Raw genomic sequence first — 72,089 nt, 5'->3', positions numbered from 1 at the left:
CCAACACCCACGTAACGCTAAAAACATTAAGTAGTGAGTCGTAACAGTAATTTCCGGTGTGCCGCGTGTGAGTTAGTTTCGTCGGTTCGAGGGAGGAGGGGACTGACTCACCCGGCGAAGGAACGGAGGAGAGGCTCAGGGGCGGGCGGGGCAGGCAGCCGGAAGTTGAAGGCGATGGGCCTCGACGCTCCTCTCCCGTGGGTACTCTTCTCTCTCCCTAGGCTTGAGTAAGTGCGGCCCGCTGTCTTCCTTGCGCACAGCGATTCGCCTTCGCCACCGCCCGCGAGATGAAACCTTATCGGGAGACGGGAGTAACTTGAGTCGGCTCTCGGCGCCTTGACAGCGAGCGTTTGTAGCTTTTTGCTGCCGCGTCGCCCGCGCCACCTGCCGGCCCTCACTGCTGATATCCTGCCCCCCCTCGAGGAAGACCCCCCTTGGAGGCGGAGGGAGGGGAAACATCCCGACGCCCACGCACGCGGACATACAAGCTCCCGCACGCACCCACGATGAGGAAGGATACGTGCGGGGGCGGAGGGAGGGGGAGGGATAGGCTGAAGACCCCTTTGTGCAGGAAGCCCCCCCTACCACAGCGATTCACTTTTATGGGAAGGGGAGGGAGGAGTGGGGGAAGAAAGGGGTCCCGATCGTGCAAGGACGTGATTGGCCCAAGGATCGCGGTGGCTTTCGCCTCCCATTGGTCGACAGAAAACTTCGGTTGAAGCCGCTCATCCTTGGGGGGCGGGTCCTCGAAGAATGACGTCACAATCGCATTTTTTTTCCGTGTGTAAGTATATATGTAAATTCTCCCCTCCCCTTCTGAGAACCACATATGTATTTTGCACGTAAGTTGTACCCCTATCCTTTCCCCCCGTCTCCGCCGATTCATTTTCTTTTTTCGAAGCATTAAAAACATCACCCCCTCCTCCTGTCCCTTTTCCTTCAAACCATTCTCCCTCTGACTACCTACCTACCCTCAAACACACGTGCACACAGCTGAGCCATTTTTTATTCTCTCGCCTGTTCCGACTTCATCGCCGCCTACGTCCTCTCATTCATTACTTACTCCTGAGATGGCGCCCTCGCCGCCTTCCCGGAATACCTCCCTCCCTTCCTCACCGCCGCGGTCATCCATCTACGACGCGCATCACGGTTCACTCCACTCCCATCACCTCGCGGGAACCACCTCTCTAACCTTCTTCCCCCCCCCCCACGTCCCCGAAGGAGGTAAGCACCCCTTTTTGCACGATTCATTCACGGAGGAGGGGGCGGGAGGGGGGCGTTTCGAGACGTCGACGACTCCCTCTAAACACCCCCGCACCCTCGAGGCGATGATGGGAGAAAGAAAAGAGCGACCAGGGACGCCATCTTCATTTAAGCCATTTTTTTCCTCATTTGGACTTTTCCGCCGCGTTTGGTGTGTGCGTATATTTTTGCGATATACTAGAGAGAAAATATGCTTTCATAAAACTTTTTTCATCAGTGTCATTTGCGTACACACACCTCCACACTTATCAAAAACATTTTTTTAGCTTATCAATTTCACTTAATATATTTAAAATTAATGTTACATTTACTTAGTTGTGTATTTTTTAATGTTAAATCGATATTTACGAGCCCATGTTCCAATTATTACATTGTTTTTGAAAATATTAAATCAAATGCAAATCTCCTAAATGTATTAATCTAAAATTTTATTTTTATTTTTGTATTTAAATTTCTAAAGGTAGATGTTTGCGAACTCTACCTTGGTTTCTCCAAACGAAATAAGTGCAAGCGTGTTTATCTGCACTGGTAAATAAAAATTTTTGATGCACATATAATCGTTTATGTGATCTACACAGTTGTTGAGTTATTAATTAGTTCATCTTTTCGATTTTGAGGAATTGTAACGTTTTGTAATCTGGCGGATTGAAACTCAAAATAAAATATTTATTGGGTGACATTTAGGTTGTGAGCCATGGATCAAAAAAAAGGGTTGAGTCCCACTTCATGGGAGTAAAAGGCCTTCACTCGGTAAAGATGCCATTCTCCCCGAAATGAAAAATGGATTATCCATCATATGAGTATTTCTTTTTATGTACAAGGCTGGTGGTGATATGATTTGACAATGATGTATATGTCCAGGCTCACAAAGTTAGCTGTTTTAGCAACTATCGTAATCAATCGATCTACATGTATGTTTTTTAAATTTACCTCTAAATATATTTTAGTTTAAAAAAAATTAAACAAGTACTTTTTTAAAGAAGAAAGGGGAAGAAAACTCCAATGGCCGTAAGGATTAGTTGCCAATCTCTCGTCAGACCAAATGTTGTGTTGGTGTGACGGGAATCACGTCAGGGACCAACCACAACCTCTCGACCAGAATACCCTCTGTGGTGGTTTACGGGAGATTAATCCGCGTCAGGGACCAACACACAGCCACACGCACACTATCCTGCCTGAAATCCTTCACGAGGCTGTGAGACCCTGTTAAAGAATTTCAGATGGAGATGGAATCCTTCACGAGGCTGTAGAGTAGACCCCGTTAAAGATTCCAGGATATTCTCAAGCACACACTCTGTGGCGGTTAACGTAAACCGCCACAGAGTGTGTGCTTGAGAATATCCTGGAATCTTTAACGGGGTCTACTCTACAGCCTCGTGAAGGATTCCATCTCCATCTGAAATTCTTTAACAGGGTCTCACAGCCTCGTGAAGGATTTCAGGCAGGATAGTGTGCGTGTGGCTGTGTGTTGGTCCCTGACGCGGATTAATCTCCCGTAAACCACCACAGAGGGTATTCTGGTCGAGAGGTTGTGGTTGGTCCCTGACGTGATTCCCGTCACACCAACACAACATTTGGTCTGACGAGAGATTGGCAACTAATCCTTACGGCCATTGGAGTTTTCTTCCCCTTTCTTCTTTATTGAGAGGCCGTAGAGCTCATTATTTCTTGCTAAGTACTTTTTTGTCACATTTTCAAAGGATGAGCCCTGAAATTATTTTAATACATCAATGTAATAATTCAAATCAGTCAACACTCCGGTAACCATCATTCCTCTAAATTAAAAATATAGCCCCGTGATTTCGCTTTGGTAGGTGAAAGATGTGTCGTTATTTTGATTTTCAAATGCGTTCATGATTTAAAAACTAATGACTCAACAATGTTTCAACAACTCTCTATATAATATTTAATAATTATTTTGCCTAAAGGCTTCAAAGTTTTTATATTTTGTGATTAAAACGTCAAAATTGATCCTTTATTACAATAAAGCAGAATACGTCAGGGGTCTGAATTCAGTGCCCGTTTTCGTCCCTTCTTTCTCTCTGTTTCTCTCTCTCTCTCTCTCTCTTTCTTTCTCTCTGCTGACATTGTAACGCATATCCTAATCTTTGCAAAATTTCACATAAATCCACAAGTAAGCGTTTGATTTCAAAATTCATCTTTCTACTTGATTTTAGGGAGGATAATTTGGGCGTGAAAACCTATATAATTATTGACATATTTTTTTCATATAAAGACTGCGGATTCTATCTATAAAATTAATTATCTAGCTAAATATGTAGACAATTTTAGAATAAAAAGCTTAATGACCATTTTACAAATATATCCAGATTTTGGTGTTAACCTAAAGATAATAAAATTCTGTGAAAAAGAAGACTAATTTTATTACTAATGTAACTTTATTAACACCTGGAAATTCCAATTATTTTTATTTGCGGAAACTTTCGCGAGTGTATTGCAAAAGCAAATTATAAGCAATAAACAAATAAATGCGTAAACTACTTTGTGGTTTCGTTCTTATGCAGTTACATGCTTTTTATAAAAAGGTGCGGGAAAATTTTTCTAAAAAATAGATCTACTTCAGATATCGCTCTAATGCCTCGAAATTCTTCAAAGTACAACACTTCTTTTCCACAACCCGAAGGGTCCCTGATAGGCAGATTCCGGAAGGTCCTTAAGAGTATGCGTGCAAGCCTCTTCGGCGGTACTTAGGGTCCCATGGTGGTGTCCTTTAAGGGATAATTTCTCTTTCAGGCAAAGGAAATAGTCTTCTGGTGCCAAGTGGGGCCCGTAAGGTGGTTGGGGAATCGTCACTTTTCGCTGTAGAAGGTCTTTGCAAGCAGACATTTGACTCTGCTTTTGGTCGTCCGTCAAGACTTTCTAGACAAGTTTAGCGTAGATCTTTTGCATCGTCAAATTTTCAGTGATATAGTTATGCACCGTCTTCTTATCAATGGTAATATAATCTGCGACGATGCGTACACTTAACTGACGGTCTGAATTCAGCACTTCACGCAAACTTTAGGAAAAAAGTGTTTTCGATACTTTTTATACAAAGCTTGTATGATAGCCATGTCAAGGTAGTCCATTTCGGGCCCTTTGGTTATGTTTGATTTAAATTGACTACGTGGAACGGATAGAGTGAGAGTGGAGGACCGTTGAAATGGCCCGCCTCTTCCATCATCATCTTGGGCAGCATACCTAATTTAGGCTAGGCTTTGGATGGTCCCCCACTACTATTGTGTACCACAACTGCCGCGAACTGCATTTTCTTTGCTCTCAATCATTTTCTCAATCAGTTCTTCATACTTCCTAACAGATTTTACGCCCGCCATATTCCCTCTGCCACGTTCTCTGACACTCATGTCCATCGCAGCATTCATTCATTCATTCAGCATTCATCGCACATTCCCATTCTGCCTCTCAATATCTCCTCCACTCGTTTGTGATTCCTTTTTCGGATGTAAAAAGCAGAAACTTCCTTTCTGCTCTTACTATATCTCAACACTAGACGTTAATCTATCTCTCTGTCCAACCTATTTCCCAAATCTTTCTTCTAATTTTCATCCCGAAAGTTTAATCCCCGCTTCAAAGATAAGAGGAATAAGACAAACTTTGTCTTATTCCTCAAGATGAATGATCACAAGGTTGAGCCCGATACCATTGAAGTGATCAAAGCTAAGTTTCTGGATCAACCTATATAGCGCTACTTTTCTTATTTCCTCTTTATATTTTCTAAACCGACTCTTCTAAAGTTTTTCACACTTAACACTGTTTATTTTCCTCATAATTTCTGATCTCGTTATTCGTTCACAAAAGAAGTCAACAAAGTTTTTCTACAAACTGGTAGAACTACGGAACAGATATATTTTGGAGAATATGGGCAACAGGACGATGAGTGAAGAAACTAACCGGCAATGAGGCAGAGGTGGTTCATGGGTCCTGGGCTGAAGTTCCTGGTTTCATTCTCAGAGGAGCCAAATATTTTCAGCTTTGGGAAATTCGCATTTTCCGGCCTAGGGACTCCCACAATAATATCCACCCTGGTAAAAGGCAGCAGTTTCACCATAAGGCACTGATGACGCACATTAAAACCGATCTGTCCGGTATCAACTGCCACAGCCGAGGGTGAGTGTAGAAATCACGGAATTGGCAGCAGCCTATAGCGTTCAAGTAAGAAAAATGGTAGTTGAACAAATCTTAGGCTTGAAATACGATTACGATAAATCGTTCGTGGAATAATTTAATTATATTACTAGGTCTGCAGTAATTAATAAATAGACGTCTTAAATAACATTTTTGTGACAAAATAAAGTTTTGTATTATTTCAATGCCAAAAAGTTAAATTTTGAAGAGCCTAAATAGATTTTTTAATAAACATCAGCGGTTGCAAACCACATGAAAATCAACGCATTCTACGTGTTTTGTGCAACTGCCTAAAAGTAACCATGACTTGCCATTGACAAAATTAGTTGAAGAGAACCTGAAGTGTCTCGTAGGTGTTTCCTCAGGTTTACACTACAATTTATCTTTACCTAATTAACTTTCAATTGCTCATTCGTCGTAGCATCAGTTTAATGATCATCACTCTCGAGGTCTTTTTCAGCCATGATCACTTGCCGCAGGAGGACGAATTCGGGATGTCCTTGTCTATCAGTGCCATTAAGGCTAAAGTTAAGTTTTCTTCACAAGTTCCTTGGTCCCGCGAATTTTAACTAATACAATTTGTGGTTATCCAAGAAACTTCATGGTAGAAATTAAAATGTGATTTTTCAAGATCATGATGCCCCAAATGACGAAAATGAAGTCGAGAGCTGCTCTCTGAAATATTTATTGTGAAATCCTCAAGGGATTGGCTCGCAACTGAACGATATATTTCTTATTTAAGTATGAATACCCTGCTAACCCCTTGACTATCTTTCTCCACATCCTGTGATTCATTCATATTCATTCATTTTTTCCACGACGTGGCTTGACTCTAAATCACCAAATCCGGTGCATACAAAGTGCGAATTTTCGGTCGCTCAGGCGCCCACACGCCTCGAAACGAAAAGAACAACGGCAACACGAACGAGCGCATTCATCCAGTTGCGTCAGAGGCACTTTCGGAAATGGGCATGTGGTTTTTTTTAATAGAGTCTATGGACGAGGGAAAAAAAGAAAAAAATACGAATGGCAATCGCTTTCAAATTTTTCCACAAGGCTTCCTCTTCCCCTGCGGCGGTAATTCCTCCCTTCTTCTCAGACGTAGCGAATACGAGGCTCCGGCAATGAACGCAGAGCAATCTAATTATTCGAGCATGCATATATCCCCGCTGCGAGGAGCTAAAAATATAAAAATGAGTCTGAAGTAAATTAGTAATGTTAAAGATGTTTTTTTGTCTTTAAATCATTAATTCTAACCACTTCAGTTTTTTCTATGTGAATATATATTTTGTGGATAAATATTTCTTTAGTAGATGCAATGAGTTTTATCATTTTTCAGTGATACTTCAGTTTTTTATAGTATCTTACAATATAATGTTAGAAAACAAGATAATTAACGTTTTCTTGCAATGCTAGATACTACCTTGAACAAAACGTTCCCGGAATAACCACCGTGTGGCGCTCCCATCGTTCCGATTTGAGTTCTGTTTTTTTTGTTAAATTGGTACATCTGTTGTTGATATTCCCTTTAAATCTTAGTGTCATAACTTGACATTTGCAAAGGTTACGTAGCCAAGAGTACATCTATCTCTGTGTGTGTTGGCGATTTTTTACAATTGCAGAAATGGATTTAAATTTGCAACAACGAACTTGTATTAAATTTTGCGTAAAAAACGGATTTAGTGGCGCACGGACGTTGGAAATGTTGGAAAAGTGTTTCGGCAACGATTCTCTAAAAAAAACGGTCGTTTACCAGTGGCACGAGCGGTTCAGAAGTGGTCGTGAGTCAATCGAAGATGATGAACGCAGTGGCAGACCATCGACATCGAAAGTCGGTGAAAAAATTGATAAAGTAAAAGAAATGTTGGTCAATAACCGCAAATTAACCATCAGAGAAATAGCGGAGGACTTGAACATTGCCTATGGATCCGCCCAAGACATTGTGGTTAATGATTTGGGTTTCCGTCGTGTAGCAGCAAAGTTGGTGCCAAAAGACCTCAATTTCATGCAAAAAAGAGACCGTGTTGACGTCGCAAAAGACATGATTTGCGAGGCTGAATCCGATCCCACATTCATCAAAAGGATCATTACTGGAGACGAGACGTGGGTTTATGAGTACGACACGCAATCCAGACATCAGGCAAGTGAATGGCGTTCACCAAATGAGCCGAGACCAAAAAAACCACGTCGTTTTCAGTCAAAAAAGAAGGCAATGCTGACGGTTTTCATGGATTACAACGGTGTAGTGCATCATGAATTTTTGCCAGAAGGCCAGACAGTAAACAAAGAGTATTATTTGGGCGTTATGAGACGTTTGCGTGAAGCAATTCGCCGAAAGAGACCAGAAATGTGGGCAGAAAACTCGTGGATTTTGCACCATGATAACGCACCGTCGCACAGTGCTATCATAATTCGTAATTTTTTGACGAAAAATGCAACAAATACCATCCAACAGCCACCGAATTCACCTGATTTGGCTCCCTGTGACTTCTTTCTGTTCAATCGAGTTAAAAAACCATTACGAGGAACGCGTTTTAGCAGCCGAGAGGAAGTAATGGAAAAATCGCAGGAAGCACTGATGGACATACCGAAAACCGACCGTAACTTTTGCAAATGTCAAGTTATGACACTAAGATTTAAAGGGAATATCAACAACAGATGTACCAATTTAACAAAAAAAACAGAACTCAAATCGGAACGATGGGAGCGCCACACGGTGGTTATTCCGGGAACTTTTTGATCAAGGTAGTATGCGTTAATTGCTCTAATTCCAATTGTATTTGCTGCTAAATTCGACAGAAGTACTTTGCAAATAATTATATTGGCATTTTCAGTAAAGAAGTACATAATTTCCCCGTTAATCTTGCTATTTGACTGTCCACTACCATTACCCTGATCAGGACCACCTCTAGGGTGTGTTGATTCTTGGGCACATATTTTTGCGAACCTCTGACATTATTTCACTAGATATACATTTAAAAAACCGTTGACTCACATGAATTATGATTATTTATTTCTTTGATTAATTTGGTGAAAGGGATAAATAATTAATCATAATTTGTTCATTATTAATTAATATGAATCAAATAAGAGTCGACTCGATAAACAACATACAGGGTTCGTCCGGAAAATAAGTGTACTGAGCTCAGGAAAAAAAAATTTATTACACTTTTACATATCTTAAGCTAATATTCCTCAAAATAGGACCCTTGTGAGTCGATACACTTGTTCCAGCGGCGTTCCCATTCCTGGAACGCTCCCGCGAAGGCATCATCGGGAACCTCTCGAAGACACGTCGTCACGGCCTCTTTGACGGCGTCCAAAGTCCCGTATGGCGTTCCTTTCAAACTCCTCTTTATCTTCGGGAACAGAAAGAAGTCCGGTGGTGCCAAGTCCGGGCTGTAGGGCGGGTGCGGCAGCGTTGCCACGCCGTGCTTGGCCAAGAAGTCCGAGACGACAAGTGCGGTGTGAGACGGCGCATTGTCGTGATGCAGCCTCCAGATGTTTTTGATCGCTGGCCGGACGCGGGCGACTCGTTTTCGAAGCCTGTCGAGCACTTGGACGTAAAATGCAGCATTTACAGTTTGTCGTTCAGGTACAAATTCGTAGTGGACGACTCCCCTTTTGTCAAAAAAGACAATGAGCATCGCCTTGATCCGAGATTTGCTCATGCGAGCTTTCTTTTGACGGGGTGATGATGGGGTGTGCCACTCCGCACTTTGTCTCTTCGACTCCGGGTCGTACTCAAAGATCCACGTCTCGTCACCCGAAACAACGTTCTCTAAAAAATGTGGATCATTTTTGCAGTGATCCGCAAGTTGTGTCGCGATTTCCAAACGATTGAGTCTTTGATCATCACTGAGCACTTTCGGCACCAACTTTGCACAAATTTTTCGCATCTGTAATTGCTCCCTAATAATCTCGTGCACTGTTGTTTTTGGCACATTACACTGCTCTGCTATCATCCGAACACTAAGACGACGATCAGAGTTCAGTACATCGCGAACTTGTCGCACATTTTCGTCGGTGAGTGTCGTTGATGGGCGTCCAGGCCGTGGTTCGTCGTCGACCTCTTCTCTGCCCTCCACGAACATCTTGTGCCACCGAAAGATCATGTTTCTGGACATGGCTGACTCCCCGTAAGCCTGGTTAATCATACTGACAGTTTCGGTAGACGATTTCCCAAGCTTTACCGCAAATTTGATGGAATAATGCTGCTCCAAAAACTTCGGCATCACGTTCCGTGACGTGGGTCGAGCGTGGAGGTTCGCGTTAACAGAGCTCCTCACTACACCACAGCTCAGAGCCGACTGCCTTTTTCAGCGTCGCTTGCCAACATACCCCCCTCCAATCGCAGCCCGTCAGAGCGGTGCTGGGCGCGTCTGGAGCGGCGGGAAAAAATCAGTACACTTATTTTCCGGACGAACCCTGTATTCTAGAAACAGCAACTAATACCGTAGAGACTCAAGTATGTTGCGACATTGGTTAGTTTAATTGGAGCCAGAATAAGGAGGGTGGCAATATATATTCGAGACCAGTCTCCATTCAAATTTCATTTGACAAAATACTGGTATAAACCTGTATAAACCCTATTCAAACGCTAAATGTTACATTTTCATCGTGAATTCGTTTGTATTATCGTTATAATACAAATCCGTTTGTCATATCTCTGAATCCATCAACCGAGATCAAAATGGGAAAATATCTTATATTAAATTCTCAAGTTTGAAAAGGACATGTTCAACCGCTCGGCATGTTTCTTTTTCAGCCCAAAGCACTCAGTGTTAACGTGTTACTATGGAGAGATAGACAGAATATTGTTCTTAACTCATTTATTGTACTGACATCTTATTCACTGTTTTTTTATTTAAAAATTTAATTTGTTAGTTCGTGTTTCCAAAATAAGAGAGAAAAGAAAGCGGTCATCTCAATATGCCTCATTAAATCTAACAGTTATTGAAGCAGCAGAATCAAGCTAAAATGCAGCAACAGCATGCCAATTTGGAGTTTCTTAGAGTACAATTGGGGTCTGATATAAGAAGGAGGAGAAATGGGAATTAATGTTGGCAATCAAGAAGGTTATTGCCTACGATTCCCGAACTGAAGTCAACTTTCTACACTTGGGTCATGGCGCACAGTAATGATGGATAGGGTGCATGCATTCGACTAAAAGATTTAAAAATGAAAAATTCAGAATAGTACAACGCTAGCGTCACCTTTTTAGCGTTGGCAGGTTGGATTGCACTCCTCATAGATTAGCACTTGCGACAAAGCGCAAATCTTTGTCAGAAGCTACCCAAGGGTTTGGAAACAAAAATTGGTTGCAGCATGGATCTGTGATTAAACTGGCAAAATCTCACAATGACGAGCTCGGGCAAATTGACAACACGGATGAAACGCCCGTGACAGTTAATATGCCAAGAAATCGTACAGTCCACGCCAAAGGAGAGGAAAGAGTACTCGTGAAGACAACCGGTCATTAGAAAACGAGTTTTACCCATTTCCTTGCCTATAAATCTGATTGAACTAAACTGAAGCCTTTGGTCTTATTCAAACGAAAAAGTCTACCTAAAAATACCAAATCCCTCTGAGGTGTCGTCTTAAGAGATCAGCAGAAAGACCGGATGGGTGAAGATAAAGTTTTTTTGGCTGATAAAATTTGGAATTATCGACTAGGTAGTCTACTGCGAAAGAGATTACTCTTAATTTTGTATATGTTCAGTGCGCACCTGGAAAACTACTTAATTAGCCGTAGTCGGTGAAAACAATGATATGTGCGTAATACAAGGGTAGGCTGAAAAGTAAAACAAACATGCTTGTAGGGCGCAAGCTTAAACAAATAGCGAGATCGGGTGAAAAGTACATTAAAGTATAATTCTTAAGTTTCAAAATCATATATTTATTTTTCAACATAGTCACCGTTAAGGCTAACACATTTCTCCCAGCATGTAACAAGTTTTTTCATTCCGTCACTGAAAAACTCTTCCGACATTTCTCGAATCCAGGACTTGACAGCTGCCTTCACCTCATCGCCCGAAGTGTAATGATTATCTTTTAGGTGTCTCTTTAGTTGAGGAAAAAAAATAAAAATCTCAAGGCGCAGTATTGGGGGAATAAGGAGGGTGTGGATACGGTTCCCATTACAGGTTTCGCAGAGCCTCTTCAGTTGCACACGAGGTGTGTGGACGAGCGTTGCCATGTTGTAAGATTATTGGCGCCAGGCTGCCTTTAACACGACAAACTTCTTCCTTAGATATTCCAATATGGTTTTCCATACACTTGTGAGTGATTCGCTGGTCATTTTGAATCAAATCTTCGACGGGTATGCGATGTTTACCGCCTGTGGCAGTGATCGGACGTCCACTGCGTGTTTCAACAACTATAGCTTTTTCAGGCTCACAACCACGAAATTTCACTACCTGTTGATTTGAAGTAGACCTATCAACAGCATTGTCACCATAAACAGCCTTTAAACGACGATGAATCCCTCCTCTCGCTTACCTCTCAGTAGGAGTCACTTTTTTCAGCAGTTAAAAAGTTGATAACAGCACACTGTTTAACTTGCGTTGACATAGCACTAGCAAACGTCTCCATACTTCCGCTTCTCGAAATACACTGGATGAATGTAACGGCCTCAAACCTAAGCACGCATTTTAAGGTGGAATGTTAATTTCATATGCCACCAGGAGTGCTTCTGAAGGCCATTTCTTTTGTGGTCTACAAGCATGTGTGCAAAAATAGCAAAAATATTTCTATTTTTGATGTACAATTATGAGAAGTTGCTCATATGGCCGTAAGCACAAATGTATCATTTAATGGTTTTTGAAAACGACTCGAAATGTTAACTGACTGCCCGAACGGGCAAGTATAAACCGTCCCGGTGAGTGTAGTCAGCCAACCGGCATAAAACGTTTCATTTATTTCACAATTTGTCCGTACAATCCCTGCACGCACTTCTCATGACCAACCGTTTTAATTTGTGATAGAACTTATACGTATTTAATCCTCATTCGATCCCTTTTAAAATAATAAATGTTATCTAACGTCGCGAATTGCTTCATCGGTCATCAAATGGGAAATAGTCAGGTTTCTAATGTATGACCGCTGGAACTGCTTATCACTAATTTTAAAATAAATATAACTTTTCAGAAAGTGTCTGAAAAGAACAGGAATATGAAGTGGAAGCGCTCCTTGTAATAGTATAACATTTTTATATGATAGCCAAATCCTACTTCTGAGCCTCTTTTACGTACGTGATGATGGTCTCCGAGAATAGTCCGTATTAGAGTTTTCTTTGGATGTGTGAGATAAGATTGAGACATATTAAGTTCACCAGAAGGTGATTTATAAAATATCCTCGAAAAAGGAAGGTCTGTACATAAAAGAGGGATCCGAAAACTGTGGTGAATACTGCCAGACACTGCATATAGTTGAGGAGGAGCTGTAAATAAAAGAAACCGCACTGGAAACACCAAAAGTGGACATGGAAGCTGGAGAGGCACTCGTGCTTACCTTTCTCGCAGAGGCACGAGGTCAAACGGGGTGCGACGAAAGGAGAAATTGTTTGATCACCTTTGATTTTCGTGTGGCATGCAAATGAAAGAAACGTGCCAAATTGACGCCTCTAGTGAAACACTTGCTGTGGCACTGACCCATTTCAAACTAAGGCAGCAATATGCGGCAGCCTACGTGAACGGAGGGTCAATAAAAATACGAAGAGTTCACTGGGAAACAAATATCTCCATGTGGCCTTTTCGTTGAGCTCGGACACCTTTTTTTAAGCAATATCGTCTAATGGAGGAACTGACGATGAGGGGCATCAATGAACTTTAAGTGCCCCAATTCATCAGAGAATATAACTTTGGAAGAAGCATATGAGAAAACAAAGCGTTTCTGTTCGGATCAAAAGCTTGGCATAAAGAAACCCCCAAATTATTACTTTCAAAAACAAGGGCAATCACATTAATCACGACTTTCATTTTGTGATATGAATTTAAGAACTCCTCTCTATTGCTTAGTTGAAAAATTTTTAAGAAACGATGACTTCAGGAAATTTGCCATGGGACAGAAACAGGTTTATTCTTATATGAACTCTCTGCTTCCAGGAGTTGTAGATGCAAGATTTTGCCATTCTATGCCAATCAAATTGCCAAAAATATCGCATGTTATGGCATTTGATGCATTGAATGAAGATAATTTTAAAAAATACTACGTGGCATTTTATTTCAACATTTCGCCAAGTATTTGAGTTTTATTATATCTTTGAGATTTAGTTTCCTCATACTGTTCGAAGTAATATATCGAGTGGTGGAATCTCTGAGAGCATAGTGGTTTCGGTAGCATCGTATACCGCCTTAGAACACGCACTTAAATCGTAGGTACGATATTTTCATGGCGCTTTAATATTTTTCTTCGGAAGAAAGCAATATCATTAGAATTGTGGCAAATAACACTTCGAAAATTCCACTAAAATTTTTATTTAAAAAATTTTGTTTCAAATTAAAAATCAGTATTGCCCAGGTAGATGAAGGATTCCATTTGCTCGAGTTTCATCCCTCGAATTGCGATATCTGCCTTCAGCTTCTCTTTCCCACGCAAAGTAATTTTATTTTTCTTCTTGTTGATGCTCATATTACATTCCTCAAGTACTTGGTCCACAGCTTTTAGAGTTTCTTGCATTCTTCTCGCGTTTCTCCAACAACTGCGATGTCATCTGCGAACCGGAACGTGTTAATATCTTTGCCATTCACCTTGACTCCTTTGATGCTCGACTCTTGTGCTTCTTTTACTGGCTCTTCTGAATATACGTTGAACAGTGCCGGCGAGAGGTTTCCTTCCTTTTTCTAACCCCTTTGTTTATTTTGGCTTTTGGTTTCCTTCCATGTTTCATTTGTATGGTTTTAACCTGATTCTTGTTGGGGTGATGGATTATACTTCTGTCGTTTTAGTCCATTCTAAGCACTTCTGGTACCTTGAACATCTTCCATTCGATATTGTCGAAGGCCTTGTCCAAGTCTACGAATGCCACATACAACGGCTTGTTTATGTGCATCATTTTTTTTCGCCCAGAACCCTAAAACTGAGTATGTCTTCTAATGTTCCTTGGTTTTCCCTGCACCCGAATTTGTTTTCCATGACTCATCCTTCTGTCTTTCCTTCCATTCTTCGTCTAATCATTCGTTTGTTTGATGCATAAGGCATCGGGCTCCTTGTTTCGTGTTTTTCGCTTTATCTGTTTTGTTTTATTCTGTATTGTATTGTAATCATCAAACTCTTCTCGAAGTCCTCTGGTTAAAACTATTTTTGATTACTCCAAAGAGGGTATCTTTTGCTTTGACTTGATTATCTCTCCGTTTGTTTCAATAACTCCTGGTACCTAGCTATCCTCTAGATCTTTCGCGGCTCTTTCGAATACACTTCTCAGTATTTCCGGACCCCGTTCGTCTACTTCTATAAAGATTTCTTCTCTAATTTAGTCACCTTCAAGCGGTTTGGACCCTTGGTAGAGTAAATCGATATATTCCTTCTCGCTCTCTTCCCAGTGTCTTCATCTTCAATAAGTATATATTTACATTCATATCTTGGGCATTGTAGAAATTATTTTTTTCTTCGCCTGTTTATGAGCAGTTCCCCTGTTTCCCTTCTTTATCCTGTCATTGATTTCTCCCAAGGAGGACCATCTGGCTCCCTATCCACCTGGCCTCCTTACACTTCCGTGTGACTAGGCTCCGCAACTTTTTATGAATGCATTCCTGTCTCATTTCTTGGATTTTTGTGTCTTCTTCTAGCCTCTATGAGTATTTTTAATTATCGTTGCTATCCATGGCTGTCTGACTCATGAGTTGATCATCCGCTACTTTGGTTATTTTTTCTTAATTTACTTCCGTCGATTTTCTATGCTGGTCTCATTAATTTAATTTATTTAATAATACATCATCCCCATAAGCCTATTTTATGAGTTCAAGGGTCTTTCCCGAGTTTAACGCAAAACTTCACAGCGTAGCGTTGCTCGACGGTGCGCTCCATGCCGGCGCGACGACACCACAAGCAATCACACATCACAAAAATCCACCTCCTGTCTCAACGCATGCCCGGAGGCGACTGAACTTAAGTGCGCCTGAGTGGTGGGGGACCCCTCTACCGAGCCGACCTGTCGGACCCCCATCCACCGCTCAGATGAGGCTACAGCGAACCGGTGACGATACTTATTGTACGGACCCTGTATACCCGATAAGCTGTTTACCCGCCAGCAATGCTATTGAGTCAAATGCATCCCACAAATATTCGGTTTTCGTTCTCTATAACACCACAGGCCAACCACCTTTGCCTCTAAGGTACCGAATACACAGGTCGACAACTGATCAACCTCAACAACGGTCATGGCACCCATGCCCAAAATCCTGAGTTTAACCATACTGAAAACTGGTACCCATTACATCACTGATGAACATGGATTGCTATTACAAAACTCCTCTCTAATAGGTAGTTTACAGCCAGTGCATCAGTTATATCTTAGGAGCAATCCTTTGTACTGCATCCCAGGTAACACAGTCCGCAAAACTATCTCCACCATTCACAAACTTGTTCACCATCGTAACAACTATGACCGTCCATTTGCAGTTGTTTATATTAAGGAACATTCTTATGTGAATAAACTCTCAGGCAATGATACTCTTATCTATTATAAGAATTTAAAGAAAAAATATCGAGATAAGGTTAGAGGAGGTCATGTAGGTTAGAAAAGATCATGTAAAAACAAAAGATTGAATAGAACTGCAAACAAACCTAAGAAAACAGAAAAATGATTTATGAATCATCAATTTTTCAAAATGTCACTAAATAACTAATATATGCAACGATAATGGTAAAACCATCGATGACTTGATAAGTTTGAATGTATTAAATGACTTTTCTTAAATCCTCAACCTGCTCAGCAAATACTCATGGCACCGTGACAAATAAGTTAGATAAATTTGATCCCTCCAACAGTTATGGAACTATTTTTCTTAACTCTAGCCATTAGAGTGAATTAAAAAAGTAGCCTGACAAAATTAGCAATCAAGCTCAACTGGTATTGATGAAATACCTAGAAGAGTTTAATTAAAATGTTCAGGTATGCCTAATCTATTGCATATTTCATAAATAGATTCCTTGATTAGGAAATATTCCTGGAAGCCTTAAAAACTATTAACCTTATTACAATTTTAAAAACTAGAGGAATAAATTTCTCACAACTAAAAACTAATAGCACTTAAACAGATATCACTAGCCTCCTAATTGAAACAATATTTTAATAAGTTTTCTGCACTAGGTTAAACAATTGTCTGGAAAAAATTGGATCTCTATCAAGGTCTTCATCACGGCTGATTGGACCTCTTTTATGGACAAAAAACAGGTTCCTTTCAGGGGTGATGGAGCAGCCATGGCATCTGGTGTTTGGTCAGGAATTTATGGACTCGTAGCATGATGTGGTAAGGTGTGTTGTCATGATGGAGTTGCCAGGTAGCGGATGTCTTTTCTTGTCACGATGACCCTTTCTAAGAATCTTTCCAACATATATATGTAGTAGGCAGTGTTAGCACTCTGTCCTTGAGAAACAAACTCCTTATGGACTACTCCTTTACTGTCGAAATTGTTTTCACCTTTTATTTGCTCATTCTTGCCTTTTTAGGCTTGGGGGACTGGTCGATGCACCACTCAGAGCTTTGGCCTTTTGTTTCTGGGTCGTATTCAAAAACCCAGGTTTCATCATCAGTGATGACGTTGTCCAAATAATCAGGTTCATTTCCAATAGGTTGTAAAAGTTCACTTGAAATTTCCACTCGGTGGATCTTTTGTGACATGATCAGCATGCAGAGGTTTACAATAACTGACATACTGCCTCTTCCACAACTTGGAAAGCACTAAAACTGGTTTCACGGCAAAGCTTAGCGTCCCCCTCACCTAATCCAAGTGGTTTGACCCCACTCCGACCAAATTGACCTTGCTCAATAGGAGCAGTGCAGGATATTTAATTGTATTAATTTTGGAATGCACCCTGTTTGTAACTCAAAAATTTGCTTAACAATTTAAAGTAATGTGAATAAGTTTGAGAGATAGTTGAGACTGATACTTTGTGGAATTCCATTGTAATCCACAAGGAAGATTCAAATAACTGTTTCTCCACAGAAAATAATTTTTACTGTCAACTAATTTTGCTACATACACTGTAAAAATTTTATTTTGGGGAAACGCAAAGCCATTTGATTCTTCCTTGCACATTAGAAAGTGCTAAAAAATCATAATATTTTCCACAGTGTATCAAGGAAAATATCATAGCTCTATTTAGAAGGGCTCTTTTTGGATTTTTGGTGGACAATTTGTATTCAATTAATGAGTTAATGTAATCTTGATGGATTCTATAAATGTATAGATTTTTAATCAATTATCTTAGCACCACACTTTCATCCTAAGTCTAGAGGGCAAAAAAATTATTATTATCTGTAATATTCAAAGCTGTGGGTCGCGGTAGTCCAGGGGGTAGAGTGTTGGACTACTGACCGGAGGGCCTGGGTTCGATTCCCGGGCAAGGCACTCAGGGTACCTGCAGCTCCACCAAGGCTATGTGATTTTTCGGGTACCAGGTCTTCCTGGGAAACCATAATCGGTACAGGGAAAGGAACTGGCCCCCCCTACCCTGATGTGTAAATTTCACACGCCGTTGGGCTTGGTACTGGTAATCAATGGTAAGCAATGCGAGTGCAGCTCTTAAATTCGAAATAGAACTGAATTAGCAATGATTTGAAATGAATGAAATAAGACTTCTATTACTGTACTCTCAACACTGACTTTCACTTCAAGAACCTATGCTAATTCCTCTACTATTTCTAATTCTTCCACTATTTCTCTTACGAGTTATCATTCATGCACATATAAGTGAACAACACTTTGCATAGTTTGCATGGGTCATTCAATAACTCCTTACAAAATCCATGAGTTTGCACTCATAGTATGAGAAGAGGTTTGCTTTTACTAAGCTTTATCTCTCACTAGACTGCTGGTAAAGTTTCAGCTATATCCATCACATAGTTTCATTTTCAAAATTGATTGAATCATCAAACCTTAATTTAGTTAGACAAATAGAAAAGATTTAATTTCATGCAGTGGTTAAACACTGATATTTGAAAGGCTTTGCAATGATCAAAGCTGAGTTAGATGAAGTTTATAGCTCATCTGCTCCTGTGTTTTTCCATGTTTACAATTGAGTAAATGAGTTGAAACGTGACCATACATCCACAAATGATGAACATAATTCAGGATGTGAAGAGGAAATGACTTCCTCTGAAATGATAGGCAAAATCCATGATACGGTTTTGATTGAAGGAAGAATCAAAGTTCTTGAAATAGTAGAGACCAAAGGCATATCACGAGGTACAGGCTGCTATTCCACCTAATTCTGACGAGTTTCCACTTTGATACATAACTGGGGGTGAAGAATGGATACTCTACTGCACTCAAGAGACAAAGGAAATCAAAACAATGGTTTTCTATGGGCAATCCAAAAAAGGTGAACATGGTAAAGTTGGCCAACAAGGAGATGGCCATGATTTTTTGAGGTTCACGCAGAATCATCAACATCAATTACTTTCAAAAAGGACATACAATATATGGAGAGTGCTGTGCATCATTATTGCACCAATTGAACAAAGAAATCCAGAAAAACTTTTTGGCTTCTATATCCACATTTGGCAAAGAAAAAAATTCTCTTCCGCTAAGAAAATGCACAGGTGCACACCAACAAAATTTCAATGGCGAAAATGGTGGAATTAAAGTTTGAATAATATTAAAAAATCCACCACATTCACAATATTTTGCCCCCAGTGACTTATTCTCAAATTTCCAAACTTGAAAAATTGCTCAAGGAAAAGCAATGTAACTGGAACATGGAGGTCATCACCAATACAGATGCCTATTTTAAGGACCTTCCAAAATCCTCCTTTTTTGATGACTTATTAAAGTAAGAGATATGCTGGGAAAAATGTATCAAGCTAAAAGGAAGTTATGCTGAAAAATTTTTAAAAATCTACCAAATAATTTGGTTTTTCATTTTTTTTCATAAAGACTCTTTGAACAACCAACATCCTTTGAATAGGACCTAAGGATTTAGAAGAAACGGTTAACTCTACCATTTTCTAGTACCAGGAAGTGATTTTGATGGGTCTCACCTCAGGAAAACTCAGAGAAATTCACTTAATCATTATTTTCTGTCAAATAAATAAATTAATGCCATTGTAGAGTTACTAACCTGAGTAGCACTATAAAAGTTAAAAATTAGAATAATAAAAATGGAGTGATACTATACAAGTATAAATTTGCTACAAATGTAATCCAAATAATTACATATATAAAATTAACTTTGAAATGAAAATGATTTTGGAATGGCATACTTCATCAATATTCAAGGAGCATATACGAACTGTGAACAGTGATTTACAGCCCAAATTTTGGAGACATTCTCCTCCCTTACACATTTTATCCCTCCACCCACCAGAGATGTCATCTGCAAGACTCGGTGGCTGTTGCTTAAAACAGGTGTCCCAGGAGCTGCCCTTTTAGAAGGACTCAAATGAAAAATGGTAATACAGGGACTGAGTATAACAAGATAATTTATTTAGACCAGTTGCAATATTTTACACATGCACAGCTATGTAGTGATATTAGTTTTTATTTGAGATATTACATTAGCTGCACAGCTGTGTCCTCAAGTCATTACAATTTTCAAGGACAATGATCACAATGTAAACTAAGTAAAATGTGACAAAGCAAGAAATTTGAATGGGTTCATTTTTTATAGTTTCTTAGAAATGTTGCCTATTGCAGAGATCCTATAATCAACAATATTAAAATAATATAAAATAATTATTCACAGGCAACATTGCTTAACTATATTGGTACCATTCTTCACATGAACCACATCAAGGAGTCCTATTTGTTCCATAAAAAAATAAAAATGTAGGCAACAACACAATCTTGAGAAATGCATCCAGACATCATTTACTAATTATAGAATAATTATACACCTATTCAACATGAATAATTTAAGCATTACATCGAGTTCCATGAACACAGATTTGAAACAAAGAGAATTATCAGCACTATTCCAGATAGTGCACTCATCAACTGCACAATTAACTAATTAAACAATTAGTGAACATTTACAAGACTAATAGCATTAATTTAACTTGCAGATACAACATATAGAACTGACATCATGCTAACAAGTGTCCCATTAATTTTTTGGTATGGTAACATCATTCTCGACTGCATGTATGTATTTACATAGTGGACATCAAAACATAACACTCGCCAATATTGCAAAAAAGTAGAGGTGACAGCAATGGAATCCTGCCCAGATCAGACTTGGGTCGTGACTCAGAGAAAATAAACATGGCAATACTTTTCTGCCATCTGACAGTCAGATACAAATACACATTTTCTTCTACACATCCAGAGTCATACTTAATGGTACAAAATATTCCTTGTAAAAATATCTCCAAATTGGTTGAAAACCACAGTTACATACAGAAGGCAAATGAGATGCATGCATGGTAGGCCAGAGAACTGGTACTTTTAGTTCTCAAAGAAGAAACCCATTTCTTGAATTCCCCCCACATACATTACAGTAAGGATGACCCTGTTTGATACTACATACAGCTCCCAAATGGAGCATATACGGTTTATAATGAAATTCTTAATGATCAAATAAGCTTGGTAGCAGGATAAAGAGCAAATTTGGTACATAACCAGCAAAGAGTAACAAGTATTGGAATTATTCTTATCGGGCAAATTACATTATTACTCAATGCATGAAACATATTATCAAGCATGAAGATAAATTTGGGTTGCTGTACATATATTTTGAATCGAGAGTAACCATTGAGTATTAAAATTTGAAACTGGTTCATTCACCACTCAAGATAACTATTTGTGAGAACATTTCATTACCAAACTTACAAATATAAATAAGATTAAGATTCATCAGTTGGTATGATGAGTGATCTCATATAATATAAGTTCGAAAGGTGATATACCATACTTTAGCACCATGCTGAAAATATGTATTATCATAATGTGCAAGCCTTAGGGATGTATAGCTGAAATGGCAATCAGACAACCACAAATAAATATTTGCAAACCCTTAATTATTGGGTCAGTCAAATATTACTTGCCTAATACACCTTTACTTTTCAGCAACAAAAGTACAACCCCCACTGATATTATCTATTTGTCGAATGTTGAGCAAAATAAGTTACTTTCATGAGATGTGGACAATAGAATTTGGAAAGAAATGTAGCTGAGTCCTCTATTTAGAAGAATGTAATAATAAAAAGATTCATTCACAACAAGTTCATATAACATACTTTAAAGAAATTGTGGATATAGATTAAATGCTGCCCATTATCATCATCATCATTTTGTTGGTTTGAGCCGAGCAATGGATAAAAAGTGCTGCTTAAGAGTTATGTGCACACTCTTTTCTTCCACTTCACTAAATAATATGAGCATCACAACTTGAATCTATCACAGTAAACCGTGCACACACCAAAAAATAATTGCCTCACAGGGGGTACAACTAGGAGATCAGGATGAAAACATTTGGCTAACAAACTCTCCATTCATCATTGAGATTATGATACAAGGTTAAGGAAATATCTTGGCAGGATCCGGCAAATGCATTATTTGCTTCCCAGTGCATTGCTATGAGAGGAGAGCTCACTTTCTAACACCTCCCATCTGGAAATCAGCCAAAAATGTCTCCTACTTCCAACTACACCAGAAACATTTTCACTTTGGCATTTATCTCAATCCAATTTTGCTCCTCAATACTGAATCTACTAAAAACTAAAAGTTTCTCCTTTCTTTAAATATATATATATATATATATATATATATATATATATATATATATATATATATACATATATATACTCGTATATATAATATACACAACATTTTTCTGTATGATCTTTGATGTAAAGGAATAAAAACCTAAACAGCAAAATGTTGCAAGACATTAAGTGGAAATAACATGGCAGCAATGGCATCAGTTAAAAATATTTCAACAATTGAAACAATGCATCTTGAGTAAATGACGTGGATGAGCACAGCATCCACAATGAATGCTCCCTGCTTTAACATTATGATCCTTCTTACAACATGAACCTCACATCATCATGGAAAAAATCAAATTTACCCAAGAGCAAAGCATCTTCCATCAGAGTTCATGCAACAATTTTACATCTTCTTGCCCTTAATATAAAAATAATTCTTTGGATTTGGCATTAAAAGGTCTTCTTATATCTCCCAAGCATCCACAAAACCTGACACACAATAATCCCTTTTATGGTAAATTTTAGGAATTAAAGGGATGATATAAAATATAGATACATCCCATGCATAGCATAGAACAAAAAAAAACAAGTAAACCTTGAAACCAACAGGAACCAACTCATACACTGAACAAACTTATGTACATTCAGCTATGGAATCACACTGCTATATAAACATTTTTGAGCACCATCTGAATAGATTTGGTCTTGAATGAGAAGACTACAAAGACAATAAGAAAAAAAAATCAACTCTCCTGTGAGCAATCACCCATCTCCAAAAGCCATCTAAGGCTGTACATTTCAAACCATCATTTCCAATTTCAAAGAAATGACAAGCTCTTCTCAATACTCCACAGCCTAGACATTTTAAAATTACAGTTATTACCATTTGAGTACTACAGGTGTGACTGCTACACAACACACATCATTTTATTTAATGAAAAGGTGAAAAGTGTTTAGAATTATGAATAAGGACCAAGTCTGTAAGGAATAATCATCAATATTATCCAATTAATACTTGGATGCCGAAAATTTGACTAAAGCTATTTTCACCCGCCACTATTTAATAGCTGTTGCTTGATTGAAACTTTTGTAAAAATACTTCACAAAGTCTTATGCATATTTTCTCAAAAAACTTGGCCCAGCAGCAATAGAGAAAGGATTCTGCCATTTTCAGAAAAATTTCACCCTTAAGGTTGGAAAGAAGGTGCTAAGATAATTTGTTTAAATTTTGTGCTCAGAAAACTAATTTTATTTACTCTATTCTGTGGTGTCAACAGCTATCATTATTAATTCATTAGATACAAAACTGCTTTGAGGTTTTACGTTATACTGCTTGCAGGTACTCATGTAACGCAGACCATTTTAATGCTTGATTAAATATTTACTCTTACAAGTAAGCATTATCTTTATCACGATTACTGGGCTTGTGCCAGTGGTTGTTTGAACTGGGAACTTAAAACTTAATACTGTATAAAGATGATGACCGCCAAAACAGTTTATGTTCTCCTCAGGCACTGTTATTTATCCATCACTTCCATAGGGACCTCTTCACCTTCAATGCCTTCCTTAATAGGAGTCGGACCCCTGGGCCACACTGCAGCCATGCCCCTAAAAAGGGATTATTTTAACATTTAGGCAGTGAATAACCCTCTAACTCAAAGTTCTTTCTCTCTATTTCTTTTTGGGAAAATAATTTCCTATGTATAAAGACTACAACATACACGAGATTGGTCCCATAGGTACCCAGCCTGACCGTGTCTGGTCTTCTTGTAACACAAGAAGACCAGACTTGGTCACTTCTGATAACACAATCTCTTATCCAGATTACAGAGCAAAAAATGTACACCATTATATGATACATTTATTTGGGTTGCAAGTGGTCAAGAATATAGCATTGAGAAAGCTTAGGTAAAGGCATTCAAATAGATTTCTTCTGTTCCCTTATACTATGGATTCTTGATTCTTGCAAGGAATAAATTTTATAGTACATAAGGTTACAATATGAACAGATCACTACATCCCAATTACAGAAATAAAAGTAACGAACTGAAAGCTTTAAGAATTCATTTGTTTTACTCTCAATGCAGGACCAAAAAAGAAACTAACACTAAGCAAAACCGCTCGACATGAGCATTACTAAACCCAAAGCACCAAAATTGTTTTCACCCACCATTTTCTTCAATTATTACTGATTATCAGGTGGAAGTCTTAACCATACACAGTCCCATTAATGATTGCTGGTTTCATATCTAGGTGGTGGCTTTTATGGTTGATGAGGCATGATAGAAATATACTAGGATGCCTCAACATGGGCATCAATACTGCACCAGTAGCACTCACCACACAATGGCTGCAATGGAAACACCATCTCCACTCACCTCAGGTATCTCTCAGGCAAACGAATGGCTACCTGCCATAAGATTACACCTAATACAATCGACCAGGTCCTCAGTGGTCCCAAAAGAAATGCCATGGTGCCGTAAGCCAGCCAGAAGAATGATGCAAACATGAGTTGCACCGTGACAATCACAAAGAAGGGGATGTGGAAACAGAAATTTCTCAAGCAGGACCGCTTTGTGTCATAATCAAAATACCTGAAATATTCCAAGGAATTATACTGTTAAAAACATCACAACAACCTCCCTTTTGTAATGAGTGAATTTTTCATTTATATCAAAAGATCAGCTGCTTTTCTGTTACTCTATCCATTTGAAATATTCTCATGTTCTCCTCTGGATCAAAGATTTCAACTGTTGAAATTTCACTGTCCAATTCAGCTATTATCCTCAGAGTGCTCTGCCAGCATAGAACACCCTAAACACAAGGGAATACAATTTGAAAACTGAAAAGCCAGCAATGAGGAGCTACCCCATATGAAGACCAGCACTTTCAGAGTCACCAACAGTTTTTTTACACAGGAAAAAATAAGACATATTTTTGGACAGCTGAATATTTGTGATGTGAGCACATATCTCAATGTAATTATGTCCATGCACTATGTTTTTCTGTATTTATCAAACAATCGACACTCACCGCCTGTCGACACAATGAGCCAGGAAAAGGGTGAGGGGCAGCTGAAAAGACACCATCTGTGGAGAAAAGAAATGTATTCATTTCTGAAATACTTTCGGGACTATTTTTAAAGAGCTTTGCAATGGTTGTAATGCTGTTTATCTTTATCCATAATTCATATAATTCCAAAGCAGTAAGGGCTTCACCGATAAAAGGAATAGAAGAGTAAAAACAGGATGCATTTTTTATTTCATAGACTTTAAGAAGGGGTTTGAAATGTAATTTGGCACAATTTATGAACATAGAGCTGAAAATAGAAGTAGACTGGAGGGATGATGGCCGATGGCCAGTGATAACCATAGGGATAAGACAAGCCCATTCGTTATCACCTATGTTTTTAAAATAAATGAAGAGAAAATGGTAGGGGAGGCATAGGAATATATAAAAGTATGAAAATAAATGGGTGAGGAACTTATCAAAGCAGTCTTTTGCAAACAAAACAAACAAAGCAAAGCAGCTTATTGAAGCTGTCTAAGAATTAGGATTTTGGAGGGGCAACAAAATAGGCATTTGTGTCGGCAATCCTCGTTCCACGTAACCGGTTTTCCACTAAGCCATGTTTTTCAAATTTGGAAATAAAAAAAGTCACTTGGAGCCAAATCCGATAAATACAGTCGATGCTACAATCATTCGAACATTATTTTCATAATTATTGCCATGGAAACTGCGCAGGTAGACATAAATGCTCTGTATTGATGGAAGAGAGTTTTTTTCTTAACCAAATGAGTATGTTTTTCTTTATTTATTCGCTCAACTGATCCAATAATGGCACATAATATTCTCCATTTATCCTTTTTGCAAGTAATCGATGTAGGTGATTCCACCGGCATCCCAAAAAAAACATATTCATCTCCCTGCCAGCCGATTTCACCGTCTTCACCTTTTCTTTTGACATCCACTGTTTCAACTATTCCTTTGCTTCTTGAGTATATTAGTGTATCCATGTTTCATCCACAGCGACATATTAATGCAAAAACTCATCAGGATTGTGATGGAAAGCACCAAACCAGATTTCAAATCAGCCACACAATTGCATTTATTCTTCACAGAGAGCAAATGTGACACCCATCTTCCAGAGGTTTTTTCTCACCAAATTTTTCGTGCAAAATGAAAAACTGTACCTTGTGATATTCCTGTGGCCTCAACCATGTCACAAAGCTTTGATTTGTTGATAAATCAAAACCATTATGGATTTTTTCAACCATTTCGGAGGAAGCACTTCCAATGGACATCCCAAATGACGTTCAGCAATCATTTGTGGATCTACAACCATGTTTTAACTCATTTTCCCATTAGTAAACTATTACAAACAAAGGAGCAGATGTGCCATGAATTTCATTTAACTCAGCTTTGATCTCTTTTAGTGTAAAGGCTTTTAAATACAAGCATTTTATCACTATACAAAACTCATTTTTTTCCATTTTCTAAATAAACGAAGGTTTGTTGCTTCAATCAACTATGAAAATGAAACTATTGGGTGGATATAGCTGAAACTTTAGCAAACTTCAAGTGAGAAATATGGCACACTAAAAGCTAACCATTCCCAGTATTATGAGCACCATTTCTTGGATTTTCTAAGGAAATATTAAAGGACTCACATGTGAAAATCTTCAGGTTGTGTGAAAGGCTTATCATAATGGAATATTTATAAAAAATAAAGTATCTCAAGAGAGTCTCAACTGTATGAATTCCATGAAAAAATCTATTTTAGACTGATATGAGTTTAGGCATTTTTTTTTACTATAACATTTCATGGCACATATTACAACAGATATTATTCCTTTAGTTTCCCGCATTGATGCAGCCAATGGAGGGCATGGGGTGAATGCTCCTTTCTTTTTAAACATGGACTGTTTAGAGAATTGTGCAGATTTGGTATTAAATCAATGGCATCCCAGTTATTTTAGAGTTTCTCTTAAAGAATGAGCACATATCATCTTCCCCAACAGATATTTTAACTCTGCCAATGGCTTCCTCTATTAGTATTTTTAATATATTTTCACAAAATAAAATTAGAATATAATCACATGAATTGTATTATTTGATCATTGTTGAACAGCCATTACCATCAATGCAACCATAAAAAAAGAACAAGCAGTTAAACACACTGTATGGTCCTGAGTTTTGGTCATAAAATCCTTGTAGAGGGACAATTAATTCCATGGTTAGAATAACACTAGTCACTACTTAGAACGAGGAATAACACCAAAAACCACTGCCACAAAAGGCCTTCCTATTATTCCTATTCCTTAGGTTCTCCCTATCATTTGATTGATTACCTGGAGGAATCCATATGCATATGTGAATGAGCCAGGAAGGTAAGACCCCCGAATCACCGTTCCCCAGGCAAAAATCACTCCCGTGTGGCCTTCAATAATCTCGCCAATAGACCACGGCCCTGAAATACCACCATAATATATTTTCAATTGCCAACACTGACTATGAATAACACAAGTCAAAGCCAAAACTGGATTGTACGACCTCCATAATCAACTCACCTATGGTTAGGTAAAGTGCATAAAGGGTAAGAGGGTAATATAAACGATCAATTGTGGAGAGGATCCATAATTTCCTCAGCCACATATTTAAGATTCGTATGGGTATCCTTGGTTTCTTGAGCTTCTCATCTGATAATAAAAGAGGCTTTAGATGAAGTCACAAAAAAACACAGTCAAAAACAAACAACTAGCAGAGCATACCTTTGACTAATTTGTGGATGATTTTTATGATGCTAAGAGGAACCACACATACACACAGCATCGTCCCAAACATGATCTGAAACTAAGAGAAAGTATGAATTTTTTAATCACTGCTTTCATTTCACTATAAAAATGCTCCAAAGAATTTTCACAGGAGCTAATGATAGCTTTCCACGGTCCACACCCAGTATATTTCGACATATTTCCAAAATACTTTGATGAAACACAAAATCTTGTCCAACACTAAGTCTGAAGTCTTTACTTCTCTTTCCTCATACCAGTAAAAAGGTAAATAGTCCCTGTCCAAAGGTTTAGTAGATATTTTTATTTTTTTTTCTTGGATTTTAACCTCGGAAATTTTTCTCATAATCAAGTTTCAGCACCTAATCCATCTCTGAATCAACGATTTCCCCGTCATAATTTTTCCCTGACTCAAAAATAAGTCTCTAAAACCAATTTCATGCTTTCAATGGAGTATATAATCTACATCTAAACTCTTTTGTAATTTGTTAAAACACATAAAAGCTATTATGTGCCTTGTACCACTTACACATATTGCACAAAGAAATCGTGATCAGAAAACATCGCTCTTTGAAATCCACATTTTAATACTGGTAAAGGAATTTTATGCATAATATTACGAGCATTACCAGGTATAAACAAGCACTGATCCAACAAGTTATAAAATGTAAAGCCCATAACTACAGCCAGTCCAATATGTTACGGCTAATCCCATATATCATCATAAAATCATGGAGTAGTATTAGGTTCAGAATACTACCTTGATCAAAAAGTTCCCGGAATAACCACCGTGTGGCGCTCCCATCATTCCGATTTGAGTTCTGTTTTTTTTGTTAAATTGGTACATCTGTTGTTGATATTCCCTTTAAATCTTAGTGTCATAACTTGACATTTGCAAAAGTTACGTAGCCAAGAGTACATCTATCTCTGTGTGTGTTGGCGATTTTTTACAATTTCAGAAATGGATTTAAATTTGCAACAACGAACTTGTATTAAATTTTGCGTAAAAAACGGATTTAGTGGCGCACGGACGTTGGAAATGTTGGAAAAGTGTTTCGGCAACGATTCTCTAAAAAAAAACGGTCGTTTACCAGTGGCACGAGCGGTTCAGAAGTGGTCGTGAGTCAATCGAAGATGATGAACGCAGTGGCAGACCATCGACATCGAAAGTCGGTGAAAAAATTGATAAAGTAAAAGAAATGTTGGTCAATAACCGCAAATTAACCATCAGAGAAATAGCGGAGGACTTGAACATTGCCTATGGATCCGCCCAAGACATTGTGGTTAATGATTTGGGTTTCCGTCGTGTAGCAGCAAAGTTGGTGCCAAAAGACCTCAATTTCATGCAAAAAAGAGACCGTGTTGACGTCGCAAAAGACATGATTTGCGAGGCTGAATCCGATCCCACATTCATCAAAAGGATCATTACTGGAGACGAGACGTGGGTTTATGAGTACGACACGCAATCCAGACATCAGGCAAGTGAATGGCGTTCACCAAATGAGCCGAGACCAAAAAAACCACGTCGTTTTCAGTCAAAAAAGAAGGCAATGCTGACGGTTTTCATGGATTACAACGGTGTAGTGCATCATGAATTTTTGCCAGAAGGCCAGACAGTAAACAAAGAGTATTATTTGGGCGTTATGAGACGTTTGCGTGAAGCAATTCGCCGAAAGAGACCAGAAATGTGGGCAGAAAACTCGTGGATTTTGCACCATGATAACGCACCGTCGCACACTGCTATCATTATTCGTAATTTTTTGACGAAAAATGCAACAAATACCATCCAACAGCCACCGAATTCACCTGATTTGGCTCCCTGTGACTTCTTTCTGTTCAATCGAGTTAAAAAACCATTACGGGGAACGCGTTTTAGCAGCCGAGAGGAAGTAATGGAAAAATCACAGGAAGCACTGATGGACATACCGAAAACCGAATATAAAAAATGTTTCGAGGATTGGATCAAGCGCTGGCATAAGTGTGTTGCAGTCGATGGGGATTACTTTGAAGGGGACAATATAGATTTAGATGAATAAACTTGTATTTTTAATTTTCTGAATAAATTCCGGGAAATTTTTGATCAAGGTAGTATACCTGAAGTTAAGGTGTGCAAGATTATTTATACATGGTACACTTTATCAAACAAGAATAAATAATAAAAAAAACTTTTCAACATAAATTTTAAAATTATAGCCAGTCTAATCTGGTATCAAGACCTAATCCAATGAGAGATATGGCAAAGGTGAGGGAAAGGGAATGTGGTGTGTTGGGGAGGGGTGGTGAAACTAAGGAGTGGAAAGGTATGTGGGAAGGCAGCGGGAGGAGGGACAGTGTCACATTTTGACCAATTTAAGTACCTGTTTACAGGCTACGTGTTTATCAGAGATAAACATTTGATTACTTAATATTTTTCCTCAAGGGACAGATGGACGCAACCAAATAAATCTGGAACTTGAAGAAAACTCTTGATTGTCAACACCCACCCTTGCTCCTTATCACAACAGACCATAACAAGCCAGCCTTAGCCACTTCAATAGATTAGTAAATTTACTCGCTAGACAAAGTTTATAACAGAACTAAATAACTCGGGTGTGATCATAAAATGCCTTGAAAAAGGAGATTTAATTCCATGGCAAGGATTACACTAGTCACTACTCGCTACTTGTAATGAGGAATGTGGAAAAGGAATGAAGAGAGAAACAACTGCCCTAAAAGACTGGAAAGACTTAATAATGTATTTAAATCTGAAACTTAATACACCCAATTTTATTTTGGACTGGTCCAAAATTTTCGTTTTGGACCTCCCTCATCTAAACTTTAATGAAATAATAATTTCATATTGTTCCAGCGCAAATAATTTCATAGCAAATTATATCCCGCCTAAAATAGGTGACATGAACACATTTATTTTCCCTTATGTTTTCATTTCATCACTATTTTACCAAGATTAATATGGCTATGTGTTGCTTCATCACCATCAATGTACATGAGAAAACATGATTGGTAAATCTATATACCTTCTAAGAGAAAGTGAAAAAATGAACTTACTAGTTTGCTTATGTCAGACATCAAAGCAATCCTTGGCAACAGCTTGAAGCTGAGTCGAGTTCCATCCAAAGAGAATGGCACAGTCTCAATTTTCTCATGTCCAAGCTGATCCTTCACATATGCCTGTGACACAAAAATGATTTATTTCTATGAACCATTTCAATGTTAATTGCCATGGAAAGAGGATTTCTCACACCTTATCATAGTGGCATCTCTGTACATCTCTTAACTGTATTACAGTGGTCTAAGTGGCAAAAATAAGAGGTAACAACTAATGCTTACAATGTTAATGTGCCATATATCTTTGAATTATATGCACACAACTTTTGATAAATAAAAAACATGTATATTGGTCCAATTGACTGTTATTGTTTATATTTAGAAACAGAGGAGCCAACATTCAAAGTCTTGAGCCACTTACAATTCCCTGTAGTTGGGCTCCATTTTTTATAGTTAATATTTCCAATTGTACATGGCATTACCTACATGACTACTGGAAATTGTAGTCCAAGGTCGACCCTATTTAGCTCATTTTACTGATAAGTGCAAAATAATTTTTATGCAATGAAACTTACAATGCCTAAAAAAAATCACTCACCATTTCACGTTCTCATTATTGCTGATGGTAATTACTTCACTATTATGTAAAATATTACAATATTTATTACAATTACTCTTTCAGGATACTATACTTTGATGCATTTTACCTCATAATGTATAACAGTACCAAAAAGAAAGCTATTAATAATAATTTAATGCATATTTTTACATTTTTGCAGGATTTTCATTGAATGCAAGTCACATTGTAAAAATGTGTATAAAATTGTTAGGCACGTAATCTCAGTTAAGGTTAGAAAACACATCTTGGAATGGTTTGAGAACGTCATCTATTCAGCCAAAGGTTTTAACTTTAGCCTTATTTAAATTGTAAATACTTAATTAAAAAATTCTTACTGGACATAGTATTCGGTTAGGTCATATTTTCAGTGATATTTTTTATGCAATATTACCTACATTTGATAGTTTTACATTTAAAATATACATCAAATCTTATACATACAAATTTATCAATATGATAACAAAATGCAGAGCTAACTCATTCTAGCAGATTAAAATGCTTAGAACATTCCAGACTCTCATACCCCAGCCATTTTATTTGTACTTTCATTATCACTGCCATCTGGTAGAAAGGTTACGACCTTCCTAAATATCATCTGCTAAATAAATGACAATAACAGATGCAAACAATGAAACACATCATTAAGTCCATCTCCCTACAAATTTCTTGCATGTTGAGAAGTAAATTTAGTTCCGAAGATGGATGACAGAACTCTTTACAATGTGTCATTAATTATTTGTGTCCACCACCTTTCGGGGGCACATTTTCCATTGACTGTTTCAGCAGAAAGATGTTGTGAAACACTTTTGTTTCGTCACCACTATAAAAACAGAAGTAGATTGTATTTATTTAAACATTCTCTTTGAATCTTCCGCATTAACTCAAGGCCCACTCATGCTTGTACTTAGTACCTTTTCCAGTGGCTGATCTAACAACTGAAAAGGGCAGACTTTGAGACATTCAGAATTTTAATCCCAATTCATTTATTAGTAATGATGGAGCCATGGACCAACTGAAATGCTGTCCCAAACAAATGAGGCACAAAAGACATGTTTGCACATAAATTACGAAGATGGTTGTACCACTTGTAATGTGGGTGTCATCTGTTGACCTTGCTATTATTGATTTACATTATGAATAAATTGCACGGTAATAAACTGTACCTTTGAATTATTCCTAATACCAAAATTCTTACTAAATGCTCCACTCTTTATATCAGGCATTCACAGTATGCTCAGAATTCTGGGTTCCTTTAAAAAAATGCTGACAAGATTTCACTAGATAATTTGTTTTTCACAAGATGAGAGAAGTCCCAAATAGTTTCACTATTATGTGGTCAAATGCAATACAATCAATAATTATTGGAAGCATAGATAAAAATTCACAACCCTGAATGAATACTGTAAGATTTTTTTTAAAATACCGTATTTTCCTATCAATTACGTGCACCTTTTGTATAACACGCACCCAGAACTTCGTAGTTCTCATGAATTTGCATAGATTTGCATGTAAAAATTATACATGGTATGTGTGAAAATACGTCTATATTGCAATGCAACAATTGCAATACGTCTATATTGGATGTGTGTGTAAAACTACGACTATGTTTGGATTTTTTCAAATTTCATTACATAATGCACATCGTCATTTCTTCGATCATCTGAACACATTTGCATAGAAAACGCATGCGTTATCAATGGGAAAATACAGTAATAGGTATCAAATGATGTATCACAAGTACATCTCACAAGTACAGTTAACAAGCAAACAGAAGGATTGAGCTTTCCTCTAATAAAATTGAAGACTTTGTTCTCTCGGTATCCTATATACATTTAAATATCACCTATAAACGTCAATAGAAACCAAGGCACCACACATTATACTCTTCAAGTTACATCTAGAAAATAGTCATTATCAAATCCATACTCCTTAAGCACTTCAAAGAACATAAACTGGAAAAAATGGACATGAAATGCAGTTTTGCACAAAATGCTACTCACTCAGCAGCTACGCACTTACCGTTATCTGATGCAATCCAGAGGAGTACTTCCGTGGGTCCCACTTTAAAACATACAATGGCCCTTCAACTAATGAGCAGTCTTCCAAAATACCATCATCAATGGAGATTTTCACAGCAGCTAATGGGGAAATAGAAAATGCTAGCAGGCTGAAAAGACAATAAAGGGAGTTATTAAACTTAATTTCTGAAGATAAAAGAAACATATGTTAAAATTGGCTTTACATGCACTCAAGTGTTCTATAAATGATAGAAAAAATACAATGTCTGTCCCAAAAGTAGTAGGACTGAGTTGATTAAAAAAAAAGTATCGCCAGAATTGATAAATTCAATCAAATCTTTGAAGTAGCACCCTTGGGCATCCACACACCGCTGCCAGCATGTTTTCCACATCTCGTATGCCTTCTGGAAGGTGGCTTAAGGCTTCCACCAAGCCATAGTGACATCCTTTCAGCATGGATTTGGGGCAGGGGACGAGGATGACGTCTGGTAGGGTGTCGTTTAAAAATTTGGATCCTTGCTCACATGGTCAAGAAGCTCTTGGCAGATTCGCAAGCGAGTTTCCTTTTGTTCCTCCGATAGTAATCATGGCACCAACTTTGGACACACCTTTTTCATGCCCATATATTCGGTCCCAGTCAATTTACATAACTTTTAGAGATGCCAAGTTCATCAGAAACCATGCGAACACTTAATCTGCGATCCCTGTCCAATAAGCCTTCACTCTTGCAAGATTTTCGTCACTTTTTGAGGTCGAAGGACATCCTGAACGTTCAGCATCTTCAAAATCTCCTCTCCTGAAACAGCTTATGCCGCTCAAAAATACCCAATCTATCCATGGCGTTATCACCATAAGCGGTCAATCTGGAGAAATAGTAAGTCATACCACTTTTGGGACAGACCTCATATACGAGAGGGGACACAAAAATAACAGGAATGTTGTTATAGATTCTTTAGTTCTCAATATATTTACATTAAATTTTATTAACCTTCAAAGTATTCCCCATTGATCACGATGCACTTCCCCAAATGATGCTTTCATTGCTCGAAACATTTCTGAAATTCATTTATCGGGATGTCCTTTAGGCCTTCTAGCGATTTTTGTTTTACCTCCTCCACAGTGTCAAAACGCTTTCCTTTCATGTCCCTTTTGAATCTGGGGAACAAAAAGAAGCCACAGGGAGCTAAATCCAGTGAGGAGGGGGGGTGAACAACCGATGTCATACCGTTTTTTGTCAAAAACTGCATCACGGAGAGAGCGGTATGAGCCTACAGTTGGGACAAATTTGGCTGCAACCCTTTCCATATGCAAACCTTCAGCTAGAATCCTCTGAATTGAACTCCATGGCAATCTAGATATCTCACAGCATTGATCAATGGTTCTGCGACGGTCTTCACAAATGAGGGCATTGATTTTGTCAACGTTTCCATCAGTTCTTGATGTTGAAGGGCGGCTTGAACAGGGTTGGTCTTCAATTGACATTTCACCATTTTTAAAATGTGTAAACCACTCATAGACTCTGGTTTTGCTTAGGGCAGCTTCCACATAAGCAGTCTTGAGCATTACAATAGTTTCCGCGGCCGATTTCCCCAACAGGAAACAAAATTTCACTGCAGTGCGTTGCTCTTGGTAATCTGCCATCATGTCTTTTGCCGAAATAAAAAAAGTTGTTTCACTGAAACAGTTGTCAGGGATGGACCGATGCAGTCACAGTGAGGGCACTGTGCATACTGACGCAGGTGGCGTGAGCCTGACGTACAACCGGCCGAACAAAGGCTTCCCCCTACTCTTGCTCCCCACCATAGCCCAATTCCCGTTACTTTTGGGTCTCCCCTTGTATGTAAGTTGAAATGTAAAGAGCAGTTATAAAATTAAAAAAAGAGAAAAATACTAGAATACATGTCACCATCAAATCTTGGATTGACAGGCAAGTCAGAAAATAAGAACAACATGACTGTTGATAGCTTAACAAGGGTCAGCAAATCAAATGGCAAAAACCTGATGGGCTAAAAATACTCATGAAGACATTTTATTTAACCTCCCTGTCAAATGAGCAACTAAGTCTCAATATAAACCTTAATTTTTGAAAACTGGTTTATATTCAGTCTCCCCAGAAACCAGGGTCTGTCTCACAGAAGATTAATTGCAAAATGTTACATACATTATATGTAATATGATGGCGTGATAACCCATTGAGTAGAATGAACTTGACTAATAACCTGTGGGAACCATGTTTAAACTGCTAACAGATGCCTTGGAACACCTTGAGACAAATCCAGGTGTTATATGACTCACTCCTACAATTGCATTGGATGGTCAAAAGTGATATTAGAAAATGAAAAATTAGCCCAAATGTGGGAACGTCACATGCCATGCAGGACTTAATACTATGTAAGCTCTACTAAACCCAATCAGCACCAACCTTCAGGGTCATCATTGCGGTGCTAACATTCTTAACTCAATGGACATTACCACTGAGTTGTAGTTCTCTCATAGAAAATAATTTCAGGGGAATTATTTTATATAAGATTTTATGGTTTAAATTGTAAACCACATTTATTGTTAGGGAATTTATCAATAAGAGTATAGCTAGCTAAAATCACTGATAAATATTCGGAAAACTTTCTGGGAGAATGAGAACATTGAATTCTAACATTCAATTTTTTATAAGTCACTTCTACTAGCATTAATAATGCATTAAAGATTATGAAAATCACATACCGGATATGAGAAGACGACGCAATGCTGTCAATGGGTTCCTTAGATTGCATAACATACAATGCATGTTTTGGATTGGTAACAAGAACCACAGGCCAGTCATTGTGAATAACATCTATGAATGAAAACAGACCATGATCTATTGCCGCTAACCTGTAACTGAATATAAAAAAAATGAGTGAAAATAATATATATACACAATATATAATATTATATATATATAATATTATATATATATATATATATATATATATATATATATATATATATATATATATATATATATATATACATGTATACATGTATAGATGTATACATATATACATATATAATATTATATATATATAAATAAATACACACACATATATATATATATATATATATATATATATATATATAGTGTGGGGCATGGTTGTCCAGGGGTAGAACAAGCATTGGACTACTGACCGGATGTCTCAGGTTTTATTTCCAGGCAAGCCTCTCTGGGCACCTGCAACTCCACCCAAGATACGCGATTTTTTGGGTACCTGGATCTTCCTGGGAAACCAAAACCGGCATAGGAAAAGGAACTGACCCCCCTACCTTGATATGTGAATTTCACACGCCATCAGGCTTAGTTCTGGGTGAACTCCACTATCACCTACCAAACCAACCTTCGGGTTGACTACTGTGTTTATGGTTTTATAAATAGAATACACATAAGTATTCTGCATTGTTGGGTTTCACCGCGTCGTTGTTTGATTCTGAAAACAGTTTTGCTGAATGCAACTTCGGCGAAACTGTTGTCAGAATCAAACAACGACGCGGTGAAACCCGACAATGCAGAATACTTCAAACCACCGCCGCAAAAACCTATGCAGTCAGTATACACATAATATATATAGTATACATATAATAATATACTAGCATATGTATACTATGAGTTTTAACTCCTATTATTGAAACCACAAAAAATTAGGACTAAAATTAATCAAAACATGAATTATCTCAACAGAAAATTTTCTTGCTCATTTTGAACATTTTTAGGCTAACTGAAGTTGAACAATTTTAGAGATCTCTAAGCCAATTTTTAACAGTAGTATAATATTTAATACTTTTCATCCTATGTTTTCCTTAACCTTTACAACCAAGAAATTTTCTTGCGGAGATACCATGACAGTTGTGAAATTTTACTCTACATATTACACACACAAAACTGAAGTAGGTACGTCCAAAAAATGAATAATGATTTAAAGCCATTCGAAACTCCTGTGCAAAAGAAAAGGCTTCTTTGTAAGAGATGTGTCGCAAAGATCAATTTTTAAATATTTATATTTATTCAAAACTATTTTCCTCAAAAACAAAAACATTATATAGTCATGCCTTTGCAACTTACATTCTATTATCCTTCCAGTCCCCCAACTCCAGCTCTAAGCTTCCAGTGTGCTGCAGGGTGTACATGTTTGGGACAAGCCCCCCAAATGTGTGGAAGTGGCCACACAAGTATGCTAAACCCTGGCCAACCAAGGCCCGAGCACCGGGGCTTGGGGCAAGAATGCACGACGTTGGATAGTGGCCAAACCATACCGAAGCCACAGTGCCATTCCTTGCTTCCTTCCCAAGATTTCTCAGCATGGCATACTCTTGCTTTGAGAGCACACCCACAAAATTGAAAGGTCTACGAGGGCCAGGATCAAGGCAAGCATCCACGGCGACAAATGAGTACATTTCCCCTTTACTGCGCCCAGCAACTTTGGCTAAGTATGAGCGAGGATGAAAACGTCCTTGAACTGAGTAGTTTCTGTAGAAATTCTCTGAGCTTCCAATATCAGGAACATTGAAGTTATCTGTAACAAGAATCATTGAAAAATCATATTATGCATTACACATGTAAAATGAAATTACAAATAACAAAAGTTTTGGTTTCCCGATATCAAAATGAGGCAATATGGTTACACAATGGAGTTTGTTCACTGGCTGGAGGGTCACAAGTTCATATCTGGGTGATTCCTCCACACATGAAAGCTCAACCTAGGCTGCATGATTTTTTAATATTTGAGTTCTACGAGGTGGCACCAGTGACGAAAGGAACGAGCTCCTTTCCTCCCTGTCAATGCGTTAATTTCATATGTATTTGGGCTTAGTGTGAGATGAGCTCTAATACCAAAAATCAAAACCAACCTTATTCTTAATTACTGCATGCATGTAATACTCTTGCAGTGTAGGGCGGGGATTTCAAAAATTCCCAAACAGTTAAATAAAAGTTAAAGATGCCCAATTATATAGTAAAATATAAAATAAACACACTTGTTGCTTCTTCATAAAAATCTGATAATCTCATATCATGTTTCAATACAAATTGTATTAGAGATATCCTATTGCCTATGATCTCCAATCCTTTCAACCTAATTTTACCATGATCACAATGTTTTCCCTGGGCCCATAGGGATGGCACGTGGACAAGGGTCATTGCAATACTATGGAAGCACATCCCATAAGGGAAATAATACAAAAATGTAATCACAGGACCTCACAAAAATGTAATCCCTGAACCCTTAAGGGTTTCTTATTCCTGCTCACTGAATTGATGGGTACAAAATATGTCCCTTCATAGGCATTATTCCCCATTCCCTGATTTTATTCTCAAGCCATCTACTATTTGTTGCTACTCAGTTGTATCATCACAACGCATAATTAATTGAATTTATTTTACATATTCCCATTGAAAGGGAAACATGACTTATTCGGGGAAAAATGCAGGTAACAATGGAGAAAAGTGCGACAACAAGTAACTAGCTAACCAAATACCAACTTGAAACTGCCCACTTTCCTAACCTATGTTATTTCATCAGTGCAATAATTCTCTTCAGGGGTTGATTCTGTGTGAAGTACCACATGACAACCTAGAAAAACTGCCTAAAAATGTTACTTCAATGAATAAATCCAATTTTATTTATTTATTTATCGACTTTATTGGGCGAGGTTGAGACTAATAGTCCCTTCTTCCACCTAATTTTAAGGTAGCATGAAAACCAAATTATAACTCTGCAAGATTCTGATTGGTTACTCAAAACATCCTGCCACTCACAAGAAAAGTCTGTAATTTTACTCTTACAGTAGTTCAATTTCAGTTGATATTTCCATCAGTAATGTTAACCTAATTCCGAATTAATTCGAAAACAGCACTTTTGCCCATACATTGAGCTTATTTACAAATTGATATACATAAAACTTGACACAATTATTGACACCCAGACCCTAAAGTAGGCCAGGAGTTGAGCGTTGGGCTACTGGTTGGAGGGCCCAGGTTCGATTCCCAGGAAAGTATCTCTGGGTTTCAGCTTCACTCAAACTAGTTTCATTTTTTTGGGTACCAGATCTTCCTGGGAAATCAGGACTGTTGCAGCACAGAAAAAGGAATTGCACCCCCCTACCCTGATGTGTGAATTTCACACAACGTCGGGTGAACTCTACCAACACCTACCAAACCGACCCGTTGATTAATGTGCTCATGATTTTTTTATAACACTTGACACAGTTACAAACACAAGGCCTAGATGGAGAAAATCCCACAACCTCAGCGTTGGCAACGTGGAGGTAATCCCACTAGGGCAGGCATATTCGCTTACTGCATGCAATAAATAACTTTCTATTTCTGAATGAATCATGGCTAATAATCAACCAGAGGATTAATATTGCTATCAGTTGAGAATGGATGCCAGTGCGTTGTATCTATAATTACCATGGTTTCCTCTAACATCCAGCCATAATGTTTTTTCTGTTGCTTTACATTCCTGAAGAACTTTTTTGTAATATATCCATTCTTCAACGTATTGCCGGGAACCCATATTATTTTCAGATTTTGCATCCGTCAAGTCACCTAAGTACAAATTAAAACTTAATTGATGACCATGACAAATGTAAGAAATTGTGCGAACAAAATAGCCAAATACCTGAGGCTATGACAACTGTTGGTTTGATTGCTGACACGGTAATATCACAAAAATCCTTAAATTCTGACAATCTTGTCATGTCATGGAAAATACTTATATGAATATCAGATATCTGAAATGCATTCAAAAAAAAGAGTAAACTATAGCTAGTGTTCAGGTGATGATTGTTAATGAATGGAAATTAATAAATAAAGCTAACCTGGAGAAACCATATTAAATTATTGGGGGAATCACCAATTTTCAAATTCGATGGTACATTTTCTTTCCGGTTCTCTTCGTCTTCCAAATTGTTTAACTGAAAGGTTGCTTCATCTCGAGTCAGATCGTCAACATTGATAGAAAGAATGAAGGATATTTTTGCGACGAGAACCGAAAGGAGGAAAACAAATAATATAAATATAATCGGAATTCTAGACAGTCGCATCCTCCACTTATACTATCACACGGACAAGTGTTGTGAACAATCGTCCCTATACCAATAGGTAAGTTGAATAAATACCCACATTAAAGTAAAAAAATGAACTAAAATGGAAATGCTGACTGAATGATTAAAAATAAAGTCACTATAGGATAGAGAAATTTTCTTCTCCTATTCCGCCGGATCATCACAGAAAAATTAACTATTTACTCCACAGCTGGACGTACACCTCACATTTCGATTATCAGCTTTTTTACACCCCCTGACATCTCGTGACGGTTTTTTAAATCTTTTCAATGTCTTTATGCTTGGAAACCTTATTATTTTGTAAGTTCGGAATTATGACATCTTCTCAACCTAAATTATTCGCTCTCTTCCAATGGCAGATTGCAAAATTCAAGCCACGTTGCCAATCCTATTCCGAGACAACAAATGGCTTTTTTGAAAAGCGTATTTTGCCCTCGGCAAATTTAGCGAGTAAAATTCTTCCACAGAATGCTGATGTTAGTCCATTTTGCACTGAATTTGCAGAGCCTATTCAAATTAATTTCGTTAAAAATAATGGCAACTCAGTGTTGCCGAGTGGCATATTGAGAAGTTACTTTAGACTCACTAAATACGCTAGCATTGTAATGTAAACATAATGATGCTGATCATCGATGAAAAGATTGCATTGCCCTAGATCTGCCGCTTATGAAGATCTCTGAAGATGCTGGATTCGGTTAATATTTTATTCAATTATGACAGTGATTGATGCTGATCATGGGATTCTGTTTGACGGACAGACCACCCCAAGTATGTCTCCACTGATAGTTCATCACATTGACAAAATCTTTCTATAACACTGGTCAACGGTTATGTACCTACTTAAAGCTCGACTAAAGAATATGTTTCTGTGTAATTTAAATTTCTCGAGTAAGGAAATTTATCTGGTTCTACTGCGCTAAATTTAGTTCAGTATAAAAATATAACCCGCATTATTCATAACTAAATGGATTATCTACAACATGTGTCTTCAAGACAAGGACAAACATCGATACTTATCACCAATACAATTACTCTCTATGTAAATCTTGATGAGTGCATGTAAATAGGTCGATTTACCAATAAACGATATTCATATTATTTAATTGAATGCTGGTGTTTTTACTCACTACCCGCACTTGCCCTTTTCGTTTTCTGTTTTTTGTCGTGCCCTCAACTGGGGCATCAAATTCATGTTTAAGAACGTAGTTAAAAGTATCGTGCAGATACCATTGATGGCCTAGTGTGTGTTGTCAATGGTAAAAGAAAGTAAGATGAAAAATTTACACATCCAGCATTGTCTCAAAAATAAGGTCAACACCTATGTGCAGTTAAAACAACTCGGGTTATGGTGAAGGACTGTAGCTACTACTGAAGGTATGGTTCTCCTTTTTTATAATCATAATGCAGCTGGGCCTAAATTTTCACTTAAATAAATAAATTTCCCCTTTATGTCCTGGTTTTATGGGCTTGCCTGACTCATTAAAGTGATCTTATTAGAAGCTGTACATTTTGACATGCACTGTTAAAAACTTACATTTCAAACTTACGCATTTGAAAGACTGGTCATGAATAATATTGGCCAATATTTTTTGCAATTTCACAATCTTAACATAAATTTATTTCTAAATTGCAGAGCAGGTGCCAAACAATTTGACGGCATAGTTAGAAGATTTAGGTGCTTCGAAAGAGCGCGTGTAGAAGCTTCGCATGATACAGTCATTTCTTTTGAAAAAGACGGGACACGACAAGGACATCTTCAGAAAAGCTGGCAACTCGGAGAACTAATTCCCTATGAAATTTTAGATATCCTACATCAGAAGAGCGGTAACGCGTGATTTTTTGGAAACTTAAATTTTATTTTTACTTCATTAGCCTGAATGCCTTCATATTTTTGTGTCAAATTTCCTCTCTGCGAATAGGGCCAAAGCGTTATTTACGCTGATATTCTAATGGAAAAAAGAAAAGTACTGATTAAATCATAGGTACCTTGGATTGCAGGAATTTGTCCCGCAGAGGTAAAATTTACGTAAATATTTCAGCTTTAAGTTACCAAGTCAATTGCCGATGAAATTTAATGTGCATTAATCACTCAGATAATACTGATCCGCATTCTAATAAATCCGCGAATCGTAATGTAGGATTGGGAGGTGATAAATTTGAATAAAAATAAATTCGAAAGCTCCTAACAAAGATTTGCAGCTACGAGAAATTAAAAAGCAACTATAGAACTTCTCGGATTTTATTGTTCTGAATATCCGTTATTGTGCTGAAGGCGCGATTAGGATAACTCTTCGAATGACTTATACTTCTCTTCCATTACGAAATAATTGAAGTATTGTACGCAGAATTTTTTCAAAAGTGCAAGATTGCAGGGGATAACGGGCAGGTAATGCTCCAGATTGACATTAGCTGAAATTTAATGTAACTTTTAACCTCTTGAATGTCTTTCAAATTTATTCTGTGTGATGGAAATAGCCGGCAGAGCCATGCATATATATTTCTATCTAAATATCGGCAATACAACTTAAGTTCGAAATTGTAACTTGTCTGAAGAAAACGGAAAACCAAAAGCTATTCCCTATAAAGCTTACTAGTAATCACGAGTCAGATTCCCTCATTCACAGTTACAGTACTGTTGTGTCACACATGGCTACCTTTTATTTCTCTGTAACGTATTGACTTTTAACTAAGGTCATTTATAGTCTCATTGGAACCGTTTTGAAGGTAAAATACAAATTTGTAACTGTGAAACGGTTTTGGTGGTTATCGTGTAGTATTTTCTAGAATTTGGAACCCAATTGTATCTATATCACTATTTGTTTTTTCCCAGCATGTCTTATCGTCTTGAACTTCATTCTGCTTTCAGATGTCTCAGAAGGACCCCGAAGCCGCTATTGATGAAAAAATTGAACGGATAAGGAGGAAAAATGAAGAAATTAAAAGAAGATATTTGGTATGTTTTGATTTTGAAGAAATTGCCTTGTCTGATTTTAACAGAATAATAATCATCAATTAATACCCGGCTAGAATATCGACTGTTTCATTGAAACACCACAGTATTTCAAGTTTAAATCTACTCTTTAGAATTTCAAATGGCCTACATTTTTATATTTGCGAAATAATGTATTGTTTCCACATTAATTACAATTTTTACAGCAAGTCTATTGGGGGCACAGCCTCCTAACCGAAGCTTTCCTCATTAGTTATTCTTCTATATTTCTAGAGGCACAACTGAACTTTACGGCCCTAAAACCTAGTGAACATGTAAAGCCGCCTCATCCTCTGTAAAATATACCCATACGTTTACTTATTTCCTCACTTTGTTTTATATTCCAAGCATGTAACCCTTTCAGAACTTACAATAATCATTTCTGCATAACCTATGCATATATATGCTGTGCATAAAACAAAAAGTGACTATAGAAAATACAACTGTGATCAGAATTTCAGTTTCTTAATAATATAAAACAATATCCAAATCACCCTAAGTAGTAGTAACTTTATTCCGTAGTCAAAATACATTTGCATGGAGTTGTCAAGAGGGAAAAGGCACATAACAAGAAGTATATTATGCTCTTCAAGTATATCTGAAATAAAATCAACGAAGTAATTGAAGTACTATATAGTATGCATATTTGAAGTCAAAAATAAAGTTATTACATAATATATTTCATATACATGTAAATTGATGTAATAAAACAAGTTTTTCGTAGAATATCTTTTATACACAGTTTGAATTTCCTATCCTCCAAGCATTTTATTTTAAGTAGTACATTTCTGAAGATTTTGAAACCCTAGTCAGTGATTCTGTTAAGGCTTGTGATGTTCCAGGGCTGTTTAAATGAATAGCTTCAGATGATCTTGTGTTGTTATTTTGGAAACCTGAATTTTCACAAAGGAATTATGGTTTTTGTGTATGAAAGTCACTGTTTCCATTATGCTAATGCGTGGTACTAGAAAAATTTTGAGTTTACCATGTATTGGTTTAGTGGTAGTTCTTAATGGAATTTGTTTTGGGATTTTTAAAAATTCTTTTCTGCATCTGAAATATTTTTTCGTATGACGGGAGGACCCCCAAAGTGGTATTTATTTTTATTTATTTTTTTATTTACACAATTACGTTGCAATTAGGCAAATTTCCTGGTGGCAACGGTCAGGTTCGGTCAAAGATAACTACTAACAACGAAAATTACATATGAACACATAAAAACAGATAAGAGACAAAATATTTTTACATAATGACACTTCCACATCACATACAAACAAACTTCCACACCACATACAAAATGCTGTCCACATCACATACAAACAATATTTTCAAAACTACAGTGAAGTTTATTACCCAGTGGCTACTTTACATTTCAACTTAAAACTTCTAAAATTGGATGGAAAGGGCTCAAACAAACCTCCAGGCAGCTGGTTCCAATCAATAATGGTTCTATTTAAAAAATTCCTTAGGTAATTCTTGAGTGGATGCATCCGTAGTAGGCAGCCTAAAGAACATCCAGGAATGTAGACTTAACTAAAATATGCATAGTATAGCAGAGAGCTTAATTTTCTTTTTATATTTTTTTGTATGTTTTTCGTATGATAAATTCAAATCAATATAAATACCTAGAAATTTAGCATGATTTTCTTCCTTCATAGGAAGTTATTCTTTTTGTTGTTGTCTTTTTCCTTGAGGCATTTAAGTCTGAGAAGATTGTCTTATAAGCATTGAGAATTGATTTATTTGATTTTAACCGCAATAATAAGTTATCTTATCTTTGATTAAATAATCAGAGTCAAGATAATTGTGCTCTAATAGTTCACTGATATCCATATTGAAAGATTTTATACCTTTCCACAGACTTTATTTTAAGATAATTCGTTTCACGGACTTGTGGCATCATCAGGTATAAATTCCATTGACATGCAACAGTTGAATATAACCTGGGTCAGGGTTATTTGTGCAAGGGAAAGGAAAAGGTGGTGGCGCCTTGGTTAAATCATGGCATGGGGGTCTGGGGCGAACGGGTACATGTAACGGTTGGATTTGTTTTCCCTCAAGCTCAGTTTCTCGGAAAGGAGAGGGGAGGGATGAGGGTATAATTGTTCATAACTAAGTATCATTTTGTAATCTATAAAGTGCCTTCTAATCTTGATTTGCGCAAATGTGTCTATTTTTATTCTTTAGGGAAATTATAAAGCATTTCGGGGACAAATTGCTCGGGCGTTTGAAATCTATGGGGTGTTTTGATTTTTGTGGCATCGTGCATGGTCTTTGGCTTGTGTCTTGGAATTCCTCCCAGTTTGACCGACATAAGAGGTGTTGTAATCATCTCATTTTAGTTTATAGCCTGATTAAAGTAGTATTTCCTGTTTGTCTTTGCCAGTAGCTATGAATTTGATGAGAGTAAGGGGTGGGTAAAAGACTTCCATGAGTGAAGTAGGAAAGTGAGTGTAGATTTCATAGGAGATATCTCGTAGGAATGGGATCGAACACCACTTGAAGTCTTTAGATGTTGTGGACTAAGAGCTGGAAATTCTATTTATGGCCATTGGTTTTTTCTTTACTTTTTCTGACATATATTTTCGTCTAGATTTGAGTTGTACCCATGTTAGATATTTTGAATAAGTCTGGGTGTTTTCCTTTTGAAAAAGATTGATTGCAAATATCCTTGAGTGTGATTAAAAATTAGTTGATTCAGTGTTTTAGCTCATAATCTGATATGCCATCAAAACAAGGTGAAAAGTTATTCTTCCAACTTTTAATAATACTGAGGATTTCTTTTCCGTTAGCTGGGCTTCAGAAAAATGACTGAGGTTCATATTAGAATTAAGTGAGTTTAAATATGTTGGATTATTATTGTTATTTTCCCTCTGACAAATTGTAGTGAAGTATTAATTCAATATATTAGCAATTTTATTTGGGTTGTATATTTTAACTCCATTCTGAAGAATTTCCAAAGTGTTGTCAGGCGTTGAGTTATTATTTTTTTAATTCATGTTTAATTAAATTTCATGTAGATATGCTTTTATTTTCAGATTTATGTTTCTCTATTTTATTTTATGAAATCTCTCTGAATTTTGCAATACTGCTTAATCATAATGTCTGAATTCATAGTTGGAAATATGAAAGGATAGGAATAAAAGGTTGGCTTATTAGTGGCTCAGATGTTTTGGTCACAGTTGCACATAGTTGTATCTTTTGGTTGCCCAAATTTCTATTGCAGCCACTTTCCTACTGCCCTGGAATTCCTAAAGGACAGTACGTTAGGTCTACTAATGCATATTCTTAATTTATCAAAGGAATCTTCCTCTAAATCTTTGTCTAAATGTTATAGTATTAAAAAATTTATTTACAACTCAAAAGAAGTTACCATCAAAGTCAAAACTAGATGTTTGGAAAGCCAGATCACCCATTACAAAAAGCAAACAGTGCATGTTTTAACAAATAAATCCATAAATTCTGAATGTTACAACCTGTAAATTTGAGTGCACCAAAGTATTTATCTATCGCAGTAACTTTACATTAATATTCATTTTTAAGGAAAAAATATGTGAAACCTACTCAGACACTTGCAACACACCAGTTAAAATATTCCATTAAAACCTGAATAATATGCCCACAATTTATAAAGCATATTTTTTCAGAGATCAATGAGTCTTTCACTCAAATTATTTTGGAAACAAGATGGGGTAGTAGTAGTATTTAGGGGAGGCGACCGACAGCTGAGGTCATTTGCGCCATAGTGGATGGACAGGAAAGGATGAAGTGTGGAGAGAAACCCAGCATCGACATTAGCCTACTCTTTACGAAAGGCGTCAAGAGTTCCACAGCTTAACTTCCCATCCGACGGATGGCGTACTCACTCAAAGTGCCCTCCACAAAGCACCTCAAGTAGGGATCGAGATACCTCTGAAAAATATTCAACACCGCCGGGATTTTAACCCGGGTCCTGTGGGTGGGAAGCCAGTACGTTAGCCCCCGTACCATCTCGATCCCCAACAAGATGGGTCATGTGGGTTATCACTAGGGGAAATGGTTACTAGGCATACATGCAGGCACAGGCACACACTCAGCTAGTGCACGAGGGAGTGATTAGGTCAAGAAATACTGCATAGGAATCTTTATTTTCAGCTATGGATCTTATTCACTGATACAGGGGAGATGGTTCCAAAAAACATCAGGGTATAATTTGTTGACTTTAGTCGCCCAACTTTAAATGAAGCGAAATTATCAACCATGACATCTTGTTCTGCTGAGGTCTTATTTGTGCCAACAGACTCTGAAACTAGTAAGATGTCAATGCCAAGACAAATGCCAAATACCATCCGGGATAAATTTTTATTCCTAGTAATTCAAATATATTAGTATAAAATTTACCTTTCCAGAATTGTTGCAAGATCTTAAACAGCTATACCATATGATTGGAGATAATGGAAGATCTCAATACTTTTCAACTTTCAGAAATGACCCTTTTATTTGTAATGAATGCCACACAATGGTCAAAAATGCAGACGACATAGTGAATTTGGACATCGGGGATCAGACTTTCAGGAGAGATAGTTGACAGAAGCAAAGGCTGTCTAGGAAAATTATAATTAATGTAAAACATTTGGCTGTTTAACTCGGTTCAGAGGGAATTTTGAATTATATAACATTTTGAATGAGGTATTTGAAAATTTTGAAAGCTGTAAAATAAGGGGAAAAATGTAAAAACAAACAAAAATTGTAAAATACATATTTAAAAATATTTTAAATAACTGAAATATTTTGTCCGCATAACTTAGATGCTTTTCCGCAAGTCTACTGTTTGGTATGAATGGGTTTATCTGTTTTTACAATATATATGTATATTGTCTTCCTTACATCATTCAGGAAGTGGAGGCTGACAAGTTGAATGCTGAAAAACTGAATGCCACAGTCAAGTTCACCCCTTCAGAAACTAAAAAAACTGAGAGAAAGCCTTTCGGTAGGCCTCCAGCCACCAATAGGAATCCTAGATTTGAGAAGAGGGTACCTGATAAGCCTTACACTGCAAAGCTTCCATCCCATGGGAAAAAATTCACTGATGTAAGTTAATGAGAAACATAGCCGCCTTTGCCCATAAGTGTTATAAATAATATTTGTATAAATTTAGTACATTTTCATTATATTGCCAACTGTCTAGCAATGGAAGAAAAGGGAATGAATGAAAAAATCTGTATGAGTTAACACATTTCTTTCAGACTTAAATATTATGAACTGGAAAAATTGGTTCCATAGTTTGTTTTCATCACTCAGTTTGAATAGGATAAAAGTGTTGAACAATTTTGATTTCATATTTATTTTTCTTTTATTATCAACACCAAATTTCTAATTTATTTTTTTTAAGATCACTGAAATCATTAGCGTTATTGTTTTAGCTAATGTTGTATAACTACTGAATCATGTTAGTAACTTAGACATTTACGCCAAACCATTAACCCTCCATAGGTATGTCATGAAAAACAGCCTTCCTCTGTAGTGCACAGTCAAATCCACATCCCACACTCCAAGGAATAGGAAGTGGATCTCTCTTGCAGTGTTATGCCCTTAGACCATTCTCCTCTCTCTCCTGATAATAGTGATGATTAGTTACTTAGTCGACCAATGGTGAATGCTTTTGACCGATGGTTAAATGAATCATTTAGCCAGTAAGTTTATCTTACACTGTGATGTCCTGGGAAGAGGATCCATTATTTCAACTGCAACTACCTCCAATGGCTTTACAATTATATTTTCAAGGGCTTGGTGGTTGAATGAATTTGTGAAAGTACAAATGACGCTCATTTTTGTAGTCACTGATAATATAGTGCATATTATCCAAAAGGCTCATTAGTATAAAGACCGTGATTTCTTATATTTTCTTTGGTGACTTGTTTCTTCATCACAGTGGAAAATTTGTCGGAAGCCCTCCGACTTCAAATGATTGAGGATTGCAGCTGGTGATGAATCCAATGGTGTGGATCAATTGTTCAATGTTAGACTCTCCTCTTTCATGTATTTTGCTCATCTTCAGAACTGGTGCATTAAATTATCCAGTAATGAGCAATCTGACATCAGCTCATATATTCAGATCATTTATAAGCCATACCCTAAACTCTTTCATATAGATATCTCTTATATTTGGGAAAATTCATTTAGGGGGTGAAATTGAGGATGCCAAAGACAAGTGTGTAGTGATTGGGTATTGATTGATGTACCTTTTTTTTAAAGGACTGCTGTGAGGATTTTTATTCGATTTCATATCATGAGGTATTTATGCATGATGTATTCATAGACATGGGACTCTTTTTTGTACGAATTCATCTCTAGGTCAAAACTACTGCAAAATACAGGAGGGTCATTCCATGTCAATTCAACAAATGATATAGTAACACCCTCTCCATTGTTGATTCAAATTCAAAAGCATTCTCCAAACTTTCAATAATAATTTATACCCATTGGAAGTGGAGTTAGGTGAAATAGTTTGCAAATAGATGACTTTTGCATATTTTATGAATGTTTGAAAATTTTTTCAAGTTGTATTCAAGTCCCCAAATTATCCAAATAAACCCCAATATAATGCATGATACAATTTATATAAAAAGTTTTTCAGATTAGAGTGTAATATACTCAATAAAATTTTGATTTATTTTAAATTTTTTAAGAATTAATGTAAAGATTGTAATGGGATATAATCTAATTTCCTCAATATTAATGGTTTAATTTGTCATGTTAAAATTCTAATGATTCATCAAATCTCAATTGTGAACTTGCCAACTATTTGGAATATTTTTAATATATAAAGAATTTTTTAGTTTTAGTCTGCACACTCATTGCCAGTTGACCTATTGTGATTTTATATCGAGGGATGGCCACCAGGCCTTGTTCTCCTTCTCCATAGCGAATTGCATATTCAGGTGCTGCCCATTCATATGTGGAAGAAATTCATCAATGAAATCTAGTCTATGTGGCCACACTACAAAGGTGTGGTCCACATACCTGTAGAAATGTCTTGGTCGAAGCGGGGCTGATTTGAATTCCTTTTCGTCAAAGTGTTCCATTGAGAAAGATGAAATGGCTGGAGATAAAGGAGACCTAGTGACCAATCTGTAAGTCTGCTCCTAGGTTTTTCCCTTGAAGTAGGTCGAGGTCAGGTCCTGGTGGAACAACTAGAGCGTTCCTTCATCTAGTCTGTTTTCTAGGAGCAGCAAGGTGTCTGCAACAGGTATGCAGGTGAAGAGTAACTCAACATCAAAACCTTCTCGTATGACACCTCCCTGCAGTTGGATGTCCTGAAGAATATTCGCGAATTTGACTGACTTCCTGATGTGATGTTCGAAATGACCAACATAGGTAGCGAGCATGCCCCTAAGGTATTTGGCCAGATCATAATTAGGTGACTTTATAGCACTTATAATCAGCTTCAAAGGCATCCCTCCCTAATGTAATTTTGGTAACCTGTAAAACCAGGTCGGTGAAGGTGTTTGCAGCCATAGCATGTCTACAATCTCTGAAAGAAGCCTGGATTGTTACATTGGGGTGATTGTCTTCCACGTGGCCAAGAGAATGGACAATCAGCCAGAAGACACCAAGGTGGAAACATGACAGCAAACCAATCAGCAGCCATCTGACCTACTGGAAACCGTATAACAGTGGGAAATTGTCCACTGAATGGCACATGGATTTCTGGATCCCCTGAAGATGATGACTGATTCCTGAAGAATACCAGTCTAGGAATGCCATGAAAATACTGTCATGAGTTTGGTGAATCTTATTTGAAGAATCAGCTATGGAATACATCTGTAAACCAAATTATCCATGCTGGTATTTCATCACTTTTGCTGAAAAACATAATAATGCAGTGTGACGATGAAAACGAGAGGCTGCAGTTTCCTGCTAAAAGACGCTGCTTGATCTGCAAGAGGAATGAAGATGCAAAAACTAAGATGTAGTATCCATCATGCCTGAGACCAATATGCAACAAACACCATGTATACTTGTGCATTGAATGTGATGGTTCAGACTGATTTCCAGGATCTAAGTCTAATTTATAAATTTGGTATGCATGTCGGACTATTTTTCAAATAAATTTAATGTTTTTGAATAGACATGATTATTTCACCTAATTTGCCTCTAATAATCCCTATATTTTTTTCACAATTTTGTATTAAAATTCAGCATTTCAATCTCCAGAATTCATATACTTTTTTCAGCTTTGGCATTTGAACTTGTATCATTTCAAAGGGTGATATCTTGGGAGGAGTGTGCTCCTAATATTTTAATGGAAAATACTGCACTTAGGATATTTTATGATGATTTGATCAACAAAGTGGATTTGTGGTTTTTTTATATTGTAAATTTATGCAATTAAAAAATTTAAATCGCATTCTGTATAACTGCACAATGGTATCTAAGAAGGCACATATTATAGTATGTACGGTTATTTTCAAGGTTTTATCTTAAGTCGCAAAGAAATCACAGCTGTTTTTGTAACATGGGATTGAAAAAACCCCCTTTCACCATTATGTTATGTCTTAGAGGTGTGACTACAATGGGTTGGTAATCATTTATAAGTTAATTAACTCCTAAATTTAGGACACCAAAAACTCCAAGCAAGGTTATGTTTCTTTCATTGGCAGGATTTTTATTTAGGTGAGTCTTCAAAATTTTCAAATTATTTGAAAGATTAATTATCTACCAATAATAGTCTATACTGTAGGGGTAATGTGCAAATATTTGCCCTGTTTAATTAAGGAATGCCTTTTGGATTACAAATGGGAAATGTGGTAGGAAAAATGATGGTACAAAAAATGGTAGAATGAATTTTTATTCTTGAAAAACTGGAATCTGAAATTATCTCATTGCTGACCATCCTGGAAGCACATGTCAAAGTTTTTTTTTCCTGGAATCATTGTGTTAAGACGTGTGGTTGTCCAGCTTGGTTTGAAATTCAGTGCTAGAATCACTTATGCAAATATCCAGGTAAGTATTTCCTTTACAATTCAAAAGATAATGTCATCAAATAGAAATTTATCTTGAGTGTATTTATGCATCTGAAAATTTTTAACTTTTAGAGAAATTTATCCTCCTTGACCCAAAATATCCATTATTGTTAATTGTGTGTTTACACTGCGTCATGATGTATTTACAAATTAAAATAGTTTATTTTAACAACCCAAAGAGTTTTGACAATGCATGCATTCGTGAAGGATTCTCGGGTCTTCCACCGGGTCAAGGGTTCCATATTGGCCGACGTTTCATGCATGCTGTATTTATTCAAATCTATTCTTCCTGGCAAATGTGAATGTAACAGAAGATTTAGAGAAAAATTTATATGAATTTAATTTTAATACTTAGTACGGTATGTAGTTTAAAACATCATTCTATCAATAACATTTTATCTAGTTCAATAGTTTCAGCCTCAACTTTGTGGAAGTTCATTTTAATAAATGAAAAAGAAACACTTTGTTCCAATCCACCACTTTATTACTCCATAAGAGCCCAACGGCTACTTTACAATTCAGGGATAACTATTAAGGGAAAACTTAAGTGGGTAAAATTGCCCTATTATGGTGTCCCGTCCGAAAAAATTAGCAAATTGTTCCCGAAAGACAAATTCAGAATTGCTTTCTATAACAAACAAAATCTAAAAATGTTCATAAATAAAACTAAAGATAAAGTTGAGCCACTGGAAAATAGTGGGATATATGAAATGGTTTGCGGGGATTGCAGTGCGAGGTACATCGGACAGAGTGGTCAAGCGGTGCGGACAAGAGCGGAGGAACACAAGAGGTGCTACAAGAAGTGTAACCTAGCCCAATCCCACTTTGCCAAACACCTGTGGGAGGAAAATCACACCAGTGATTTCATCCCCAAAATTCTACATCGTGAAGAAAAAGGGAGGAGGATGGACAAGAAGGAAGAGTTGGAGATCCGGAGAACAATGAAGAAACATCCTTTACTCAATGACATTCTGTTTGAAAACGTATCACCTCTCCTGGAAGCCTCCCTAGCAATAACAGAAAAACAGAACCTCTAACCCCTTCCCCCTAACTCCCATTGACTCCTAACCCGTACCTTTATTCCCATTAGCCATTGACTCAAATTATACCGACCAATGAAATTTTTCCCCTCTCTTAACCCACCTTCCAATCCCCCCCACTCACTAACACTTTTCCTGGTGTTTCCTACCCTCTCCCACATTCTTTCGTACCTACCCCCGTACTCCCCTCCCCGCCCCCTCTTCCCACAACTCCCCCACCCTTTCCAGAAGAGGGTATATATACAATGATTGTGACTTTAAACTTTGTACCTGAGGATGACGCCGTAGCGTCAAAACTAGTCGTACCTGTAATAAAGTGGTGGATTGGAACAAAGTGTTTCTTTTTCATTTATTAACATTTTATCTGATTATCAGCTTATATTGGCATCTTTCAATTTATTGATTCTGCTGTATTGATAATCTCATTTTAACTCCTACTTCTAAGTACTTCATTTCTCCTGGAAATCGAGTGGTTTATTTCCAATATCAATTTGTATGACAATTATGGGATGATGGGAATGACTTGCAAAGGATAGTCTGGTCAAATGTGAGAATTCATCTGACTCCAATGCACTTAAGTAATGATCCATTTCAATTCCACATGAGCAGGGTGATGGACCACCACCAGACCCAGTGTACACATTTCTGTCGGATCACTCCCGGGATGAGCCCAGGGGTGACTACTCCCCTGATGCCAAGAGAGGTAGCAGCACACCAAGTGATGAGGCAGCGAGAGGGCCTGGGAGAGTGCAAGGATGGAATAAACGGGTAAATAAGGGTCCTATTTTTCACCTTAAGCATGAAAAAGAAGATTTGTGACACAAAGTTCAATCAACATACTTGAGGAATGGGAAATCTTTTCTTCTGTCAAGATCACTGATAGAAGCTTGGAAAAAGGAGTGTCATGGAACATTCATCTTTTTCAAAGGATGTTTGTTATTCAATTATTTTTATTCAATCATTGTATTCTTATTTGTTTCCAAGACCACCTCCGGGTTTTGCATTGACCAATATTGAAACTACAGAACCAATATTGAAACCTGTATTTTATAAGTTCATTTACTATAGTCTTGATTGTATTTCAGTTTAAATAATATAAAAATTATATGCCTATTGGCTATGTCATTAGCATATTTATTGTGTATGGAAATTTTTTCCCTTGATTTCATAATAAAATTCAGGACTTTGGTAGTATCTGAAGGTTTCAAGCTTGACTGTAAATAAATCACTGAGAAAATGTGAATACCAAATCATGTATTGATTGTTACTTCCATGTATTTCATTTAATGGGAATTGCGTCAGCATGACAGAAGATTTTCAGAGAAATTGAAGTGAGTTGTTATAGTAGTAGATTTAGGGGAGGCAACCTACATCTGAGGTAATTTTTGCCATAAGGAATAGATGGGAAAGGATGAAGGGTGGAAAGAAGCCCAGTGTTGGCGTTAGCCTGCTCTAAATGAAAGCCTCCAAGGGGTTCAGAGCTTAACATCCCATCTGATGGATGGCGTACTATCTTAAAGTGTTCTCTGCAAAGCACTTTAATTAAGGATCGGGATACCACTGAAAATGATGTCGCCTTCAGGACTTGGACCCAGGGCCTCCAGATGGGAAGCCATTAAGCTAGCCACTGCACCAATCCAATCTCCTTTTGAAGTGGGTTGTTTCGTGCAAAATTGGCCTAAACTTGGGGAGCTATATATTGTGAATGTGTAAGAAGTATGATAAAAGATATGTAGTGTCACATGAGCCAATAATTAGAGAATCACCACAAATTTCAAATCCCACATAAATAAAACTACTTTTGAATTTTTGGTCAGGTTTATTTATTTATCAGTCCACCCAGTCCATGCATTGGGGTAGGGGTGTACTGGAGAGAAGAGGGGGATTATCTGAATGTGAGAAATATATCCAAATATTGAGCAATATCTTGCTTGCTCTAATTGCTCACTTCACCTTTGCGGAGAATTTCATTTATCTGAAAGAAATCCTTAGAATTATTTTTGTTACATCCTCATGCACAATCAAATCAATGCAAATATCAAAACTGTATTGCTTACTATTGCCTCAAAGCAGTGATATAATCAACATTTGTAATAAAGACAACCATTTTCAGATTATTATACATTATTTGAGTATAGTACACATAATATTAAACTCTCAAGGAAAAATAAGGTTGCATGCTCAGATACATTCCATTAATGTAATACTCTTTTTGTAATCTCCAGAACCAGATCTGCAGTATCTGAATATATCATTGAGTAAAATATTGATATCACATTAGAAAGAAGAAAACTAGGATTTGGTCTTGGTACTATGTATTTTAGCAGGAAACTGTTTTTACCTCATTCCCTGAGTATTTTAGTGCTTTTTCAAATATATGAGTATCAGTGAATTGGTGTATCTTGCATATGCACATTATTCCCATAAAATTGATTAATATCTGTCAATAACATGGAGTATTGACTTCTTTTGTATCCCATTTTTGCATATAGTCACAAACTTATTCTCAAATTACAAAAGGTTATCTAAAGCAGTGTCTCACGGGCTACTTATTGTGAGCAAAAATGTAGTGAAAGTTGTTCAAAGGCACTCTTTTCCAGCATCGCCACAGAGTGCGCTTTCCATATGTAAGCCTTTAAAGTCTTAAGCCAATGATGCTGGAAGTATCACTGTTCACTTCCAGCATCAATGCTCATGTCTTGATCTGTAGCATAAGTGCACATTAAGGGCTAAATCTTATCTTAAAGTTTTTGCTGTTTATTTATCTCATCATCATCCAGTTTTCTGCTGAATGGCAGCTCTCTCATTCCATTTTCATCTTCATCTGTTTTTATCCTTCACCTAATCCCTGGCTCCTTTGTTACTCTTTCCAATCTTGATGCCATTCAACATTTTCAATCTCCTTCCTCTCCACTTTTCCCCTTCCTCTTTTCCCTCAATTGCTCTTTTTGATATTCCTTCTTCTCTTGTCATGAGCACGCATGCCCTCATCCAGCTATCCAGTTTCCTCTTCTCTCCTTTGAATCGCATTTCGGAGCATTCTCCCTTTTCCAATCTTCTTCAGCCCCTCATTCTTAACCCCTTCTTATGCTTTCCCACCTCTCGCAAGTCAACATCTCAAATGTGCCCTCCCCTCTCTTTTGTCCAAGGTTTACACACCCATGCGTCAGTACCATCCACACATTGCACTTCACTTTTTTCTTTCTCAGCTCAGCTGTATGGTGTCATATTCTTTTCATCCATTTTAGTTTACAAAAGATAAAAACCTCTGAACAGGAATTTCAATTTAAGGTATTAATTTATTGCATTCCATGTTCAACCTTTGGCAACTGCACCAGAAGCCCATGTATCACTAAAGAAAAAAGCACACATGTTTATAAACCCATATGTGTGTGAGTGTGCCATAAATGTTCTGACATCTTTAAACTAAAAAGTAATGTATTATAGTATTAAATAGTGTCTAATCCACTGTCAAGGTCAAATTAATCATCTCTCTGCCTTGTGATAGTGGATAGGCAGATTTTGGAGGACTAAAACCAGTTGTTGACTCGTGACTAGGGGAGAGGGAGTCCCATACGAGGGAGCAGACGAGGTGGCAGTCAGCCCTCAAGACAAGGGCCGCAGTTTCAGCCCGAGTATCAAGCGTGGAGGGCAGAGAGGGAGAAAATAGATCAAGATCGTATAACTCGACAGAAAACAGCGGAAGGGAATTGGCGTCGAGAGTGGGACTCAGAGAAATTATTCCAAGAGTAAGTTTCCTTCCGCAGTGATTATTTTTCATTGCCATATCGTGTTGCCTACCTTATTTATATTTTCGCCCATTGGGATGCAATACTTTGCTTTCATAATGTCAGAGAAACCTGTGGGCGTATTCATCTTACCTTCCAGCACTAAGGGGAAGAAATTATGTCATCCCAGCCATTGTTCATTAACTGTTATTTTAATATGGTATTCATTATCTTCAATGATGATTTTATTTGATTTTGTTAATGGTGATTTTTCTCTGGCTAATTTCTGCAACAAAGGGTATTTTAATGGAATTAAGTAATTTCACAGCTTTTACTAAATTTTGGTGTTAAAATACTTTAAATGTTGAATTAGAGGTGCACCTTTGTAAATTTTTTGAGCTAAGTAGTCAAGTTTTAAATTGCCCAAAATATAGTTTAGCATTGGATAAACTTATTATTGCTAATTCCAAATAAACTGCGGGAGATGCTAAAGCACTCGACTGGATATTGAGGGATCTGGGTTCGGATCCCAGTCAAGGCGAATGATTTTTACACTCTGAAGTTGTAGCATTAATATTGCTAATTGTGTGAAGGCAGTTTGCGGCCTATATATTTATTTTATCATGTTTGATGCAAGAGAAAATATTAATATCTTCTGATAAGTCATAATGTCCATAATTATGAAACAAAAAACAGACCTGAGCTAAATATGTTACATTCTGAGAGTTATTCTGAATACATTATATTGGCAAAGACTCTGGACTCAAGGAAATGTACAGATATGACATTATTTAGTGAAATATTAGTTTATGTGTATAGTACCAACATTTCAACATTCAAAACCAAAAACTATTATTGGCTATTAACCATGTGTTTTCCCTCTACCAATGAATTTCTTGAGACTGTAACTAGTGACTTGGTATGGAAGTAAGATGAATATAAATATATTAACTGTTATTTTGTGCTTTTAATATTTGTGATGATATCTATTGTGTTGTATAGCCTTCCTATAATAAATAAAGATTTTGGTGAAGTTTGCAAGGTGAGAGCCACGTGGAAAAAATTAGTAAGTTTCCTTTCACAATTTAAGACCAGGAGACCAGGGCCTACCTCAAAAGGGAATGATAGAAAGGCTTAATGAAGGACTTTTGTTTGCTCTTGCTGAAATTATATCTCCTTGGAGCCAGAGATGTGTCCAGATTCTTTCTTGCCCTAAATCTTTTACTAAGGTTTAGTTGAACACAAGATTGATGCATTTATATTAAGTTCCTTGAGATGATGTGAACAGTTGAATAATAAAATATAGTTGTTTCAGTAAAACTTGTAATATTTTAAAATAATTTTCTTCATTATCTAGCACAAAGATTCAAACTAAGCTCCTTTAATTGAAACATATTCATTCATGCACACCCACATTCAGATGAACTGCCCCAATCAGTTGTCAAGAGTAAAAGCCTGTTGAAAAAGTTGTCTTTGTGGATTCTGGCTGTACCTGTTATGTTGAACATCATGAATAACCCTCATTCTTTCTTGCAGGGGAAATCAAGAATATAAAGCAAGACCTGCGTTTTCCAAAAAGAAAAAAAGGGGTAAGTTGAAAAATTCCTCCTGTGCATTCTCAGTTATTAAACTCTATGTAACTTATTCACATTATGCTATTTATTAATGAACAATTCTTGCTATAAATGCAGATGGTGAAGATGTGAAAATTCAGCGAACAATATCGAATGAGATGGCAAAAGCATCTTCGTATTCTACGGAGAATGAGCCAAGATTTTTGGATAACTCTGTGAAGTCTGATTGTCATCCAAAGGAAGTGCTAATAGACAAAAAATCAGTGGCATTCACTTTCAGTGAAGGTTGGTGAATTCATTTATTTTGACTTAAAGAATTCAAACTGACTGTGGAAAACGTTAATGCTTTCATGCTAGAGTTAAAAACATAATTGCTCACAAGCCTTATCTAGTTCTTCATGACCTTGCCTTAATGTTTTGAGATTTAATCAAATTTACTATGAGAATAAATTTTTTGTTAGACTTTGTTTGGCCTGAGTAAAGATATTCTTCATCTGTGCCGTGACATTTCCAGTGACATAGAATTTTCATGTGGCAGTTAATTTTCTTTGACACAAAGGCTATTGAAATCAATGGGAGGACACATGAAGTTTTTATTCGCACTATTACCATATTTCCTGTCCCATAAGATGCACTTCTTTTACACCCAAATGTATTCTAAAACTGGCTGTCTTCTTCTTATGGGTTGTGGGTATATGGGTAAGAAGACTTCATCTTGTAAGCCACAAGCCAGTTTTCTTGGCAAAATATGTACTATTAAGTATTTTACTCCTCATTAGGCATAGAAAATTGTTGTCTTTATAAAAAATTACAATAATAGGTGTTTTAATCCAGTAATTAGCAATAGTGATTTAGAGCTTTCCCTTGACAGTATTTTCTGGAAAAATTCCCAAATATTACAAATAAATGTATGCAATGTAGTTTCTTTAGTTTCATCTCACATGTAGTACTGCGGCAAAATTTATATGCATTGCACTAACGGGGATGTTGCCCCTCTGATACTTCATTGTATTTCTCCCAATATACTCCGAGTCAGCAGGCACGCAATCGTTAGTACTATGATATTGTCCTTCATTGCATAATATGTTCCTTTCTTTTTAGGGTGCATATCTGTTTTTATGCACAGAAACTAAGCGTAGTATAAAAAGTTAAATTTAGAGTAACCTCATGGGATTTCAAGAGAAAAGATTGTCTTGCAGTGTTTTATTTAAACTTGAAGATGTGAATAATATTTCACCGGACAGGGCAGGCAGAAGGCTTTTTGGCCGACCTCTTACTGAGAAGATGATACATGTGAGAATGAAGGAAGGAGAAGATGGATTTAGTGAATGCAGATCGGAGTAAATAACTTGATGTGCATGTGCTCCTAAATGCTTCAAGGAACATGTTCAGAACTCAATAATAACTCACAGGAAGAATGGGAGTGCTGTATCAACAAAAATGGTTTTAATTGAAGTGAGAAATTGACATTTCCCTTGCCATCAAATAGAATAGTGGACATTAAAGGTATGTTAAGGCAGTAATGGTAAAGACAGTGGTAGTATTTAAAGGAGGCGACCCACAGCTGAGGTCATTTGCACAGTAGGGGATGGACAGGAAAGGACGAAGGGGGGGAGTGAAACCTGGCGTCGGCATTAGCCTACTCTTTATGAAAGGCGCTAAGTGGTCCGCAGCATAACGTCCCATCGAACGGATGGTGTACTCACTCAAAGTGCCCTCCACAAAGCACCTCACGTAGGGATCGAGATACCTCTGAAAAATATTCAACACTACCAGGATTTGAACCGGGGTCCTCTGGGTGGGAAGCCAGAAGTTAAATTTAGAGTAACCTCATGGGATTTCAAGAGAAAAGATTGTCTTGCAGTGTTTTATTTAAACTTGAAGATGTTAATAATATTTCACCGGACAGGGCAGGCAGAAGGCTTTTTGACCTACCTCTGACTGAGAAGATGATGCATGCGAGGATGAAGGAAGGAGAAGATGGATTTAGTGAATGCAGATCAGAGTAAATAACTTGATGTGCATGTGCTCCTAAATGCTTCAAGGAACATGTTCAGAACTCAATAATAACTCACAGGAAGAATGGGAGTGCTGTATCAACAAAAATGGTTTTAATTGAAGTGAGAAATCAAGAAAAACTGCCCTCATGTCCAAAGAAACATCTCTTCCATTAAGACAATACACAATTGCACACCCACATAGTTTCGATAGTCACAGTTGTGGTATTGAAATTCAAATTATTACAACATCCATCATACTCTCCAGATTAAGCCCCGAGTAACCTTTTTTTATTTCCAAACTTAAAAAAAAATGGGTTTGGCAGAAAACAATTCGGGGCAAACATGGGCTCATCATCAGTATGGATGCCTAATTAGAGGTCTTTCTGGAAGGAATCCTACTTTTTGGGTGGCTTAAAAAGATTGGAGAAATGCTGGGAAAAGAGTATCATGCTAGATGGAGATATGTTGAAAAATAGAAAAAATCTGTTCAAAATAATTTGTTTTCTATTTTTTACAATGAACTTATTGAACGACCCACGTATTAGTATAATGTACTTTTTCAAATGCTTATACATGTGTGAAATGTACTCACAGACAGAGATTTACATGGTCACCAGATGAAAATCTTTTAAGCAGTTATGTTCTAGGAATTAAATATCACTAATCATTGTGTAGATATTTATAGTGATGTAGTTTGCTCTTCCATGTTTGATTTTACATGCAACCACTGGTGCTGTTACAATTTTTTCCTAGTTAGCATGCAAAATAATTGCATATTCACTGATTTCTAATAAAACCCTAATTTAAGTTAGTACTCCTTTGTCATCAGGGTTTGATTAACTTAATTTGCTTTAAAATTGATAATTATGAAGCTTCACATGTCCCTAATAATAATATTTGACATTTTTGCAGTGTGTGTGTGTGTGTGTTGCTCCCCATTTCCCTTCCCTCTACATTTTTTGCTGTAGCATGTTATTACAACACAGTTATGTTTGTAGGTGCTTCATTCAATGAGATTAATGATGATGACCTTGAAGAGCACTTGGGATTTGAGCATAGGAATGTAATTAGCTCTGGAGATTCAATTCAAATATCTTTATCTTGCAAACCCATCAGAAGTGTAAAAGGTAAGAATTTTGACATTTTGTAAATATCTCTAGTTGAATTTGAAATTATTTGTATTGCAATAATTTTTCAATAATCCCCCTGATGTGCCTGCCAGGTTTATCAGATGAATTGGACAGGCCAAGAGGAACTTAAGGTATCTGTATCAGTTACTCCTTTGCAGTGAAATCAACTTTTTACCATCAAAGTTTATGAAGAGGGACATAGAACTAAAAGTAAATTATGGAGCACTAATTATTCTATTTTTAATATAATTACTTGATTGCTAGTATAGTTCATGTCCACTCTATCACAATTGTAATTCCTCTCAACATTGGTTTTACCTAAGTGTGTGCATTATCTAGTGATTAATGAACAACAAAATGGATAGGTTTTAAATATGAAGTATCATAAATTGATTGTATTTTATTTCACCTTTCAAATTGGAATTATATGATGGTCATATTAACATAAAAATAATGGGAAAATAGTTGGTTAATTGAAAAATCCAAAATTTTATATTTTGATTCATCATCAATATCAATTGTGCTTTGTATTTACTGGAAGTTTCATCTTATTCACTTGTTCCTTGTTGTTCCTCAAGCAAATTTTCTTCAACCAGCAGTTCAAACTATATTTAACATTTTATTATGGAAATTGAAGAGTATTAGTGAAGAAGCCAGTAAGAGGTGGCTTCCTGGTGGTTTTTGGACCAAAATCATAACATTTATTGCATATTTATCAGTTATTTACAGTTTGGCTGTCATCACAAAAGCTTGTATAATTGTAGATACTGCCAAACTTCATTTTTTATGTTAAATTTTATTTTCTATATTTATGTCAACCTTTTCAATAGTGGTCGATGCAGCAATAGTCCTACCACTGACTCAAATCTTATTATTTCAATGATATTAATTTAAAAATTTCACTAGGATAATTTAATTTTAACACTTCCATGGTCAAAAAAAAATAATTCTGATGTTCTTGAGTGGGTGAAAATATCAGACTGCTGCCAATGGAAAAATTCTTGGTGATGACTTTTTAATAGCATTCTAATAAATAAATTTTCTAATTCAGCATTGAAATTGGAGCTGCTTACTTAAAAGGAGGAGTATTGTTTGTTCTAGGCCATGGGCACTTTCAATTTCCCCACATTTTCTGAATGCATATTCAACAAATAATGTTTTTTTTCCTCCCTGCGCCCCTTTCAGTGAACCCAGTGAATACAGCTGGGACTGGGCGTGTGGGCCCCAGGCAGAAGCCCCTCTTGAGCTACAGCAGTCAGTCGGAGGACGAGAAGGAGAGCCACAGCACTCATACTTTCCACAAAAGAACGCCTCCTACATTTGGCCACAAGGAGGCAGTACCACTCCCTCCGAGGAATGAGGCTTCATCGAGGAAGCCACCCCTGCCACCAAGTCGAGGCTTTGGTCATGAATTGAGCAGCCCAAAGAAGAATAAAGCAAAGGCCACAAAAGCTCAGCCGGCAGAAAGCAAGAGGGAAGTGGAGAGGCCACCAGCCGAGAGGAAGGAGCTCTCTCGAGAAAGCTCTCACGAGAATGTGTCAGAGGGTGGAGATGACTCGTGGGAAGATGTTGCCACCACAAGTGGCAATGAGAGTGCTGATTGTTCAGATGCAGACATGATAAAGAAATCAGATGGTAGTGAAAAGTCCATCTCAAGAGATCAGCACATTGACAATGTCTTTGTAGAAGAAGTGCCCAAAATTATGACAGCCCCTGAAGGAGAGCATGGGAAATTGGGTGAAGGGGGTGGTATTAGTAGTCCTGGAGAATATTGTGAGCAAACTGATGTGTATGATGATACAGACCAGGGAACAGAGGTGCAACAGAGCGAGGAAATTTGCAAAGCAGCAGAGGAAGGAGGAGATGTGGCGGATGTAGCAGTGTATCAGGAACATGGTCACTCCTCTTCAGTGGAGAGAGAATTGCACCATGATGAGCAAGCTTCCGTTGATTTGGTAGAATCACGGCATGAAGGAGAGGGGACAAAGGAGGAGGAGGAATCTCCAAAAGAAGGTGATGGCCCTACTGCTCCTGCAATAAAGGAAGTTGAAGGGAGGTTGGATAGGGATGTTTCAAGTGCCCAAGTGGAACCCACCGTGGAGGAAGACAAAAACCAAGAAGGAAATACAAATTTGAGCATCAGAGAGGATTCAGCGGCATCTCTGAAGGGCCCAGGCAAGGAAGATGTAGATTTAGGAAATATTTTGTCGACAGAGAGTAGGTCAAGTGAGTCTCCTTCGCATATATCCACTGACCTCCCAGAATTGCCACAAAAGAAGGATGGCAGTCTAGAGTCAAAAGCTGCAGAAACAGAGGAAAACAAGAAAGTGGCCAATGAAGAGCTTACCCTAGCTGGGAGTCTAGAAGGAGGCATAAGCATATCTGAGCCCAAAGATACATCTGAAGGTACTTCTGTCAGCAATAATCCTTGCAGCCCAAATACTTAGTATTGAAAGCAATAAAGAGAATCAATCATGAGAAATAATCTAAAATGATCCACAGCCTCCTTGTTAAATTTGAAGCTATTGTGTTGTGTGCCTTCTGAATCAGGGCAGAGTAATCATTATCTCTGAATATTTTCAGAAAAGATTTTATTAGTAATGATTTATGTTTAATTATTTATATCAACATTAAATATAGTAAGCATGACCTGCAAACTAAATTTTGAATAGGTATATGTTTATCGTATTGATAATTAATTATTAGCTTTATTTATAGTAATATTTTATGATTTATGTTTTCAAGAAAATTATTTTCCTTGATGAAATTATATTTTTATTTATGATTGAATAATTTTTGTTATTTTAAGTATGTTGATGGAACAAGCTTTATATTAAAGTACATTTTGAGTATTCTATCATCACAATTTCTCTCCACAAAGTTTGTGGGTATTTTCAGTTAAGTATTACTTCTTTCAAAAAGAATTTTGATTTCTTTTCATCTATAACAATTGCTCAATGTTTGGATATGTTTGGATGAAAACATAGTTAGAACATTGTTCTAATTAGTCCATACAGCATTGCTCATAATGTTTTGAATTATTGTGCCTTTAAAGTCTGCCTGCTCTATGTGATAAGATCATAATTGTGTGTATTATTAGGCTGATTCCTGGAAAATAATATATCATGCAAGCAATAAGCAGTAATATTCCCTGCTCTACTTGCTTAGCAGCATTTAAATTGAATGTGACAAGTTTACATTTAAAAAATATACTTTTTTCTTCATTTGGTTATGGCAGTGCCTTTCCTTGACGCATAAACTGGCCGGCCATTTGGCCAATGGCCTTTTTGGTTGAGAGAAAACCAGTTGGTTTGTGGATGTGCTCACTAGTGAACCCAGAGGCTATAGGACTTAATTTGCATCTTGGTCTTGGATATTTCTTTTTATTTAGGGTTCACTAGTGCTCCAAAAGTGTGATTTTACGTTAAGATTACCATATTGTACAATTTTTGATGCCGTGCAGATTCTTTTTTATTTTAACGTTGCTGTGTTTGCCATGAGTGTCCTAAGCCGAGTTCATTGGTGAAATATCGTGGACTTCATGTTAGATTAACAGATGTTGGAGACCCTGTTGGTGACAAAGGAAAGTCATAATTACAGAATGTACTGTCCATTCGCAACCTTCTGACTGTAAACACAAAGAGCAGCTAATCCATCTCCTGACTCTTCAAAGTTGAGTGCTGTAGTGTTATCTAATGCATATCTGGAAAATTCAAACTATGTGCTCATTGCCAAAGTTATGGGGTGAGAGTTGGTCAGTTTCTCTGTATTTTAGCATCACAACTGTAACTTCACAAAGTAAATCCTTTGAAATTAATATTCTTGGTATCACTCACTCTTATGAATTTACAATTTGATGAAAAATGCTCCTTACCGAGTTTTGTTGGTTCCCAAATTCTTTTATCTAATTTCACATATATTTTGTTATCCTACTATTTCAGAAAATTCATAATGGGTTAATTGAAAGCCTTGCAGGTTTTGCCCACATGATTTATCTCTGTCATCCACCTGCTCAGCAATTCATTTCATTATTCACAAAAATTGTGTTATCATACTGATTACTTTTTTTCTATGATTGTGGGGACGTATTATACATTAGTCATTCAAGTTAAAATAATGAAACATTTCTTTATGTGGTGTACATAAAATTATGCTAATACGCAACACAAATGCACATGATGAAAATTTAACCTATGTAATGGTGTAATGAAATTTATCCGGTTTGAGTGTCAGTAAAGTGAGAGTTGACATTGACAATTAAGAGGAAAGAGATGGTAATTCGAATGGAGAAGTGATGTTATTGAAGAAGTTACTAAATGATAGAAGTGACATTTATAATTTAAGACAATTATAACGAATTGCCCACTAGTAACAGAGAGATGTATTACTTTTAATAATTCATTTGGCTGAGCTATCAAGATAACATGGTACAGGACAAGTTATTATATAAAGGTATCATTTTAAAGTTTACAAATTATTATCATTAATAAATTCCTCATTCTTTTAATGTAATTTAACTGGTAGAAAGCTTGATTTTCAACTTAAAAACAGAAGTATTAATAACACTTTTCAAGTCACAAGTCTAAGCATTGAACCACCCTAGTCCATTTAACTGATAGAAGGCGTGATTTTCAACGTAATTAATCAAAACTCTAGAAGTGCATCTTATTGTCAGAGATGCAGCTGACCTTGTATTGACTGTAAACCACCATAGGGCATGTTATGATGGTAAACAATATCCTGTTTTATTCTAAATATTCTGAAGCTATTTTAAGGGTAAGCCATATTATAACAAGCTTATGGCAATAGACTTGTAATCAGGGTGACCACTGTTGTCAGAAAAATGTGTGGATTCAGGAAAAAAATTGGAAAACATTTTTTTGTAAATTGTGCAAATTGATAATGAGAATGACTTCCCTTTAAGTTGTTTAGCATATGCCATATTTAGTGCAGAAGTTGAAACCAGAACAGGGCTAACTTCTGTGAAATCAGTTTTATTCAAAGTGATGAGGTAATGATCCACAAAAAGTGCCTAATCAGATTGCAAACCCTGAGGTAAAATATAAGGAAAAAGAGTGGTATGTTTGTAAGGAACAGAAATTTATAAAATGAATGGCCACCCTTTATAACAGTTCTTTTACTAACATGCTGAACATTGAATTAGTTCATTTATTAATATGACTTTTACGTTCTTTCAGTATGACCTACCAAGTTGCCTTACATTTACCCCATTCCCATGTATAACATAGTCAAATATTCATTTTTTTAAATTCCTTTTTCATTAATACATGCATCTCAGATTATTGATAAAGGCTTTACAGTAGGTGAATCGATTGCTATTTAAAGGTGACCTTCAGTGCACAGTATCACAAATCTTCAACTTGTTAATATGTAAAATGTTTAATATAAAGAAAAATAGAAATGGTGAATATAATTTACTGTGGTGGACTACACTTAGCTAAGCCCTCTTATTGTATTCATTCATTTGTGGCTTAAGAATTTTGCCTCAAGCATGGGAATTGTGCACACAATATTGGCTCTGCTCTTTGAATTCCGTATGTGCTGCACTGAGGATTATTTGAATACAAAAAGTTGTACAAACAACCTGTGATGTGCAACAGACTTATTCGAATATGTAATGTTTTGTAAATTCTGTGAAGTGCTGATTTTTTTCATTTGGCGTAATTTTATAATTAAAAGAGTAAAATTAATTTGTTCGAATGAAAGGTTTATTCCTTGTTTCAAGACTTGATAGTGCAGAATGTTTTACCCATAAAATTTTATACTTCATGTCTTTTTTTATTGAATTCTGAATGCTGCTATTTAAAATACTTACACGTTGAACTGTTTGTGCTGCCATTGTCACTCAAGAAATGTGAGAACTTTTTTTTTACTGTCATAGTTTTGATATTAAAAAAGAAACTATTGCTGTAGTTGTTTGAAAAGAAATTAAAAATTCCTGCTTTTTACTACATCATATTTCACTTGATTTAATTTACCCTCTTGATGATGGTTTTGGAAGTTGGTTCTCAACAAATTTGGGCCCATCCCATTTTTCAATCTGATTCTGTGTCCTCGGGAAACAGTTCTTCCTTCAGTTGAAAGATTCTTTTTTCCATAACTTCATCATTGAAATTCAGCTGAAAACATAAAAGGTATAATTATTGCATTCCTGGTAGCATTTGGCACATAAACAATCAAAGTTATATCATTCTTACCAGTTGTGCCTGCCTGTAACAGTAATGGAATTCCTCTCTCCTTCTTGATGATAGGTTAACCAATGCCAGTAACCCCCATGTGTGTGGGTCATATTTATCAAGCCTATTAGATTCACTCAGACACAACTCTGCTGCCTCATAATCACCACTCTGCCCCCAAAAGAACAATCATGCATGAGTGAGTTTTCTGCCTAACATAAGAGATATTTGTGTTTTTATTGTTAATTTCAAATAAAGTAACCTCGTATGCAGCTTTGCCTGCCTGCTTCCAAGAGTATGGGGTGCCATCAGACTGACAAGCATTCAAAAACATTTCTAAAGCCATATTATACTGTTTCTCATTATTATACAGATGTCCCATCCTGTAAAAAAGTTGTTTTAAATTTTGGGTTTAGAAGTAATCCATTAATTTTGCGCAAATGTAAGTTACACTGCTTTTCACCTTATATATAGCATGTGGTAATCAGGTGGTGGATTGAGGCATTGTATTACAAATTGGAAGCCATTATAAGCTGCCTTATTCCTTCCAAGTTTGTAGCTGACATGCCCAGCTAGAGACCATGGAGGGTATGCCTAAGGAACATGTAAAACATTCAATGTGGCATTAAATGGTGATTCAAGTATTTGGCATTCTTTTTAGCCTGCTGAAATGAGAGTGATGAGTCAGGGGAAGTGCAACCAGAATTCATTGGAGATGAGCACTATGTGATATACTTGTTAGAAACTATGATTTAATGTAAGCCAATTGTTTTTGCGGTATCGTTACTCAGCGGTACACACTTACAAGGAACTATTTGAGCATGCTTCTAATTAATGTATTATTTTTCACCAGCACTTCCAGTGGCTCCATTAGCGATTTTAGATCCTGAAGTGAAACTGAAAACTTTCACTGTCTTATCATTTACATTTCTAATTGAAGAATGTGCCCCCATGGTGAAGTGAGTCCTGGTTCACCTCAGCCACAGCAATCATCACTTTTGTTCTAGATACATGGGTCATTCAATAAGTCCTTTGGAAAAAATTAAAAAACAATTAATGTTGGGTAGATTTATTTTGATTTTTCAATGTAACCATCCTTTTGGCTCAATGCACTTTTCCCAGTGTTGATCCAACTTATTAAGTTGTCCAAAAAGTTGGATTTCAGAAGGTCCTCAAATAGGTGTCTGCATGGGTGATGACCTCCTTGTTCAATGTGAATTGTTTTCTGCTGAGCCATTTTTCCAAGTTTGGAATTAAAGAAATGTCACTGGGAGCCCAATCTGGTGGATGTAAATACTACCTTGATCAAAAAGTTCCCGGAATAACCACCGTGTGGCGCTCCCATCGTTCCGATTTGAGTTCTGTTTTTTTTGTTAAATTGGTACATCTGTTGTTGATATTCCCTTTAAATCTTAGTGTCATAACTTGACATTTGCAAAAGTTACGGTCGGTTTTCAGTATGTCCATCAGTGCTTCCTGCGATTTTTCCATTACTTCCTCTCGGCTGCTAAAACGCGTTCCCCGTAATGGTTTTTTAACTCGATTGAACAGAAAGAAGTCACAGGGAGCCAAATCAGGTGAATTCGGTGGCTGTTGGATGGTATTTGTTGCATTTTTCGTCAAAAAATTACGAATAATGATAGCACTGTGCGACGGTGCGTTATCATGGTGCAAAATCCACGAGTTTTCTGCCCACATTTCTGGTCTCTTTCGGCGAATTGCTTCACGCAAACGTCTCATAACGCCCAAATAATACTCTTTGTTTACTGTCTGGCCTTCTGGCAAAAATTCATGATGCACTACACCGTTGTAATCCATGAAAACCGTCAGCATTGCCTTCTTTTTTGACTGAAAACGACGTGGTTTTTTTGGTCTCGGCTCATTTGGTGAACGCCATTCACTTGCCTGATGTCTGGATTGCGTGTCGTACTCATAAACCCACGTCTCGTCTCCAGTAATGATCCTTTTGATGAATGTGGGATCGGATTCAGCCTCGCAAATCATGTCTTTTGCGACGTCAACACGGTCTCTTTTTTGCATGAAATTGAGGTCTTTTGGAACCAACTTTGCTGCTACACGACGGAAACCCAAATCATTAACCACAATGTCTTGGGCGGATCCATAGGCAATGTTCAAGTCCTCCGCTATTTCTCTGATGGTTAATTTGCGGTTATTGACCAACATTTCTTTTACTTTATCAATTTTTTCACCGACTTTCGATGTCGATGGTCTGCCACTGCGTTCATCATCTTCGATTGACTCACGACCACTTCTGAACCGCTCGTGCCACTGGTAAACGACCGTTTTTTTTAGAGAATCGTTGCCGAAACACTTTTCCAACATTTCCAACGTCCGTGCGCCACTAAATCCGTTTTTTACGCAAAATTTAATACAAGTTTGTTGTTGCAAATTTAAATCCATTTCTGCAATTGTAAAAAATCGCCAACACACACAGAGATAGATGTACTCTTGGCTACGTAACCTTTGCAAATGTCAAGTTATGACACTAAGATTTAAAGGGAATATCAACAACAGATGTACCAATTTAACAAAAAAAACAGAACTCAAATCGGAACGATGGGAGCGCCACACGGTGGTTATTCCGGGAACTTTTTGATCAAGGTAGTATGGTGGAGGGCTACTGAGCCTGGAGTGTATTCACAATAGAGTAGTCCTAAGCTCAGAATGCTGAGTGTTCAACAGAGAACACCCCATTGATTCTTGTAAAATAGCAGTGTAGGGCATTCTTATACCAGGTGGCAAGAAAGACAACAGATGGCTGCAGTTTAGACTCTGACCTCACTCCTGGTAAGACATAAGCAGCAGTTCCAAATCATTAGAGAAGGCAAACATTCTCAAGCTCTAAATGAAAAGAGCCAAGCAAAAGAACTTGCTCTAGAACCATACCAGTTAGCCCATGCATAGAATTTCTTAAAGAAACATGCAGGCTATTGAACGAGCTCGCATTTGTCTATCTGTGAGTGTGAAACCAAGAGTTTCTTCCTAGCATGCTAAAATGGTGCCATAAACACACTCAAGTACCATTGCCTCATTTTCTAATGAAAATAATGGGCATGAGGTGCTGGGTGAGCCACACCTAACTGGAGACCCATTGTCATCTCATATCCAGTAGTGGTGGTTGTGACTACCAAAATGCAAAATTCCTCTTGAGTTTCTGGCCTTTATGATGGCCATAAAACCTGATATGTCTTGGAGGATCAGAGGAGGCCATTACCAAATATGGTACAAGTAATTATATTTTTATTTTGATATCTTATTATTTATTTATTAGTACTTTTTATTCAATTCAAAAGGAATTGCGTCTTTGAGAGCATTCAGGAATTCTTCATGGGGAAAAAATAACAAATTTCAAGTTCATTTCTCCTAATTATTAAATAATGTTTCACATGAAACTGAAAGTAAATAATGATAAATTACATTCAATCGCAGAATTACATAAATATAGTTCACCTGATCGAAAGAGAAGGTTAAATTAAAAACTGCTCAAGGTTTAGCAAAACTGTAACACATCTTGGAAAATGTGTCTCGACTAAAAATTCATAGACTTGTTCAC

At 37.0% G+C, this 72,089-nt stretch overlaps 3 protein-coding genes across 6 annotated transcripts in view; 1 reads left to right on the top strand and 2 right to left on the bottom strand.

Annotated features, from left to right (window-relative positions):
- The window catches only part of Gpa2 (Glycoprotein hormone alpha 2), a 146,089-nt gene extending 145,792 nt beyond the window's left edge, over positions 1-297 (bottom strand). Inside the window, exon 1 of the mRNA XM_071596846.1 lies at positions 112-297. The gene's annotated coding sequence lies outside the window, so the exon portion shown is untranslated. The remainder of the gene's footprint in view (positions 1-111) is intronic.
- Positions 298-22,382: 22,085 nt separating this feature from the next.
- On the bottom strand, positions 22,383-41,886 carry LOC139699787 (transmembrane protein 62-like). Its single transcript, XM_071598228.1, has 13 exons — positions 40,607-41,886; positions 40,408-40,519; positions 40,197-40,334; positions 37,851-38,301; positions 36,479-36,634; positions 33,759-33,906; positions 31,121-31,243; positions 28,052-28,133; positions 27,851-27,979; positions 27,632-27,750; positions 25,314-25,369; positions 24,659-24,874; positions 22,383-23,888 (listed from the first exon to the last, which is right to left on the bottom strand). The coding sequence occupies exons 1-13, from the start codon at positions 40,829-40,831 to the stop codon at positions 23,798-23,800; spliced, it is 2,046 nt and encodes a 681-aa protein (XP_071454329.1). The 5' UTR covers positions 40,832-41,886; the 3' UTR covers positions 22,383-23,797.
- A 741-nt stretch (positions 41,887-42,627) lies between these two features.
- On the top strand, positions 42,628-65,021 carry LOC139699750 (coiled-coil domain-containing protein 9-like). Of its 4 annotated transcripts, none has more exons than XM_071598209.1 (9): positions 42,628-42,676; positions 43,719-43,805; positions 48,717-48,911; positions 54,496-54,654; positions 57,445-57,635; positions 59,151-59,203; positions 59,306-59,473; positions 62,187-62,315; positions 63,504-65,021. In XM_071598209.1, exons 2-9 carry the CDS (start codon positions 43,719-43,721, stop codon positions 64,763-64,765), a joined length of 2,244 nt encoding a protein of 747 aa, XP_071454310.1. In that variant the 5' UTR covers positions 42,628-42,676; the 3' UTR covers positions 64,766-65,021. The 4 variants fall into 4 exon arrangements, with proteins under 4 accessions (XP_071454310.1, XP_071454309.1, XP_071454308.1 ...); XM_071598208.1 differs by lacking the exon at positions 42,628-42,676 and adding an exon at positions 42,687-42,867; XM_071598207.1 differs by lacking the exon at positions 42,628-42,676 and adding an exon at positions 42,878-43,238 and having other exon boundaries at positions 63,504-65,020.
- The last annotated feature ends 7,068 nt before the right edge of the window (positions 65,022-72,089 follow it).

Source organism: Hetaerina americana, unplaced genomic scaffold (genome assembly GCF_022747635.1).
Source record: "Hetaerina americana unplaced genomic scaffold, ioHetAmer1.1.p SCAF_10, whole genome shotgun sequence".
Lineage (NCBI taxonomy): Eukaryota > Metazoa > Arthropoda > Insecta > Odonata > Calopterygidae > Hetaerina > Hetaerina americana.
This window is presented reverse-complemented; position numbering and strand designations above follow the sequence as displayed.

Bases quoted from the DNA above. Each gene is read 5' to 3' on its own strand.
- LOC139699787 (XM_071598228.1), bottom strand. From the start codon at position 40,831: ATGCGACTGTCTAGAATTCCGATTATATTTATATTATTTGTTTTCCTC. The intron at 25,370-27,631 runs GTAATCAATCAA...TTTTCTCCACAG, and splicing joins ATGCATATGGATTCCTCCAG to ATGGTGTCTTTTCAGCTGCC. The intron at 24,875-25,313 runs GTGAGTGTCGAT...GGAATATTTCAG, and splicing joins GCTCATTGTGTCGACAGGCG to GTATTTTGATTATGACACAA.
- LOC139699750 (XM_071598209.1), top strand. From the start codon at position 43,719: ATGTCTCAGAAGGACCCCGAAGCCGCTATTGATGAAAAAATTGAACGG. The intron at 59,204-59,305 runs GTAAGTTGAAAA...CTATAAATGCAG, and splicing joins TTCCAAAAAGAAAAAAAGGG to ATGGTGAAGATGTGAAAATT. The intron at 62,316-63,503 runs GTAAGAATTTTG...CGCCCCTTTCAG, and splicing joins ACCCATCAGAAGTGTAAAAG to TGAACCCAGTGAATACAGCT.